Source organism: Diospyros lotus, chromosome 15 (assembly GCF_014633365.1).
Source record: "Diospyros lotus cultivar Yz01 chromosome 15, ASM1463336v1, whole genome shotgun sequence".
Lineage (NCBI taxonomy): Eukaryota > Viridiplantae > Streptophyta > Magnoliopsida > Ericales > Ebenaceae > Diospyros > Diospyros lotus.
In genome coordinates this window covers 33,183,653-33,255,741 of record NC_068352.1, presented here as the reverse complement: position 1 = coordinate 33,255,741, position 72,089 = coordinate 33,183,653, and the positions used below count along the sequence as shown (strand labels likewise).

Below are 72,089 nucleotides of genomic sequence, written 5' to 3'. Positions count from 1 at the left end.
CTTCTCAATTGATGTTTTTTTCACCATTCTTTCGCAATACTACTTCGTTATTGATCACTCAAGAATATTTAATCTTCTAATATAGTCCTTGCTAGTTCATACAGAATTTCACGTGTTCTCATGCTATTCAGGTTAGAGCGTAAGTTAATAATATTTTTTATTATTGAACTCTCATCATTTAGAGTGTAGTATTCCATCATTTCACCTAGCAGCACGACACTTGTATTGTTCTCCCACAATCTCGTTTTGCAATGAGTTCGGACGTAATCATGAATTTAAATCTTATTCTCATAATGAATTTTTATTTTTTAAAAAAAAAAATTTAAAAAGTATTATTAAAATTTAAAAAAATTGACTAAGCTTAAAAGAAAAAAAGGGATAAACAAAATACTCGTTTGCTTACATAATGGAATAGATGAATTGTGATTGACACATATCAAGTCTTTTAAAATTTGGTTCTTAAAATAAGAACAAGAAAATCACTGTCGATCTATATGCATACAAAAGAACCAAATCGAGAACGACGAATCAAAATCATTTATCACGTCATTCTCTTATTTTTTCCCTAATTATCGAGAGTATACAATCATTGTTTTTTTATTATATACGCGATAAATTTGTTGGGCAAACACTCTAACTCACAAAATACACATATCGAATAAGAATACAAAATTTTATGTACGAGTCATTGTTCGAGAAAGCTCGACCCTAATTAAGGAAAAATTATTATAACTTCTTAATACTAGATCTACCATCAAATATTTCTCATTAGCATAAGCATTGGGCCCATAAATTTTCAAGAGATCGCTGGACTCATGAAGCTCTCATCTGCCGTGGGCCTCGATCAGGTTGGCCCAAAAGGTGATTTAAGTGGAACATGGGCCTGGTGGCCCAACTTATGCTAGATCTATCAACAAGGCCCAAAATGGAAGGTGACACCGAGAAAACCCATCTTCCACATCTATGAAATCTTCCCCATATACATAATATAATATATAATTAAAGGATGGCTCTTCTTTTATATGTATATAAAATTAAATAAAATTTTATTGAGAAAATAAATATTTCCAAGTCCGGTTTGTTCCAATTCTGCCCTTATATAATCCGGTCTTTGATTTGAAGTTTTTATTAATTTTGATTTGTGTTGTTATTAAATACAACAATGAATTTATTTGACTAAAAACATCATCGTTAAATCACCTGAATCTGTAAAAATAAACAATTAGAGGGCATAAATAGATCCTCACGAAAATATTCCGATACTTAAGTCAGACACTAAAAATAATGAATATTGTATTGAAATCAGTATCAGAGACATACATTTTCAAGAATAAGTGTTTGTTTATTTATAGAGGGATATAAAATAATCTTAATTAATTCGAAATTAGAATTATTTTAGATAACGCTTATTTTGACTTTTCTTAATCTTGTTAGGAGTAAGATTTTTACGAATAACGTTTATTCTGATTTTTCCTGATAAATCACATGATCGATTATGTGATCAATCTATGTTCAAACATGAGGTATTTAGTTTTGATGATGAAAAATGTCTTTTAATTTTTCTCAAATCTATTATCGAAAATTGTTTGTCACTAAGATAAACAAAACGTTTTATCAAAGCACATTATACATATAGTTATGAAAATCTATATTCAAAACATCGAATGAGCCGTTAGTCAAAATTGATTCAAAATGAAACAAAATTTTCAAAAGCAATGATGTCATCTGTCGACCGGTCAAAGTGACCTGTCGATCGATTTTTAAATTTTGGCCTAATTGTCGATCGATGCCTATGCATCTGTCGACCGACAGATAGTTGTCTTTGAAATAATATCCATATGTCGACAGATCGTTTGTCATCTGTCGGCCGGCCTTTTGTATTAACCTTCATCTGTCAACCGATGATCATGCATATGTCAATCGGCAGAATGCCAATCCTTGGTGCTTTAATAGTGGATAACCCATCTGTCGACCAATAGAATGTTTGCTCAAAGAACTGTCGACAGTCTCAAATGAATTGTCGACCGACTTTTGAATTTCTAGTAATCTGTCGACTGATGCCTTGCATCTGTCGACCGTTTGTTTCACAGAAACACATAACGGCTAGTTCATCCACTACTCTCAAGTGTTCTCTCCACTTACAACGACTTGATTCTAGCATGGCTTTCAAGAGACTATAAATTCAAAGTCAAAGAGAGATTTCAAGCACCTAAGTGATCTATCTACAAGCACCTAAGTGATCTATTTATAAGCTCCTAAGTGCTAAAACCATTATTGTGCTTCATTATTAAATTTATTCTCTTTTCCAGGATTTGTATTCATTTTCAAGCCTTGTCTTTATTCTAGAGATAACTTGTAACTAAGAATATCATTTCTTAAATCCTTTCTTATCTTGTAACAACTTGTAGTTACTTAGCTTGTTTTACTAAAGGGCCTACATTACTTGTAGGAAGTTTTGAAATACCTAGTTTTACTAGAGGAATTGTTTGTTAAAATAAGAGAATTGTATTTTCCTAACTTGGTGGCAAAGGGTCTATCCGATGTGATAGGAGAATTATAGTGATTTGTTTAAAAATACTTAGTGAGGAGATTAGGTAGTGGATTAGGTTTGTTTAAACCGAACCACTATACATCGCTTATGTCTCGTTATTGCGCTTACTTTTCATATCCTAAATTGTATTTTGCAATTGTCTCAATCATCTTTTAACATGCATCAAATTTTTCATACTTATCAAATAAGAAATTTTTCAAGTTTATATCAAATTTTTAAATAACCCAATTCACTCCATGGGTATTGTTGCCATACCTATTCAATTATATCATTTCCTAATCCAACTAGAATTATGATTTTTATGAATGATATTTGTCCCAATATTCTGAAATTATTTTAAAATTATAATTCTTTATGAATAATTACTTATTCTTTTCTTGAAATATTCGAAGGGATTTTTGAATGTTGGAGCTATCTAATTTGCTCTTGTTTGTGTGAGACCTCTCGCATATGAAAAATTTATGCCTTTTAACACAAAAAATATTTTGAATTTTTGGACTTTTAATAAAACTATACCAAATAAATTCTTTTATTCCTACACAATATTCTGATAGCAATCTCCTTTCACAATAGCGGAAGCGCAAATAATCATTAATACATACCTCAGGAGTAACACTATACTAAAGCATATTGACAACCACAATAAAACATGATGCCAACGCCCTTACCTTCAACACACCCTCAAGGTTTTTTCGATTGGAAGAGTCCCATACACATATCTACTGACAAGAATCTAGCATCACTGAACTCGCCCTAGAACTTTCCCTTCCTCAATTTAGAATGATACAAGCAAATATGAGTCACAAGACCCGACAAATATTTTTTTTAAAAGTGAACATAAGAATCACAGGTATCGAGAGACAAATAGAATCATGTATAACATTTATGGCACTCACGCCGCACCTCTTCTCATTACTTTAAATGATGATAAGATGAAACATGCATTCATGCTCATATGCAATCTTTTAAAACATAATCATGGGATTGAAGTCTAAAATCATGAGACCGAAGTCCATATCATAACCTTGGAATCGAAGTCTTTCTCTGAGAAGAAATTTTCTCTGCGAATATATCTTGTGGACTCGTTCGTTGCACGCATCATGAATCCTTTAAGAATTTTTAAAACATTTTTTCATGTACATGCTCCATGCATTATCAACCATGCATATTATAATGACTTATCATATATAACTAATATCGAGACAACATACATGAGAGAACAGAACCCATACAAGACAATATCAAATCCTTACATGTTTTCAATAAAATATCATTCCTCAAAGAAAGATAAGGTGATACAAATCTTATTTAGGCTTTTGAACAAAATTAGCATGACTTTATGGAAGCACATCAAACTTCAAGGAGAAAGCTTTCTGAATGAAGAATAGAACTTGCAAGAAAATAAAAGAACTTGCAAAATAAAAAATTAAGAAACAAGAACTTACAATAACAAGAATAAGAATATGGAACTTACCTTAGATATTCTTCTTTAAACTGTTAAAAATATTCAAAGGTCAATATTATGGCTTCACGCTTCTTTAACAATTTCTAACATAATAAACTTTTAAATCCAACCCTTAGAACACAGATCAAATGGTTAAATTATGATAAATTAGAATTCACATCAATAAATTGTGAATTCAATTTTTTGTTCACGTAGTGAGACAAAGTTAAAGTCTACACCTGCGATTTACTTCCTCTATCGAAATCAAGGACATGAACAATAGAAGATCGCGCAAAGATGATAATTTTAAGAATTATTTAAATTCAACATTACCTCAAATATATCTCATTTAATTCTAATTATTTTTTTATACTTACGCACAATATTTAATTTTTTTTCAATTTCTTTCTCACATAAGCACGTCCAATCTCCTTCAATTCCCTCTATTTTTCCTTTCCTATTTTAGGCATTCTCATGCCTTGCCAGCTAAGCTTCTCACATTTTCCAAAGGCTATCATTTAAGCCACTAAGTCAATAAAAAAAATTATAAAATGGAGTGAAGTTTCAAGAGGAAGGAGGGCTGGACGCGTGGCTGTTGGAGGCAGTCACTTGGCTGCTTAATTAGTTTGGACGCGTGGCTGCTGGAAAAATTCTAGCCGCGTGGCTGCCCCTCCAGCCTTTCTTTCCTTCTCCTAATTTATAATATTATTTTTTTACGCATCTCATTTTTATGTATATGCACGCATCATCACATATAAATTAAGGCTTGGTTTGGGTTTGACTGCTTATAAGTTGATATAATAATTTTAACTTATCTAATTTATTTATTTAAATGTTTGGATCTAATAAATAGCATTTAAACTATACAATTTAAATGCTCACATATCAATTTTTTATAAAAGTTTTCACCTATCAACTTTTGAAAAAAACTACTACTAATTAAGTTAGGTTAATCAAATAAGTATCTATTTTACCATCAATCTTTTCAATCATTTCCAATCATTGTCCTTTTTCAACCCTTCGTCTATTGCCCGCCACTATCCCCATCAATTTTTTCAACCGTTGCCCCCTGTCGTCCTCCATCGCCCCAGCTTTTCCGACCAATTGCCCCCAGTGTTCGCCGTCTTCCCACCCCATCACCCTCAACTTCACCGTCGTTCTTACCGTTTACTACCGTCGTCCTCATAGTCTGTTGTCACTCCTAGGATCTGTCATCGCGGTCCATCCGTCTTCTCCTTCTCACTGTCTTTGTATATGTATGTATGTATATATATATAACAGTAATTTTAATATATATATACATATATTAATATATTTTTAATTAATTTTATTTAAAATAAATATTTTTTATATTATTCAATAACATGTCTATTTTCGTCTTTTTATTATATTCGGATAGTTATCAACTATTTTAAACCAAACACATAACTATTAACTAATAATTTAAAAATAAATTTTACTAAACACATTATTAGTTTAAACGTTATCTAACTTAAACGCTATTATACAACTTAAATATTATCGAACTTAAATACTATTAAAAAAAAAAAAAGCCTAGCCAAACTACCCTAAATGATTGCGGAATTAGGCAGAAATTGGAATAGCGGATGTTGAGGAAAAGAACCCACATGTATATGGTACATTATAGTATATATATTATATTTATACATAATATAAATAAAAAAATTCTTCCTTCAATATTTTTCATATTTTTATTTGATATTTTTTTAATTATTACTACACCCTTAAATATTGAATTAATATTCATTAAAATACTTAAAATATAAAATTAATAACTCAAAATTATTCACCTTGACAAGATCTTTATTTTATCCTGAAACTACTTCAAGATTGTTCCTTATTCAAAACTTGAACCCCTTTAGGATTTCGTTAACTTTCTGAAAATCTCTTACAATCATTTAATTTTTCAAACTGTATCTTACTTGTATCGAAAACTATCCATGTTCTGATTACTTTCATTATCATAAATTTTGCCTTGAAACACTTGTCAATCACCTATTATTTTTCTTAAATATCTAAGTTTCAAGACATTCCCTGTAATTGATTCGGTCATTTATTATTTCAATTCTTATATAGACTCTAATTCTTGAAATCACTACTCGTAAAATCTTATCATCTCAATCTTTTTAGTCCAATTTTTTTTAAAAAAACCTTCAAAATTAATTTCTTTTTATCTTGGATATTACACTTTGCTTATAACATAACAATTTGAATCAAGTCTAGTCCCGAGTCAGTCTGGTCCAACTTGAACTGATTAAAAAACTTAGGTGAGCCTCCATTCTATTCAATTTTAACAAATTAAATGTAACCTGGTGAGTCAACCACGAGATCAAATCTTGGTGGTTAAATTTTATTTTTATTTTTAAAATAAAAACATAAAAAATATTTTTAAAATTCATTTTATTAATATAACTTTATAACACCAAAATATCTTATTTACTTATATAATAGTATTGATAAGGGTAATGCTCAGGAAAATGGTTAGGCATCAGTAAATCCATCTTATTTTTACTTGGACATTCAATTTTAATAATTAAAATAACACTCTGTATTAATGTATTATATTATGTGTCGTATCAATATAAATATACAATACACTTAATACAGAATGTTACATCAAGTATCAAAATTGATGGGGGAATACCCAAGTAGGTGACATTATTAACTTATTTGAACAATCACTCTCATCTTGTTGTTTTGTCTTTTTTGATAGTAATTAATAGATGATATGTGTCATTAGAAAGGAGAAACACTAAAATCTAACTCCACATCCTTATGTCAAAGAACTTACCCTTACTGGTACTGTGAAGACAAATCGACCCAAGAACTTTTGAGATAATTCCAGAAACCCCAAAGACAATGAACATGAGATAGATAGCTAAACACAATAGTATTTAAGATAACTTTTGATATTGGGTCATTTCGCCTCGAAAATTTCAAGCTCGATGCTATCCTTACTCGATCCAATAGATTTGTCTTTAGCTCAAAATAATCAAATTTGAAATTCTCGAGATGATTTCGATAGTCTCAATTTACTTTGTCTATACAAAGACATAAAACATTATCAAAAGACTCATATTGCTTATTAAGCATATTATTGCTGACTTATTATACTAACTTAAAGCATCGAAGATTGTACATCGAGGAACTAGACTTGTTTTACAAATACTCACGCCGAGACAAATCTGCTGTGATTGACCCCAAATACTATCATCACTATTTAAACATTGAACTTTGACACTTTGATTAGTAATCCATACTAATATTTTATATATTAAATTTTGATCTCTTAAATAACGTTTTTTAGTTTAAGGCACTGCTATGTTGCCCACTGTCGAGCAACATAACAGTTGCCCGACTGAGAGAGAGGGGGTGGGTCCCATGCATGGGGCTCACCCCCTCTCTCTCAGTTGGGCAACTGTTATGTTGCCCAACGGTGGATAACATAACATTTGTCATTTAGTTTAGGAAAATTCTATTGAGAACCCGATAAATTACTCTTCATAACCCATTGAAGTAAATTTTCACTTTTACTCTTTACAACCACAAGAATTACTATTTATAGCCCATAAATTCCCAAATATGCCCTCACAGCCACACCAGCCACACCATTTCTCAAACAAACCCTAACAATTTTCAGCCATTGTTTTGCGAGCAAGAAGAAATCGGACTGAAATCAGGTACGCCTTCTGTTCAGTGTTTAATTTCTTCAATAATCGCACATGGCGGCATCACCATTGGGCGCGATGGCAACCATCATGGCCGCCATCGTCACCACGGACCTCTGCATCACAAGGTGCGGGGGTTTCAGAAACCCCCCTCCCCCACCCTGGCGACGACGATGTCAGCCACCATGGCCGCCATTGTCCGCCACAGACCTCTGCATCGCACCATCGCGGCTGACAAAGGCTGCCGTGGTGGCTACCATCATCGTCGCCAGGGTGGGGGATGGGGGTTTCTGAAACCCCCGCACTGCGAGGTGCGGGGGTCTGAACCCGTTCCGGGTTCTCAAACCCGCAATTTCGAGTTGGAGAAACCGGAACCAGAGATTTATTAATCTATTTATTTATCTTTTTAGTTTTGTGCCATTTGAATTTTTTTAAAAATATCATTGATTTCATATTAATCTCACATGTTGTTTTTATATTAATTATAATTTTACACTTCACATTTCTAATAAATCTAATTATTATTAATTTTATTATAAACAATTTTATTTGTCATCATGCATTTAGACATTTAATATAACATTCTTATATGAATTAAATTAATTTTGTAGTAGATTATTATTATTTTAAAAATAACTAATATGGTACATTCATTTATAGGTATGGCACGTACTCGAGGAGGAGGAGTAGAGAGAGCTCGTCAGCGTCTAACAGCTTCCACGAGAAGGAGGAGGAGGAGGGTAGAGGGCCATGATGGTCATTCTGTAGCTGATACATCTATCTCAGATGGCTATTCTAGAGCACTACTCCTAGTGCTCCGAACGATACTACTGAACTATTTTTGGGAGGCCCTGAAGATCCATCCATTTTAAAGAGTTTTAAAAATCATGTTGTTAGCATATGGGCCGGAGATGTAAACGATTATGAAAATAATTTTACATTTAAAGTAATTATTATAATTTTAGTAATTATTTTATTATTTTTATGTAATAGGAAAGATGTGTATTAAAGTGCAATAGCCATGGACAAAGAATTCCTGATTGGCCATTGGCAAATCAGCAACGTATTTATGATATTGTTGTAAGATCTCAGTTAGCACCTTTGATAGAATCTACGTATCGATTTGTGAATCCTACAGTTGTGTTAGCCTTTTCAGAGAGACGGCAACCTGAGACTAACACATTTCATCTACCATTTGGTGAGATGACACTCACGCTAGATGACATTGCTATTATTTTGAAGATACCAGTTGCTAGCAGCCCTGTATCAGTCCCTCATTTGACAGGTAATGAAGCTCAGAACTTACTTTGTCGTTTACTTGGGGTCTCAGTAGTACAAGTAGCAGGCCAGATAGTTGAGACTCGGGGACCGTATGTGAAATTAGATTGGCTGAGAAGAACATTTATGAACGTACCAAATTCAGCTCAGAATGAAGAGATCTACAATGCCTGTAAGGCGTATTTGTTATTTTTATTAGGTTGTACATTATTTGAGGATAAGAGTGGTAGCATGATTTCGATTTCCTATCTCATATTGTTGGAAGACTTGAGTATATCTGGTACGTATGCATGGGGGGCTACTTGTTTGGCATATTTATATAGGCAGCTAGGTATCGCGAGTAGAAGAGATGTCAAGGGAATCTATGGATATTTAACATTACTTGAGGTAATAATTTAAATTTTATTATTCTGTGCATATTTTTACTATGTATTTCCATATATCTTAACAATTATTTACATTAAATGTATACAAGTTTGGATATACGAACATTTTCCATTGACTAGAAGTAAACATAATTTATCATATACTGATGAGTTGCCTAGGGCACATCGCTGGCTTCCTGTTCGTGAGTATGATTCTTTGCAATCTTTGCGAGAGCGACTTGATGACTTAACTGAAGATCAGGTATTCTGTTCACACATTATATTTTGCAACTTAATATTGCTCGTCATTGAAATTCTGAAACATGTGCAGGTCATATGGACACCATATAGGAGGCATCGTGCACAACACTCACTGCATGAGATTGCGTTCTTCTCTGGATGTCTTAAGTATGGAGGCGTGATTGAGCCATATCATCCGGAGAGGGTTCTGCAACAATTTGGGCATATGCAGAATATACCTCCACCTCCATTATCTCCTATTGAAGCCAAGCGGGGTAGAGCTACGGCAGCATATAAGATAATTTATGATTTTATCAATGATAGTTGGTCTCGCTGGGATTTTCACTTATTGCCAGCACACCGCGGGGGTGGACTTGCCCGAGTGCCATGGGAGTGCAGTGAAGACTACTTGGCATGGTATCATCGCATTACGCATCGAATCATACAAAATCCTACAAATAGATCCGGGTTTGACAGAGGTGATCAAGATAGAGTGACTCTTGCTGATATGGTAAGATTAATTTTGTAATTGTAATTTTTTTAAATATATTATGTTTAATTTTTTATATTTAAAATAATTGTGTCTTGTAGCGCATCATGACATCACTGTCTTCTCTTAGGCAAGTCTTATCAAGTGGATCCACTCAAGATGTAGATGCGTGGAGACGAGCATGTCTTCAGGTATATGATATTTTGACTATTCCTACTGGGTCTTCTTCTACTAGGTCTCATGCATATACAGTATTTCGCAAAGCGTCTTCTAGTATGGTACGAACACCGACGGTGGTTACATCACATCCGGCACCAATTCTAAATCCACCACCTACGAGTTTAAATCCACATCATCCAGCCCCAGGCCCCCCTCAAGAGACAAGAAACAGGACTGATAGAGATTAATTTTTTTTTGTAATCTGAGACTATCTGTATTTGCTATAACGAGTAGAGTCTTATCTATTTGACTACTTCTGATGAGATTCGGATATGTCGCCAAGATATAAATGGTGCCAACCCTTTTCTGTTTGGATTTAATTTTCTTAGTTTATTTAAAAATTATTTCCATAAGTTGAATATCTAACCGTGTTATCTTAAAAAGTAATTTTATTGTTACTAACAAAACTTATTTTAAATACTTATATGTGATATAAGTGATCTATAAAACAAGATATTATAAACTTGTTTATATCAGACTCCTTTATATCATAAACTTTAATTATGGGTCAATTAAATCAAATATATCTTGTGTGAAATAGGTTTGTAAATAGAAACTCTATAAAACAAGATATTAGTGCAATATAATCCATAAAATAAAAGGCGAAAATATACACAAAGTATAGAAAGGCGAAGATATGGACAACAAATCACCACTTAAGTAACTCCAAAAATAAGACCACCAACCCTGAATCGCCCAACCGTCCTCCTCTCTCGGCCGAAAGTATGGCTATCATACGTAATGGGCTGGGCTTTTCCATCTCTTGAGCAAATGGGCTTATGCCCATTTCTCCTCTAAAGAGATAGAAAATGGGCTTATGGACTTCAAATTGGGCTGCCAATAAGTGGTGATATGAGTTAATGTTTCAATCACGGGCTGAAGCCTATGAAAATTAAACTTGCCTGAAAAATCATCATCGCCTTAAGCCTTATTTGGAAACACAACCTAAGAATAAGAATCATATGTCAAATAAGTCAAAAACTTCCTGTGTTGCCACATCTTGACCTACTAGAGATAAAAATGCTTGAATTCTGGATATGTATGGCGTTTTCCAATCACGTGTATTATCACATCGAAATCTGTACCAATTCAGTGCGACGGGAGGAATTGGTGAGCTTGACTTAAGGAATACCTGATAAATGACATATGCAACAAAAATTATTGTTAAAACAAACGTATGAAATCCACAATATAAACAAATAAATACCAAAATAAGTAAGAATACCTGCACAAAATGACAATTATTCACAAATCCTATAGTAATCATCCTGTGCTGTACTACTGGAGGAGGGATCGATCTGAGTGGAAGATGTAAGACACTGGATCCGTGACAAATGCACCAATACGACATTGTATTTTGAAGCAACTAAATGGCCCATTCATACCAAGTAACCCTGCTATCGCGCGAAATCCACAATGTCCATCTGATTCTACGTTAACAATACTATGCAAGAATGGTTGTATTTGTGGTGGGAAACAATCATCATACCCCTTGAGTCGGTTGGTGTTTCTCTTGGATATCCATGTTGTTAGGGATCTACTGTCTTGACCAGATTGAACTATTTCAAATAAGGACGGATCACGTTTGGTGAATGTATCAACCTGAATTTTCTTCTTCGATGCTGGCTTACCCTTCAACCTAACTTTCATGGTTGGTGGTTGTAGTGAAGTTGTGTCTGGATTAATTATTTCTCTCAACTTTTGCTTTAATACTTGCTTCATCGGCTCTAATTCTGAATAAAACATTTTATATATATTCTCTATTTCTGGCTCAATCGTTACCTGCGATGACACACCATCATAAGCTGACTGCACTACCTGCAACCTTGTCCAATGAGGATGCACAGTTGACAAAGGAATTGGCCGTCCTTGTACCATGAACTCTGCAACTTCATGTGCACAAGGTAAACCATATGTGCTTCTAATCACACATCCACATGAAACTTTATCTATCCCAATTTTATGAGCAAGTTGCGACTGCATTAGTACCATATTCAATGCACTTCTCGATATAACACCACGCAATTCTCTAAAAATTGCTAGCTTGAAGTTATGTTGCACCAACGTTAAACTTTTTTCAAACGACCCCTTAATCTCTACATGTTGCAACTCAATAAGACTGTTGATAATTGTCCATGATGACTCTAAGTCACCTTGAGAAGATCCAAGATGTCTCTTTAACTTTGCATGTGCACTCTCAGCCCTGTTCGTAGTAACGTTGCCAAAATGCATTATTCTATTTATCCATGCTGCAACAAATTTTTCCTTATAATCATTCAACCATGTCTTTCTCACATAATTAAGTGCGCCCTCATATGCATAGTACTCAAGTGTTAACTCATACAGACGACGTTTATATTCATCCTCAGTCGACGCAAAAACAACCAAGTTCCAACTTAACATAAATTTCTCCCATGTCTCATTTCTATCAAATAATTTCTTACATTTGACGAGCACATTTTTTGATATATGCCACCTACACAACAAGGTGCTCATGGTTGGAAACACTTTTTGTATTGCATTCATTAATCCCAATTCTCTATCGGTTACAATTACTCCTGGATATGTATTGTGAGTTATTAGACTCTTTAATTTCTCCATTGCCCATCTGTAATTATCCTCATATTCATGATCCATAAATGCGAAAGCAATAGAAAAAGTTAGCTCAGTTGACGTCACACCAACGATCTCTAGCAGTGGATACTTATATCTATTAGTTTTGTATGTACAGTCCATTATTAACACATGGAGAAATATTTTAAATAACTCTATAGCCATCGGATGAGACCAAAATAAGTTTGTGATACAATATGATAATGTATCACTTCTATGTCACTTCACATAATTACAATCTTTCAATTTTTTCATCAACTGTTGTATTTGTGATCGACCACCTTTATCCATGACTCTATATCTTTGTCGTGCATTATATATAGTTTTGATGATACTCACATTTTTTTTATCTTCTGCCTTTAACGTCATTAAAATATTTCTTAGCTTCACAAGATTGTTAGACATTGTTATCATAATTTGTTTCTCTTTCTCTGTAAGTCGGCCAGCATATGAATGACCCTCAAGTTGAGCTGTTGGTAAATGATTGTGCAATCCACATACAACTTTCAATATCCAGTGTTCATTTGACAATTTAACACCAAGTAACTCAAATGGACAACCACACTTTTTAGAACCTGTCGTCCTATGATTTGTTTCTCCTATTGTCTCATCTCCTTTTTTTGATGATTTATACTTTCCACTTCGTTCACAAGCAAGACGAACTCTAGGTTTTCTTCCTATACCCCCAGATTCAGAACCCTTTATAACAATAACCATTCTATTTTCTTTTCCAACTGTCTTAACTCATTCAATCAGTGTTTCCCTATTACTAAAAATCTCATTCATAACAAAAGTTTGACTAGCATCAAACGATACGCCATTCTCATTCTCAAAATTCTCAAAATTTTGATGATCAAATCCTTATTATCAAAACAAAAATAAGATACATAAATTAAAAATGGGTTGTGTTTTAACCAAAATATGAATAAAATATATAAATTAAAAATAACAAAATGGAGAATGGAATCGTGAGTCGGGCCATTCGAAAAAAATCAAGGATCACCCTCGGGTTCCCTACAGCGGTCGAGAACCAGGTGTGAGTCGGGAACCCGACCGATGCGAGTCGAGGAACCGAGAGTTCCTGACTGTAACGAGTTGGGAACCCAAGCGTTCCCCGACAGTTGTGAGTCGGGAACCCAAGCGTTCCCCAACTCACAACTGTCGGGGAACGCTTGGGTTCCCGACTGTAACGAGTCGGTAACCCAAGCGTTCCCGGACTGCTGCAAGTCGAGGAACCATCGGGTTCCCCGACTTGCAACTGTCGGGGAACGTTCGGGTCTCGAGTCGGGAACCCCAACTTTCCCCCACAATTACCAGTCGGGGAACCCGAGGGTTCCCGACGGCTAAGAGTCGGGGAAGCCGAGCTTTCCCGACTGCAACTCTTCCAGTCGGGGAAGCTGGGTATGCCCGACTGGAATGCGTCGGGGAAGCTCGAGTTCCCCGAAGAGTTACAGTCGGGGAACCTGGGTATCCCCGATTGGAATGTGTCGGAAGTTCAGGCCACCATTCATGTAGTGATTCTTAGCATCAGTTAATAGCATACGCCATTCATGTAGTGATTCTCAGCATCAGTTAATAGTATGCATCAATCTAAAATATATTACTAGAATATTTACGTGCTGCTGGTGCGATTCATTGTAGTCCACCTGCTCATTATGCACGATCTGGTGCTCATCATCTTCTCCATAAAACTCTTCCCATCTCATCAATTTTTGGATATAATCATCCATAGAGAAAAGTTAAAATTAACAGAAACAAGAAGAAGGTAATCGCTAATCAGAAACCTTTGCAAATGTTTAGTGAAAGTGATCGGAGATGGGGTTGCGAAGCTTAGAATTAGAAACGTTCATAAAAATTTAATGAAAGTGATGGGAGATTGGACTGCGAAGAGTTAAGAAAGTAGTTGGAAGAAAATAATTAGGTAAGGGTAATAAAGACTTTTTAATGGAGGGTAGTTGATGAAATAAAACAACGAGTTATATTGAGTAATTTGGCGGATTGCTGATAGAATTTTTTTTTAGTTTATACTAAATAATATTGACGTGACAATTCATATATAATGATTATATTAGGTCAAACCATTTAATTCTTTCAACACAACAACTTAAATGATTGCCTCACATACAACAACTTAAATGATTGCCTCACATAATTATATTTGAATTATTACGTGAATATTCTTTATCATAAACTAAACAACATTGGTAAGAGATCAAAACTCCTTATATATTTGTATGAACACGATGCAAAATATAATATATCAATATAAAATATCACCACAAATGCTATATTTAATAACATTTTCCCATATAAAATTGCAATATGCGATTTATATACTATTGGACAACAAAATTAAAAAATAAATAACTAAATGCCGTGTTGAGTTATTAAAGCCCATTGTGTTCCATCACAATCACTATTATTATTGCCGTGGATTGTTGATGTTATTGACCTTTAATAATTAAACTTTCCCAAAGCGTCACATTTAATGCCACGATAATGCGCCACCATCGCTCAATCATTTATTTCGTTGGCCTCACTTGCTTGGACTCTTGATTCGTTTCTCCAGCCCTTTTTTTTATTTATATATATTATTACAAAAAAAAAATATTATTTCGATACTTACATGCTTAATTAACGTCTATATTAATATTTTATTAATTAATTATCAATACACAGGGTTATATTAATAATTAATTAATAAAATATTAACATGGTGTGTAAGTAGCATTTATCTCTTGTTTAAAAATAAAGTATATTTATTAAAAATTAACCATAATTAATTAAGATTAACGTTGTGTTTATTAAGAAATTAAATTAGGTTTAATTAATCCATTTAAGTAAGTACCGATGTACTGGATCCTAGGCCGCGAGCTGACTTGGCCACAGCTCTTTAATTCCGTGTACGATCTATCTTACGACGCGTCGGTTGGAAGGACAACCGAACGCCATCTTCCTAAACAGCTCAACTAGACAAATCTGCCCCTCATCTTCCTCAATATTACCACTCCCCCCTCGTTCGACATTTCTGCGCTTTGTCGGGATAACTTTTTTTTGGGTAGAAATTAAATTGAACTATTTTAATTAATTAATTTAGTTTGCTTTTGTCTTTTTAATATATTGATTTGGTATTATGTTGAAAAAATTAAAAAATTAGACTCAATTGAGAGATCAATTTGATTTTGCATCTAATATTTCGAGTTTGAATTTAATAAATCGAATCTATGTTAAAAATTGGATTGATTGAGTAAATTCTTAAATTGAACAAATTGAGAAAATAAAAAAATTTGAAAATACAAAACCATCCAAAAATTTGAGAAAAAAGAAAAAAAAGAAGAAAAAATTGAGAAACAAAGTGCAAAAATAATATCGCTTTTGATATTTGTCTTGATTTTTTTTTTATTTTTTTTCAATACAGAGATCAAACTAAACCAAAATAATTAAAATTGATAAATGTGAAAATCAAATTGAATTGATCTAGAGTTTGAGTCGAATGTTTTCATATAAATAATGCAATTCAAACTTAAACTAAGAAACTAGAAAGAAAAAACAAAATAGAAATTCAAGATTTCATTTGTGTTCAAGTTGGCATTTTCTTATGTGAATTTGGTCGGTCTTCTTTTAGTTTCTCAATCATCCATTGTTCCTTGCGAATGTGTTCCCCTACTAATGTGTTTTTACATCTCACAACTTTGACAAATTATTGATACATGTTTAATACTTTATACAAAGAATTGTCTTGCTGCTCGTCCTTATTTTTGAATTGACTTATGCATTTTATTAGTTACTACTAAACGATAAGTCAAGAGCAAAAGAATGATTGGTTGACAAGTAAGGGCAGAGGAAATTTTCGGTGGAGTGGTGAAATACATCTCATTCCCTTATTTCTTTGTTCTTTCTAGTTTATTCACTTTTCTCTACGTGCTTGATCTTAATAATAACGGGATGGTTATTGATTTTGATAAATTATTTAAATTTAATATTTTTGATATTTAAATTTAATATGAAATATAAGATATTAATACAAAATGTTATAAAAAATATTAAATTTAAAATATTTAAATAAACAATCTAATTTACTTGCATTATTGTTTGCCTTTCTGTAATTTTGGTTTTCTTTTTGGCGCATTTTTTTAATTTTGTTGGGTAATTTTGCAAGATAGCGGGAAACCGAGGGACAGAATGGGAAAAGGCCACAGTCAAATTTGAGTTGCCTCGTCGTCATCATAAATTTCTCTCTAGTCTCTCTCTCCTCTGTTTCTCTTCTCTGCGCAATTCTTTGCCATATCCAGCAGCGGACTCTGCATTCCAGCAGTGGTGGACCTTCATAAAGATAACATATCCTGCTGTATCCATATATATGTATATATATATGTACTCGCAGATCTACATGCACTGCTGTTCATGAACAACCTTTCACCATGGATAACAGAGCGCTCGCAATCGTCTTCCTCCTCATCGTGTGCTCAACAGCCGAGGGACGGCTAATTACCGGTGAGCGAGCGTCAGATCTCGTCTCCGATGGCGTCCACGATGGATCGGCCACTGCGCCGCTGCTTATAGGCTTAAATCCCTTCCGATCGTCGGAGACCTGCGAGCAGACGTATGGCTTCCTGCCGTGCACCACCACCGTTCTCGGCAACCTCTTCCTGATCCTCGTCTACGGCTACCTCATGTTCCGCGCGGCCACGTACCTCTCCACTGGAAGCGAGCTCTTGCTGGAGATCCTCGGGCCTGGTCTCATCGGCGGTCTCTTCCTCCCCATACTCGGAGCTCTTCCCGATGCCATGCTTATTCTCGGTATGGTGCTTTCTTTCAGTTTCGACTTTTGGTGTCGAGTTTGATTTGAATTTTACTTCTGTGTAGTTGGCTGGAAAATGGAGGAAAGATAGCAAAGCAAAGGATATACAAAATTGTTCGCTGATTCAATTTTGATTTAGCGTAATTAAGCTACAGAAGCTAAAGTTAAAGATTATCGCGCCCCCCCCCCCCCCCCCCCCCCTTCTTCTTCTTCTTCTCTCTCTCTCTCTCGCTTGAATTAGAAATGAAAAGAAACTGAAAAAATGCTCATTTAGTTCAATTATCTGTAAAAATATGTCTAAGACAAATCTAGTTCCAAACATGGCGTTCATGACTAACGAAAGTCGTAAAACTTTTGAGCACGTTGATTTCCTCTTATTTAAGGTTGGAAAGAAGACGATAAAATGAGCTTGCCGGGGCCACGCCATTGCTTATTCTTGGTATGTTAGTTGAGGGACTGTCAATCAGTAAATCTTGAATTTGCTTTCGCGGAGTTTGCAAGTTTCTGATGAATCTTTACCTTTTCTGGTCAAAGGTCGTCATCCGAGATGTTGAACCGGATGGTTACCGAGACAACCCTGCTGAAGCAGGGCAAGGGTAGGGAGGGTAATTTGGAGTTTGGAGATCTAGTTTGAGTATTTCAACCCAGCTGTTAAATTGACTGGCGTCCCCTTTGCTCCAATTCTTTTTGACTACTGTTCTCCATCCTTTAACCTACAAGTTCTCTATAACTCAAAGTTCGTTTTCTTTTGACTAGGAGTTTATTGCCTCCTCATTTCTTGTTCAATCAGTGCGACTGAAGGTCCTCCAACTTTAAGTGCCCAAGACCTTATGGACAACAAGAAAGTGCCAAATTGTAAGTTTCGCCTTTCCAGAAGGTTCAAAGTTTCTAGTACTTCATACAAAGGGTACAACCGGATAGAGATTGAGATCACCGGTTAACCTTAGAAGTGATGAGGTTCTCCTAAGTTCGCTTGTTTGACATGGGGGTTCCTTAAGCTGGGTAAAAGAGTATGATCTGGTCTAGGGAGTAGGAACCATGTTACAATCCTAGCTATGGCATGAGAAAGTGACATAATTTGGTGTCTAAGTACAAAGGATTGGTCGCAGTACCCATTCTTCAACTCCTTTGAGCTACAGAAATGTCTTTACCATTTTCCTTCTCAGCCCGAGAAGGAATCTTTCCATTTGGAAATAACTAACCTGTCTAATTCAATATATGCACATTCCACTTTCTTTGTGCCGGATGAACTGTTGGCACTCCATTTTGATGCATTAACTACTGCATTGTTCCATTAATCTCTTTTATCATCTTGGCGCTGTACTTGTGAGTAACTCGCCATGCTCGCCTATTCAGTGGAACTGTGAAAATATCTACTTCTTGAGCACAATCGTCTGCAATATGCATTTTAAGTTTTTAACATTGACTAAATCAGCACAAACAATGTTTCTGTATTTGGTGAAAGACAGTGCATTAATTTTATTTTTTCTCTTGCCATTTCATTGCTTTCATAAGGTGCAAGGTCATGTATATTTCATTGCACATTGTCCAAGTACTTCTTGAAACTTATTCCCAACTTCTCTTTCATATACTTCATTCTAGTTCCTTACAATGGTTATTTTTATAGATCAAGATAATTCAGCATGTTTATGATTTTCTCCAATCAAGAGAGTAAAATTAGTCATGTGGCAGGGAAAATTATGGAGAGGCAAAACTAGATGTAACTGAATAAGATGCATGGGGTAGGATATAGTTCAGGTAGAAGACAGTAGATGAGAAGGATGAATGTATTGGATGGACAGCTGGCATACTCTCACAAATTTGTTTGATGTATGCTCTTGGTTATCCTTAATTTGTGCTGCCGGCATCAAACACAGTATCGGATTTCTAAGTCTGATTGCACAGATGTGTTTTGTTTGCCTGGTATGCTGGTGCTATTTATCGAAGGGTAGCCAAATAGGGACCCCTCTTGTGTCCTGATATTTTTGTTCTTTTTGTTGAAACATTTTATCATTCTCTAGAATTTGTGAACATATAATTTGAAAGAAAGGGGTGTCAATTGTCCACATACTCTGTTACTTTTGGTCCTTTCTCGTCTTTGTATGCTTGACAAGTTGGTTATGCTGCTGATGCTTTACTCGATCATTTTCTTGTTCTCTTTTGCTTTTTCTTTTTTAATTATTGTCGTTCTTAATTTATATGACATCAAATACGTTTTCACGATAAGGCCCATACTGAAGTGCGTTCGTTGATGGCTTAAAGTTATTCATTTGATTTTGCGGGGCCAACATAAGTCATTTGCTTAATGATTATTCTTTTTGTCTTGTTTCCATTCCTGCCCACCCTTTTTCTACAGTATCTGGACTCTCTGGAACTACAGAGACTGCTCAAAGTCAGGTCTCAGTTGGAATGGGCTTACTTGCTGGGTCTACGGTGATGCTCCTTACATTAATATGGGGAACATGCATGGTCAATGGCAAGTGTGACATCGAGAATGAAGATGCAATGGATGGAAAAGATACCCGGGGATTCAGCTTAACTGGTATATCCTTGGGCCTTCTTTCTATCTTTTGGCACACAAATTTTGTATTTTCTTGAAGCAAAACTAGTACCAATTTGCTTTCTGGCTTCCTGAGGTGCACTCTCCGTCCACGCGCTCTCTCACTCTCCCTTCAGGCAGCCACGAGGATATTTAAAAATAAAACAGCTTCAAGGAAATGGATGATGTTGGCTTGTCATTCTGAAGTTACAGCAGATGATACAGAAGTTATGATTTATGCAATATGTTGTTCTTATTCCAAACTCATTTGGGCTTACGCTTTTCTGGCCCCGCGCCCCACCACCCCACCATTCTACCTCCAAGAAAATAAATAAATTAAAGCCATGTTGATTGGACGACTATTTATTGTATTTGAATGGTCAAGATACCTCGTCTTTAGCATAGTTGTCAGGCATGCCTAGGCGCAAGCTCACCTGAGCGTGCCTATGCACAGCCGAGGTGAGGTGCCTGCCTAGGATCTAAGGTTTGCACCTTAGAGACTGAGGCACAAGGCACACGCCTTTTGCGCTTAAGTCATGTATATATATATATATATATATAGATTTCTGAGAGGCTTTAGCTTTATTTGTCATTGAAGAATATGTCTTTTAGTCAATATGAAAGCATAGTCACATAGATTGGTGAGAGACGAGCAAGAAGATGGCAGCCAGAGATCTGCTGGACGGCCCACATGCCAGCACATGGGCCTACTGCCAGTGACTTGCTTTTCACTGGCAGTGCCGACGGAGGCAGGCAAACTACCTCTGATGACTACTATTTGATTATTTGTTTTCCTTTGTGTTTTATTGAGTATTTTTTGGTACCTTCACTGTTTAGTCGCCCGTTTTTACCTTTATTTGTTTCTTTTTCCTTCACAAGGCGCACGCCTTTTTCACTTTGACATCAAGCTTGGGATTTTTATTTGTTTTATTTTAATGAAGATTTCAGAAACCCAAGACCAAAAGGGCATCCTTTCAGGTTTTAGCAAGTTCCATCAATGTAAATAATTTTTATACAAATTTCTGGATCCCCATGATTATATTCTTCCTGCAAGTTCCATCAATATAACTATTTTTATACATTTTTTCTTTATTTTTTATATTTTCTTTATTTTTTGGTTTTTTCACTATTCACTCGTGTCTTTCTTTGTTTTTCGTCTGAATTTTATTTTTTTATTGCACTTCAATGAATTTTTTTATGTAACAATAAAGTGATTTTATGTTTTTCTTGCTTCTAGTTTTATTTATTTATTTATTGTTTTAGACTTCTAGTCATTTCTTGAAATACCATTGTTGTTATTAACTTAGTATCGTGGTTGAAATAATATTAGTTGTTATTATATTAATATGGTGTTGGTTGTTATGTTGAAAAGAAAGAATAATGTATAAGTATTTTTATTCAAAATTTGAATAATTGTGTGCCTCACATCCAAAAGGCTGACGCCTATGCCTTGTGCCTTAGTGTTTCTTGCACCTTTGACAACTATGGTCTTTGATTAGACATGTAGACATTTTACAAGTATTTGACCTGTTCATTTCCTTGGATTGTGGCTATCATAAGAGTGGTGTGAGGATGTTCGAGAATTTTTTTACAACGATTATAGTGGATTTCATAATTCAAAAGTTAACTCCTTTTATTTGCAGGTTCTGGTGTCAGCACCGACATCTGGACTAAATATGCTGCAAGAATCATGGCTATATCTATAATTCCATTTCTTGTTGTCCAACTACCACAAATTATGAATTCTACTTCAGGAAGACACCTAGCCATCTTGATAGCGTTAATTGTCTCACTGTTGTTGCTTGTTTCATATTGTCTGTACCAGGTAAATAAAATTTCCACGCTGTATTATATTAATGCCTCTGATTTGGCCTTTTTTCTTGGTTGGTAGCATACAATATCTAAGTAGTCTGTATAAATACCATTTACTTTTTAGAATCCTGTGTTCCTTCTTTAGCAAATTTATGTCATAATCAGTGGTCATATTTTATAACCTGGCACCTCAACTTTGAATTTTATGTAGGGAGAACAATTATTTATGTCAGTTGGTTGGTTAATTTCAACCTGGTTTCCAGAAATAAATTTCTCAGATTATTTTTTGCATCTATGTTAGTATTCCATTTCTGAATGCAGGTTTTTCAGCCCTGGATCCAACTGAGAAAACTTGAGTACGCAAGGCTTAAACATGTAATGTCAAGAATTCTTAGGCATTTGAAGATGCGTGCACTAGGAAGGCTCCTCAAGGATGATGGTTCACCTAATGAAAAAGTTATACAGAAGTTAGTGTTCTTTATGCTATCACTGTTTTGATTGCAGTCTTTCACAAGTTCTTACTCTCCAAAGGATTTTGACAGGCTATTTACAGCAATTGACACGGATGGCGATGGATATATTTCATCTCTTGAACTGAGAGCTTTCATTGTTGGAATCCGGTTCGATGAGATTAACTTGGATCATGACGGTGCCACGGACAAGATGATGAAGGATTTTGATACATCCCGTGATATAAAAATTGATTGGCCTGAGTTCCGTGCAGGAATCTCCAAATGGCTTGAAGAGGCTATACGCGCTGCTGATGCCTCTCCTGTTCGGGCTGCTGGCCCCAGCACAATTAAATATCTGGATCACTTCCACCAGGTATTTGTGTGACCTGTTGAATTTCTCTAGGTACCCAATGTTGTTTGGAACATGATATCATCTTCATCCGTTTACAGCAAACTAAGAGAGCACATGACCAGTTGAAGTTTCGAAGGGACGAAGTCACTGAGGGCACTGAGGACGAAGTCACTGAGGGCACTGAGGGCGTTCAAAATCCTAGATCAACCTCTATCAGAGCAGCCTTGTATTTGCTGGTGGGGACTGCCATTGCAGCCGCCTTCGCTGATCCTCTGGTAGATGCTGTCGATAATTTCTCTGATGCCACAAGCATCCCTACTTTCTTCATTTCATTTATCGCCCTGCCTTTTGCCACGAACTCCAGCGAGGCAGTATCAGCCATCATCTTTTCCTCCCGGAAAAAGGAGAGATCAGCCTCACTGACTTTCTCGGAGGTTTGTTTTACCCACCCTGGAGCATGTCTACAAGCCTTCAATTTACAACTCACTGATCTCTGTGAATCTCATCATGTTGCAGCTATATGGCGCAGTAACTATGAACAATGTCCTTTGTTTATCCGTCTTCTTAGCGCTGGTATACATCAGGGGACTGACGTGGGACTTCTCGTCCGAAGTTCTGATAATCGTCATCGTATGCCTTGTGATGGGCGCATTTGCAAGCTTCCGAACCACCTTCCCTCTGTGGACGTCTCTCGTGGCTTTCCTCCTCTATCCAGTATCCCTCGGGCTGGTGTACGTTCTTGATTACGTCTTCGGCTGGTCTTAGTCTCGTAGATTATAACTAATAGTCAGAACTGGAATCTTCGACTTGAATTTGATGTCTTTTTTTTTTCAACCCTTTTTCTCGTTAAAGAGTACTGTGCGTACATTTCAGCGAACATACAAAATTGTACCTCTTCCTGGACATAGAGAAACCAAAGAATCCAGACGGCGTTGCTTCACATTGTTTTGTCCTTGAGGAAGCATGAGCATCAACTTGAAGTATGTTGTTTCTTATGGGTTCCTGATGTTGCATATGAATAAATTCTGAGCTCTTATTCAAGAGTTGTCTTCATTTTAAGGGCTTGTTCCCTAATCTTGATCATCAACCATGCAACAGTTTGTGAATCAATTGGAATGGATATGTGACTTACACATGTTGTGTAATTATCCTTCCTAATTGGTCAAATTCATATTTTTGTCCCTCACATTTTTTTTTTTTTTTTTGTAATCACTCAAACATTTTATTATTTCATTACACTTTCGAACTTAATTTTTAAGTCAATTTAATTTCTATATTTTGATATTTTTTTTGTAGAGTAACTTGAACTTTTCGTTATTTCGATTATATTTTTGGACTTGCATTTTCGAGTTAATTTAATTATTATATTTTTATGTATAAAAATAAAATAAAATAAGATGACAAAATACATATCATTTTTTGTTTACGCCAAATATAGGGATTAAATTAACTCAAAAATTTAAATTCAATAAATAATTAAAATAATAAAAAGTTTGAGTTAACACATGAAAAAATATCAAAATATATTAATTAAATTAATTTAAAAATACAGGTTCAATGACATAATTAAAATAATAAAATTTTAAATAATCATAAAAAAAAATGCAGGTAATTTGTTAACATAAGTACTCTCAATTGAGGATGAGCCATGTGCATTTGTTAACAATTTCTCATAGATATCATGGGAATTGATCAAAGTTTGATTCGCTCTCACACAATTTATTACTTGTTTTAGCTCATAAAAACATGCGTATTATTTGCATGCATACTTTTTTATCTTGAGAATAACCAGCGGACAGTGATTAGGAGACTTATTAGATTTTTAAATTTTGATAAACTGCCAAAATCTGATTAACCTAATAACTAACGGATAGTAATTAGGGAACTAAGTGATTTTCAAATTCAAATGAAATGTTAAATTGTGATTAGTTTAATAAATATTAAATAATAAATTTAATAAACCAAGGAGTCCCTTCCCAGTTCCCACGTCCTAAACAGACTACTTTTTGTGGGGGTGGGGTCTAGACTCCATGTATAGCTCTCATCACTCACTCGTCCACTGCCCCACACAGAAGCCAAGACAAGGGCAGAAGGAAGCATAAATATATCTATATATATATATATATAATGGGATTCCTGAAATCCACGTACCTGCCAAAGTTAGTCACCAATCAAGGGCCCCTGGGCCCCGGTTTACCCACCAACCCCACAGCAAATGGCCCTTTAATCCCAGCACCAATGCTTTCAATCATGTACTTGTCCAGCTTTTTGCAGTAAAAATGTGAGGGGCTTGATCGGTGAAACCGACTTTATAATCTCACTCAGGTGGTGAGTAGCAGTGTGTGGTCGGTGGGTTTAATTGGGCGAAATGTTAAAATCGAATATTAAAATTATGTGAAAAATTGAACTAAATTAATTAAATAAAAAAAAGTCGAACAAATATAAAAAAAAAATCGAACTGGTCAAAAAACTCAAAAAAAATCAAACCAAAAAAAGTTGAAAAAACCCAAAAAAAAAAGGGAAAAAAACAAATAAACCCAAAAAACTTAAAAATAATTTTTTTTGATCAATTTGGTTATTGCAATTTTTTTTCAATACAAAAATCGAATTGAACCGAAATAACTGAAATTGTCAGATTTGATAATCAAACTAAATTGAGTTTTAGCTAAAATCGAACCAAACTAATAATTTTAGTCTGTTTGATTCGATTAAATCGAACATTTACACATCTCTAGTAGTGACTATGTCTATTAATTTAATAAGTATTAAATATTAAACAATACATGTTAAAATTTAATTAAAATTTTACTTAATTCTAACTCTGTGGTGATCTCAATAATTTTCAATTTTTTTTCAAAATATGAACACTTTTTATTCTCTTTTCTTTCTTTAAAAACGTTATGAGTTTTGATAAAAGTAATGTTATTTTTTATTAAAATATTATAAGCTTAATTTGTAAAAATATCTATTTATATAATAAATAGAAGAAAATGAGTTTTCTAAATTTTATTTTTTCGCCTCAGACCTCGACATTTTATTTTTGTTATATCTACTATTATCTTTACAAATATAAATAACAAACATGACCAGTATTGTAAAGAAACTTTGCACTCCAAATGTCCTCTCTTTTAAAAGAATATTTCATTCTTAATAAATTTTCTCTTAAAGGGTAAATTCCTTCCAAATGGGTTATTATTACAATCATCTCAAGTGATTTTTTTTTTCTTTTCTTTTTTTTACCATTTTGATCTGGTTCTATGGTAACCATTTTTATTAAATAAAAAACAATGCTGATGAAAATAAACTATACCAATGTAATGCTTAGGCAAACTATACCAATCTAATGCTTAGGCAAGTGCCATAAATTGATGAGTTATGTTTTGGATGTGCTCTCCTTGAGTTTTTTTAGGTGAGTAATAGGATATTATTATCACAAATGTGAGCATTCACGCCATAAGTTTTCAAAGGCTTAGGGAGATTTATTGATAGGAGTTTGAGAGTTCGCATTTTGATAGACATTTTTTGTAATCTTCCTTTATCAATTGTCTTTCCGTTTGGAGGAGTATTCTTTTACCTTAAAACTGTAAATGCTTTTTAATTTTTGGAGAAGCTTCATATTTTACTCAAAAATGAGGATATAAGAGAGAGACTTTGGACAGTCTTCATTCATGCCTGGATTTAGAGCTATTCCCAAAACCCAGGGGCATAACCAAACTTTCGATGCACAGCATTATGATATCCCAAAAGAAAAAGTCTACACCTCTCTTATCTTCTATCACTAACCACCCTCACATGGCCATGGCTTGGAGGGTCTCTTTCATACTCAACTTTTGCATAAGGCATGATGTATCTTCATATCTACTTCCCTTAGCAGCAACAGAGCCTTGCCAAAATACCACAAGAGTTGGGCTGAAACCTTCTACAACTTCAGATTTAGGTCCAGGCTTTCCCCTTCTTCACCATTGCAGCTGGTAGCTGTGGTTGTTGCTTGCCAAGTTTGAAAGGTCTTCTGAATAGGGTCTTCAGTTCTTCCCTGAAATTATGATGCAGCCAAGCTATTGTTAGATGATGCCTCTGGGAATCAAAGCAGGAATCAGGAAAATGGTTAATGAGTTGTTGTTTAATCTCACTTGAAACTGTAAAGATTGGAACTCTGATGATCCTTGGCCATGTGGGCTAAGGTACACCGACCGGTTCTTGTGTTTTGAACTAGGATGAGGAAGAGCTGCAGTAGGAGGAGCCAGAGTGAGCAAATCTCCGCGCAAATCCGTGTCTTCCCTAGTATCTTTTCTCGGATTCAGCTCAGAAATGACATGATTCGAGCTTGAAGAACCTTGTCTGAAGAGGGTAACAATGCAATATTAAGATCATACAAGAATTGTGCTTTACACCATATATGAATCTAGCTAATCATAAAATTCATAACTAAGCTGACCTGAAGACTAGTTTGTGGGATTCAATGGCAGCTTTGGCTCCATCACATGGAGCTGCTTCAGCTGACCTGGTGATGGGAGTAACAATGCCGGGTGGAAATTTGCAGGGGAAAGAGGGGCATGGTGGATTCTCTACAGAGAAGGGACATGGCCTCTTCATGCCAACAATCTGCATAAACATTTGATTTTCTTGTAAGGAAAACAAAAACTGAAAATGTTCGATAATCCTAATCTGGCGAGCTAGAATTCATGTAAACCAACCCTACACATTGGGAACAAAACTTGATGTGTTGTTCGATAATATCAGAACCATTTTGACTTGTGTATAGTCAAGAGAAACACCAGAATGATGGTAAAGAACTATATTTCATCAATAGCCACCATAAAAAAGCAAAACCTGCTCAATTGAATTTCAATCAATTGATGGAGAAGTTACAGCTAAATCAGAGAGATTGCACAGGCTATTGAAATGGCAAATTGGAGATTACCTTCTCTGCACCTGCCCACATGGGTGTGTAGTTGTTGCTGCCATAGAAACTTTGGTTTGAAGGGGGCTCCATCTGATGATAATTCATCGCAGATGATGATGAAGTCCCTGATGAGACATTCACCTAAAATCCCACAAACGAAGCATAACAAATCAGATTCCAGATCATGAAATGACCACCATAAATTGATAAAGCAAGCATTCACTAACCATTGATGAAGAAGAAGGTTGAGGCCAAATGGGGCTATTAGATTCATAAACTAAATTCATATTTGGACTAAATACACATCCATGGCGATTCAATTCCAACCTGTGATTCTCTCCTTCGAGATTGTGCTCACCATTCCACAACTGGGGCCAATTACTGTCATTGGGTGGCTTTGGTAATAACACGGAAGAATTTGGATACAAACCATCCAAATTGGGGATTGAAGGGTTAGGCCTGAAACTGGGAGAGGACTGAACAGCAAAGCACGAAGAAGAATTGCTTGGCAAAGTAAGTGAATTGGGTGACAAAATAGCAGCAGCCTCTTTCTTCCGCTGTTCCTCTTCCCTAATCCTCTCAAGCTGAGCAACACCCAGTCCTCTTTGTGGGACTCTCTTTTGCTTCAACTTTCTTGAAGATCGATTCCCGATACCGCCATTGCTATTGCTACACCTCTGAGCCATCCTTTCCTGGTCTCAGCCCAGTCATGTACAGAGAAACCTTAAATAGGGAACCCAAATGGGTCATGTACAGAAACTGATCCACCAAATCTTGACATACCCAAAATCTAAAAGAATCGAGATCTGAGGTTTTGGGGGGGGCGTCGTAGAAACTTCAAAAGCAAAATCTTAGGGGATGAATCAAGAGAACCCAAATCTGTATCTGTAGATCACACGACACAATCTTGCAGGTCATGGAGTCAAGATCAGCAACTTACACGGAAAGAAGAACAGCAACCATAATTCAGCAAAGATCGTGCGAGTATGTGCGTGTGTATATATAGAAAGCAAAATATATGCAGAGAGAGAGAGAGAGTATCTGTGATCTTCGGATTTTTCTGAGGCCACCCAGTGTTTGTTTGTCTGTCAGAGAGAGAGAGAGAGAGAGATCATATGGCTAAATATAACGAAACCATTTTTTTAGCATTCAAACTTTAAATGCCAAATCTAAAGCAACCACTAGAATCTCTCTCCCTCTCTCTGATTTCTTGCCCAAATCCTCGCTCCACTCCTTCCTTTCTAGCCCGAGACTCTCTCTCCCTCTCTCTCCCTCTCTCAGATTTCAGTGTTTGTTTCTTGAGGATATACCAAAAGGAGCTAAGTGCCAGCATTTGCATGGACTGTCATCTCAGCCTGTTGGTTGATTTTGGGGGGGTGCCCTGCCTTCGCAGTTTCTGGGGCCCACCCAATTGTCTTTGATCCTTTCCCCCACCAATCACCATTGCATTTGCATCCCCATTCATTCATCATCCGAAAGCCTTTTGAGTGTCTAAATAACATTTTCAATCTTATTTTTCGCTATTATTCCACATTAATACTTTTTGTTGGGCCATGAATCATTGATGTTTTAATTATTCTTTTATCCAACTTAATAAGAAACAAATATAGCTGAGCTGGGCAATACAACTAGGGCTAGGCAGATCTCAATTTTTGGTTAATTTTTCTAGTGACCCATCAATGCAATGCAATGGATACTATATGGACTTTGATTAGAATCTAGCATTCATTTTCTTTCTTCTTTCTCTTTTCTTTCTCATATTCCTGCAATCCAAACGGCCATATTACAAAATTTTCCCCAGAAAATATTTAAATGGGAGGATGCCAATTAAATAGGTTAGAAAACCCAATAAAAAAAATCCATTAAATGCGAGTTATCACGTTATTTTGATGATATTTTTTGTTATAAGTTTTTGTTTCAAAAAGAATCTTCATAAAAAGGAAATGAATTTTTGTTTATGACTCGTGATTCTTCTTTGGGATGACTGCTCTTGCGCCTTGTAATTCTTTTTTGATTCTTATCAGTCAGTGCGGAGTTGTTGTTTCCAACACATGTCTTTGAGTCTAAAGGTGAATCATATTATATTATATGAGAAAATAAATATTGAATTTTGTATAGATAATGTAATATAAAATAGTAAAAATATGATTAATTCTAATATAAAATATTGTTTACTTTGAGTCATAAGAGCATGGGACATGTCGGTGTAATTTTATCTTTAAAAAAAAAAAACTCTCGTAAAAAAAGAAAAAATTCATTATGTATAACTTACATCTCATCTTTACTCACATTATATAGAATTGCCCCTCTCTAATATTCTTCCTCTCTTAAAAAACTTACGAAAGTATTTTTTAAATCAAATCTTTCTATAAGTTGGGGTGTTTATTCCTTTCAGACTCGTTCAATCCGAATTTTTTTTTTTTGTTTTTTAATATAATTTTTTTTAAAAAAATATGAATATATATATATTTATATCATCTAAACAAAAATTTTGTCAAAAAAAAAATCTAAACAATAATTAACCAATTTACACGTTAAATCAATTTTCAATCTTGAATCAGTGTAGAATCAGACTGAATTGAAAATCGTAAAACTAATAATGAATTGATGACTGAAATGAATCCTATAAATTTTTAAATCAAATTAATTTTTTAATCCGAACCAAAATTTAAACACCACTAGGAGCCATGAATCTAAGAACAGGCGACCCAACTTTAAAAAGATGGGCCTTTTTCAATATTGGGCCGCTTGAATTTGGGCCCACATTTGAGTAGCTTGGCCCTCCACCATTTTTATTTTTCATAAGTAAAATTAAAATATATAAAATCAAAAAGATTAGGTGGCACCGAGCAAAATTACAATATTACCCTCTAGTTTGGCAACAACCCCAGTTAACCAGACCATCATCTTTATTTGTGTAAACAAAAATATATATATACAATAAAAAATATTATTTAAACACCTTAAATTTGATATTGCTGACACTTTATATTAATATATTATATTATATATCATATCAATATAAAATATTATTAAAAATATCAAAATTAAGTGTTTAAATAACTTGAATGACATGTAAAGTATGTATGGTTTTCATGAATTTTTATTTGTTTTCATTGTGGATCCAATATCAAGGTTGGTTCAAGGGAAAAAAAACTTAAAAAGAAAAACCCGAAAGACATTATTGACAAAGCAATTTTCTAGGGGTACTCTCCTGAGAGGTACTCTTGGGAGACCCTCCTAGAGTTTTTCCTAAATCCGTAATATGACACAATGAGAATATATTAAATAATTTTTAAAATTTTCATTTAGAGATTTATGACAGGCAGTCTCCAAATACCCAAATGTCTTTCTGCCTAACAGTCTTAATATTTATAAATAAAAGATAATTCCTCTGATTGAGATATTAAATTTTTTTTTACATAAATTATCTAAGTACTTCTTTATTTTTAGATCAAAATTGACTTAACTATTGGATGATCCATAGAGCAAGCATTTTGTGCCCCCTAGCTATTTTTTGTTTTATAAGTTTTTCAAAAATTAGAAATGTAAAATAAATACTTTCTCATAATTATAAATTTATATAATTATTGTTATATCTGATCGACAATAACAATTACTATATAAATATTAACAAATTACGTCATTTTATACGACAGGCTAGTTCTAGACGACAAGGATAGCTTTAGAATATCCAATCAGTAAATGCTAGTGAGAATGACACAAATTGATGGCTGTAACATCGTCAAAGTATTATTATTATTATTATTATTATTATTATTATTATAAAGTGGATTTTGATATTTCAAAATTTTATTGATGAAATCTTTTTTTAAATAACTTTTATGTATATTATTTAAAAAGTAAAAATTAAATACATTAACAAAAATAGCAAATAATTTTTTAAAAAACTTAACCATTATATTAAAACTCATTTTACCTAAAATTTTAATTAAAAAATAAAATATTATTATCAAAATATTAGCCAATAAACTTTTATTTATTTTTTATAAAGTGCGTAGCACGGAACATCTCTCTAGTTATTATATAAATAAGCGCCCTTTGTTTTTGCATGTGCAAGTAGTACTCGCCAACCCTTTATTTATTATTATATAACCAAACACATTTTTTGTGTTATGAATCTCTTTCAACAAAGTATTTTTCTAGAATATCATTTTTGTATATTAATAAAAATAAAATTTAATTATACTAACAAGATATTCATACTGTCAAAATAATACTTGATTTTTCAAACAACTTTACCACCACACCAAAGATCATTTTATTTACAATTTTACCTAAATAATTGATAAATATCACCTACTAAATTTTCTTTTAATTCTTTTTTTTACATAAATATAACACGAATCACCTATCTAGCGGCTCCCGAACAACTACACAGTGGATCAAGCCTTCTTAGGGGCAGGGTCGGCCCAAGGCCCAATGGGGCCCTAGGTGATAATAAATTTTTTTTAGCGGAAGATGGCATGGTGTATTTTTTGGGGCCCTCAAATTTATGTTTTTTTTTGGGGGGGGGGGGGGGGGGCAATTTTTTTGAGGTGTTTAGTTCTGCTTATTTTTCTTTGGAAAGGGGGGGGGGGGGGGGGGGGGGGGGGGGGTTTGGGGACCCTTAGGCATAGGCCTATGCCTTGGGCCAGCCCTGCTTAGGGGATGTTCTCCCAAATAGCGAATCGAGTATCCCTAGACTATTGCTCTTCTCCTAATCCTTTTCTTACATAGTCCTATTTTTTGTCTCTATCAACTTTTTATTGATTTTTTTTAAATAAATAAATTTTAATTATTATATTCAAACAATAAAAATTTATTATGACGACGAAGTTGCCTTTTTAACATGGTTCACGTCAATTACCAACAAAAGTTCATCTCTAACTCTTAAGTTTAGGACACCACCACTAAACCTGTCCAATTACACCACCATTTGTCATTTATAAGAGAAAGTTTAAAATTCTTAAAAATATTTGGTTAGAAATCTATATTCTCATATTTGTTATAACTTTTTTTATAAAAAGAATTCTGAAAAATAGAATTCCCGAGAATGATAAGCAACTTTCCAACAAAAATATTTTCATAGGGGGTTGGGAATTCAAGTTTTCCATAAACTTGAGAATTTTTTTAATAAAAAAAATGACTAAAACACCCCTTACCTTTTTATAATTCTATACAAATATAGTATATATATTTATATTATTTATTATAAAAAATTATATATATTAAAGTAGATATTCATACAAACATATATATTATGTATATACACACACACGTATATATTTACATAATGTATAAAAAATAATATTTTTTTAACTTTCTAAAGATATTGTGGGTCCTAATATTTTATATAATAGAAGGAATTTATCATTTTTAAACAAAAAATTAAATAAGGGTAAATTTAGAAAAAAAAAATATGAATTTTCAATAATGTTACATTTAAACCAAACATATGAATGTAAGATTTTTAAAAAAGAATATTTAATATTCTTAAAAATATTTAAATCTAACCAAATATAGAATTGCACAATTCTTGAAAATCAAGAATTTCCAAGGATATTCTCAAAAATTATAAATTTTAAGAATTTAAAATTTTCTCCCATATCAAACGTCTGGTAAGCCTATTTGACTCACTTTTGATTTAAGGTCATTTAAGTTTAAATTTGGTGTCCAAAATTACTTGAATGATTGGCCATAATAACTTTCCGAACGAGTCTTAGAGATATGGAACCGATGATTTTTATCAAATAATTATTAGTAAAGATTTTTTTTAAAGATATGTTAGATGATTAACTCTAACTATTATATTGTTACAATACCTTTGGTATACGGATTAAATAGTAATATAATAAATTAATATTATTCTATATTTGGTGACTAAGGTAAAACTTGAAAGCCTAAACTATTGCATATTTGGTACGAAAAAATAAATAAATAGGTATTACTTTGTATTAACTGTAAAAAGACCATATTATTCTTTTGCACAACATAACAAAATTTGGTAGACTAGGATAGAGACTGTAGTGGTGGCTTTCATAATAGAGAGGTAAATTGGTCATTCAACCACTATTTAATCCCCAAAAATGATGTCACAATCAAGATAACACTACTTAGCTAGCATTCAACCAAACACTTGGTTAGGGTATTTAATTTTTTCAAAAAAAAAATAAAAGAAATGCCAAATTTTATGTAGATCATATTCAAGCACGAGGATGAGGATATGAATGAAGCCACCAAACATCCATTTTGTTTGTCTATTCCTTTGTTTTGCTTGTTTGTTTTGCACAATCTCTTGGTTTCCTTGAATGATCAGTCATTTTCTAGCGTAATACATTTTGATATGACACATGTCTTGAAACTTTATATCTAAGTCAATGTCTAACACGAGAATATATAAGATTTAAGTAAAATGAGAATATATCACGACTTTCACTGACTCTGTAATATGTCTATATATATATATATATATATAAACACGAATTTCAAGAGTCAGATACACTGTTTATGATTTACTGTTACTATATTCTCCTCTTACATTGAGATTGAGTTGATCGTTAGAAATTATATTGAGGGATCGAACTCTTCTCTTACAAATCGAGTAAATTTTGGACAAATACAAAAACGAGAACAATTAATGGATGCACTCAAACTTTTAGACAATCTAGTGCTGATTGCCCTAACATTCATCATCAAGTTTTTCCTTAATTTTTCCTTTTCAATCCTGAAACCATTTTCTTTCTTGTAATAATTAGGCAAGTTTAGGTAGTGTGAGCCCATGCTTTGGTGGCCCATGAACATCGTTTGTTATTGTATCGCTATGAGCCCAAAAGCCTCTCCCTTAATATTCCATCTAATTGTGATATATCATATCATTGTGTTATCCTGTTAGTGTCATATTATAGTTTAATTGCATTATATTACATACATAAATTAAAATTACACCAAAATCCTTTATACGATAAGATAGTATTTCTTAAAATGAGTAAAATAAAATTATAATATTTTTTAAATCAAAATATGAAATGTTCAAGATAATACTATAAAATATTTCAGATAAAAAGTCACATCACTTCTTCTTTTCATTGGAGGTATTAGATAAATTTAATAAATATAATAGAAAGCACTTTTATCTTAAATATTTTTCATATTCTAATTTTTTTTACCCATATCTTAATTAACAAATATTACATAAAAAAATAATTCATTAGTCAAAATAAACTAATCTCATAGTTTCAAATAACCAATCACATCACATACCGAAATTTTGGTTATGAATGGTCTCCGAAAAACTAATAAAATCCGAAATTCTAGTTGTGAAGCTATGGAACATGCTAAACACACTACTACTATAATAATTTGGATACAAAGTATTGGGAGTGCTTCACTGAACATTGAACCAATGTTACTTATTTACATGCACCAAATCACAATTAAATTAAAATTTAAAAAATTATCCCAACAATCAATCATCATACTTTGAGAATAGAAACATTTTACCAAAATTGTAAGATTATTTTCAGCCATGACACCCTTGAATTCACCAAATTTAGTTGGGAAGTCGGTCAAAAATTCCAGTACTTTGTCAATTCTGCAGCTCTCTTGGTGTCTTCTCCCCCCGCCCCCTTGATGACGACTCACCAACTCTTCCTTTCTTTCTCTCCTGTGTTTCTTCCATGTTTACTAGTACCCATTATCATCATCAACTCACTCCATTATCATTCATAGCTTGCTTACTTCTCTTCCCTGGTGATGACTCATGCTTTTTAGCTTCATTTTTTCTGTCAAAATCTCTGGCCATCATGAACTTCAATTGATTCTTCATTGTTCGTCATATTGCATGAACATTGTTTGCTCAATTATCATTGCGTAAACTTTTGTACTTGGTTGAAGGATTCTTCCAAATGGGTTCAGGAAATTGGTTCAAGGCCATAGTTGGTCTCAAGAAAGCGAAGGACAAGCGGTCCAAGCAAGCAAAGGTAAAAGAGTCGCCGTAAATCACCCATTTTAAAGTGTATAGAAATGGCTGAAGGGCTAGAATCCATAGAACTAACCCCGACTAGTGAGGGATCATATTGCTTCTGTTCTGTCTGTTGAATTCCTTTAATATATATCTAGGTACACTCGGCTAACAAGAAGTCAAATGAGTTGAACTCGAGTCATGTTATGAACTCGAGTCATCTTACCGGGCCAGATTCATCGAGTAGCCCAGTGGATGGAGCGTCCGGCAGTGAAAAGGCGGCTGTTCTTCGCCGGCTGGTGGAGGAAATTGCGGCTATGCGCATTCAAGCTGCGTTTCGGGCACACGTGGTTGGTGTATCTTGACTGCAAGATGATCCTAGTTTCAGCCCTTCCATCAGTTTTCTCTCTCATTTTTCTATTCTCTGTTGTCTGAGCATCTACTCGAATTTAATTTATCCCATTATCGTGAAACCATGGACAGAGACATTGAGATCAGAATCCATGAAGTTTCTATGTTTGTGTCTATGGATGATGTTGCAGGAAAGACGAGCTGTGCAGAGTCTGAAGGGGGCTGTGAAATTTCAGGGTATGATAGAAGCTCACACTGCTAGAAAGCAGGCATCTGCCACGCTGAGCCACATCCATTTTTGGAGCAACATACAGGCTCAGATTCGAGCCCGCCGCATGTGCATGGTCACCGAGGGCCAATTAAGGCAAAAGAAGCTTGAAAATCAGCTCAAACTGGAGGCAAAGCTTCGTCAGATCGAGGTTAAAAGAAGATAATAATAGAATACGGAAGATTTCTTCTTCCTTGAACTAAAATGATAAATGAGTCAAATGGGTTTCTTCTTCTTCTTCTTCTAGTTTTGGGTCTCCAAATCAGTAGAAATGCTTCCAAAACCAGCTAATTTTAGAACTTGCCGAACAGGAGGAATGGTGTGGGGGAGCAGAAACAATGGAGGAAATCATCTCCAGGATACACCAGAGAGAAGAAGCAGCCGTAAAGCGCGAGCGAGCCATGGCTTATGCTTTCTCCCACCAGGTATTAACTAACAACTATAGGTTCCACTTTCCACCCAATACATGGCTTCTAACTGGAATTTCACCGGTTGGCTAAACCTACCTTGCAGTGGAGGGCCAACTCCGGCCAGTACTTTGGCCAGGCCTATTACGATCTCGGCAAAGAAAGCTGGGGGTGGAGCTGGAAGGAGCGGTGGATAGCTGTTCGCCCATGGGAGACCCGGGTTCACGCCCAGCCTATCGCCTCAAACAAGGCTCGAAACAAGAGCTGGAGGAAGGGGGCAAAATCTACAGACCCACAAGTCACGAAAATCCTGGTTTCAGTTCAACCCAATTCGTCTAATGGGGGAGCAACTACCAAGCAAGCTCCCACACTCTGTTGAAGCAAAAGACGAGCATATGAGAACAGCGTTTTAACGGTGGCTATTGTGTTTTATTTATTGTTCATGTTCTATACAAAGAAAGATTGTTTCATATGTTGTGAACTGCCTGCACAATAAAAGCCAGTCACCATACTGGGGGACTGTAAATTGTTTGTTCTTCATACTCAATTCCACAGAATGACAGAATTCACTGCTTGTGTGGTATCCAACATATAATAACATCGGAACTTCGGGTTGTAATGCAGTCAAAATGTACACGAACCATGGTAATGATGAAGCTTAGAAGGTAACTTCAATGGTAGAATCAACATGACAGCGACCAATCTTTTACAAAGAAAATGATCCCGTAACATCGCCACTCGTGTTTACTTAAAATGATTAAATTTAAATAAGATCAAGCGGCTACCAACTCCTAATCCAGAATATTTTAATCAGATCAAGCAGCTCAGACACTTGGATGCTCAGATGTTCGGATTGAACAATAATTGATTCGTAGAAAAACCATTTAAAACTTCACAAACAGACAGTTTGATCATGAATAGCTGCTGCCCCACCAAGCCACCAGAATTGTATTTGCTCCAAGAAAAAAACAAGCAACATCAGGGGGCAACTAAATGTGGGGAACCATTGATTGCAAAGGTTTCTCCAAATTTTTGCTGCAGACATTATTGGATCGTTGTGCTCAACAAAATTGCATAAAACATGATGGCTTTTCGAGCAGCTCAAGTAAGCCACACAGTAAGTACCAACAACCACTAAGCAATTGTCGCTGTCGCCACTGAAGCCAAGTGTTTTTATTTATTTAGCATTTTGTAAGAAAGAAACTCCAGCTAGACCAATGCTTAATCATGCAGAGATTTAAAAGGGGAGGGGACCATGGATTGATTGCCTAGTACACCTACTTTAGTTTTATCCTACTGTGTATTCCTACTTTCCATAATTGAGCTTCTCTAGTGTTCATCCTTTTCACCTATACAAGGTTGTCAAATTCCTCCTGTGGCTGCAACTCCACTTAACTACAACCAATCTTTTCTATCTGTATTAACGTACCACTCAATAACCTGAACTTCGTTCTAGGCTAAATTGCCTGACCAACCACCAAAATCTCAATGCCTTTTGCATCATAATACACCTTAGAATTAGATGGCAACCCTTTTGGAAGCTATCATCAACCGGGTCAGCATTACCATTTCTGAGTTTCTTCTAACTTTACTGGGATATGCTATAGGATTAGTACAGTCATCAAGGTTTGGCTCTGCCTTCTCTCACAAAAGGTGTCCATCTCTAAAGCTTTCTTAATGCAAAGTTGTTTAAATATATATAATGAGGATACCTAAAGTAGGCCTATAAAGGTCTAATGAGGCTTTTTAAGTAACAGGTTATGTTCTGGAAGTGGGAAAGATGACGGAGATTTGAATTGTGAAAAACTAACTAGCTACTGCTCTTACATTCTCTCACCATGGCTACTGTTCATGAAAATTGACCCCTCTTTCAATGCTCCCAGAAACTGAGCACGATAGCGATCTAAGAAATCAACCATTCTCTTTCATTTTTTTTTTTTAAATTTCAAAGGATCAAGGAAGCAGGTGAAGCACGTGAAATGTTCCACTAACAACCAGTAAAGCAACAAATCATGCAGAAAGAGAGATCTGTCTCATCCACAAGAAAAAATTGACTCAGGGAAGAAGAACCCGTCTGTCTGGTCCCCTTACTTTTCAGCCGAGAAAGTAACATCCAGCTTAATATCAATTTGGAATCATCAATTCATGGGAGTATAGCAACGATATAAGAAATTATAGATACTACTCGGATTCTCTCTCTGTTCCTTCAAAAACAAAGATGGATTCAGCATCATGGAATTGATAGATGGAAGGAAGAAACTTAGAAGCCAACATGAGAATAAATAAGTTCTCTTTTAGTAGAGTTTCAAACAGGACAATCTAGAAACAGTGCAACATAGAAGTTCTAGCAAACCAACATAGAATTACAAAGTTGAGCTCAAAGAGCACACTTACACAGCCAAGTAGAACATATGCAATGAAAACATAATCGAAAACCGGGATTAAAAAACCTGAATTTCAATCAGATTTCTTCTTCCCAGTGTAGTTGCCGCCATCATTGAACTGACTAGACTGACCAAAATGCATCTCCCTCCTCTCTGTGTTTGTCTCGATCCCCGATTTGATGGCCCGTAGAAGTGTTAAGTACCATATAACTCTTGAGAATTCTGGGCTGCTGCAGTCGAGAATGGATGAAGCCCTGAAAGAGAAGTTCAATGTAACAGTAAACTAGGAGAATAATTAAAATTTTGAATTGAGAAAGTACGGAATTCGAGAATGTTGGGGAAAACAACCCTGATACCGTTTGTTGGGTAATCAGTCAGCTCCAATCCCACTTGTTAAGTATGAATTGAATCGGAGTTGTTTCCCCAACAAGAAGGACGAATCCTAATAAGTGGTATTAGAGCGATGATCGACGGGTGTATTGAAGGGCTGACCTGAGAGAGAGGGAGGGAGGCAAAAGGAAGGTCTAGAGGTCAATCAATGGCGAGAATCAGAGGAAGCAGAGGACGGCTTGTCGGAAACACCGTCGTGCTCCTCTTCTTCACCCTGAATTCGTGCTGGAATGTGAAACCCGCCGCCGACGGAGGCAAAGCCAATCCCCGGAAGCGATGATGGATAGATGGGAAGCGAAAGGTTTTGGTGGGTGGCGGCGGCAATGGAAGACGGGTCTATCCAAGCACGAACAGACTGGGTGTTACTGGACTGAAGGGGTCCCCTCTGTGAAAAAAACTGGTTTTGGCTGATTAATGACGGCGGAGGCGGCGAGTTGAAGAGGAATCCGCCGCCGCCGCCAATACCGGCGTCTCCACCGCCGTTCCACGCGACCATTCTCTGGATCCGCCCGATCTCCGCGGCCTGGTGCTCGGGCCAGCCCGACCCGTCGTAACCCAGCGGGGCGGGTCCAGAGAAAATGGTTCGGTTCTCAGCGTGATGATGCGTTGCGCTCTGTTGTTGCTGCTGCTGCTGCTGCTGGTGGTGGTGGTGGTGGAGAAGAATCGGGTCCGGAAAGGATTGAAGCGAGAGCCTCAGATCTTGGCTCTGGCTCGGCGCGAAGCTGTGGAACTGCATAGCCGAGGAATTCGGCTCCCCCGAATTAGCGCCCATCGGGAAGAACGACTTGATTGTATCGGCTATGGCGTCGGAGTCCAACGACGGCGGCAAGAAGCTGGCGCTGTTCTCGCTGAGCTGGTTCTGAATCTCCTCGCCCATCATAGGATTCGTCGAGGACGAGCCGCCGGCAAACTGGTTGGACTGAGGCGGTGGTTGTTCCTGCTCGAGATTGGCATTCGTCGTGGTCGTCGGCTGCCACGGAGGCAGCTCGTCAAGCTCGTCGATGGCGGCCCTGGCCTTTTTAATGAGCCAGTCGACGGCCTTGCTGGGGCGGTCGTAGCCAAGTCGGTCCTGGACGTCGTAGAACTGAATGGCGGTGTGAGCCGAGAGCCGGACGCGTCGGTCCCTCGGCCCCTTCGCGGTGCAGACCTTGCTGTGGCGGTCTTTCCGGCCGGTAGAGCGCACAATGTGGCCGCCTTGGACTTCGACGATCTCGCCGGCGGCGGCGTGCCTCAGGCCCAGTCTTGACGAGGTTGTCTGGTGGTGAGTATCTCCCATTCTGCCTCGCACATGTTCGACGTTTTGCCCCGCGGAAGAAAACGACGGCAAAAAAGGGCGTTTCTTTGGTGGCTGCTGATTTTGTGAATCCAATCTCCCAAACAACAGTTCTGGCTCCTCTTCCTCTTCTACATGGACTTGGTTCTGGTTCTGGTTCTGGTTCTGGTTCGGATGTTGATGTTGGGGATGAAGATGAAGATGGTGATGATTTCTCCGAGGATCCAGAGTCAGACCCTTGTTTTGCTTTTCCTGTTCCAGCTTTAGTGAGTCGTTTCCACAAGGCTCGCCCTTTGCTGCTGCCAGCACTGTGAAACCTGAAACTTGTTGCGCTTCTGCCTCTGCCTCTCCCAAAAGGCCCTGCCATTCAACCCTCCAAATTCCATCCCCTGATCTTGAAATCCAAACCTAGCCAGCCCCCTGAAAAGCCTAACCCACACCACCCAGCCCTAACTCATCTCTCTTTTCTATTCTATTCTATTCTTCTTCTTCTTCTCCTCCTCCTCTTCCTCCTCCTTTTCAGACCTACTAGGTTCTATAACCAAAATTTACACAGACAAATTGGGGATATATGGGGGGTAATACCCCAAAACTTCTCAACAAGGGTTGTTCCACTGGATTTCCTCCAATTCTTTCATATTCATATTTTGGGGGTCTTCCAGAGAGAGAGAGAGAGAGAGGTGCTTGGAAGGGAAGTAAATATATAGAGTGGGGGGAGAGGGGGGGAATGGAAAATAGAAAATGGAAGAAAACGGGAATACTTTATTTGGCCTATTGGAAGGTCTTGACGCCACTGATAAGAGTGACAGTGTTTGGGGTCAGACAGGAGATTAAAAGATCTTTTATGATCTCATCCGTGCCCCCTCTGCGGCTTCTGCAGCTGCCTCTATCTGTTCCTCTCTTTCTTTCTTGTACTAGTAACTAGACAAACACAAATACCAAGCAAGCAAAAACCCACCCCTTTTTTTTTACTTTTTTCTTGAAGAAGAAGAAGCAGCGGCAGCGGCAGCAGCAGCAGCTCCAGAGCCAGAGCTAGCAGAGTAGCAAACTTTGAAGTTAAAACCCAGCTGGGTCTATCTTTGCTTTTTCTCTGATTTGGCTGTTTGCAGATTTTACGATGGCTTTTACTTCTTAGTTACAAGTTAAAAACCGTTGGGTGAGAGAGAGAGAGAGAGAGAGAGAGCCCAAAAGGAGTGTCTGAATGGATGCTTTCATAGATAGGGAGATAGATCCTTCATATGGCCACCACCACTACCCCATCTTGAAAGCGATCTCTTACAGCTTTTCTGGTTTCTCTCTTAGCTTTTCTCTCCCTTTCCTCTCTCTCTCTCTCTCTCTCTCTCTTTCTTTATTGCTTCACTTAAAAGACACAAACATATCATCCCGTCCCTCCCCTCCCCTCTTATTTCCCTCTCTCCCACCCAAACCCAAACCCAACCCCATCCCACCTTTTTCTGCTTTGTTGGGTTACACTGCTTCGCATCTCAAACCCCCCATCCCCTTTTCCTTTTTTAACCTTTTCCTCGGGCTTTATGCATAACACAATTAGTGAAACTGTTTTCAGATAAATTTTGATGTCGCTTTTGGGTAACCTCTCTTTGTCTTGGTGGGGTGGGTATATTTATGAAATCTTTTCAAGTTTAACGAATAGAATGTTAATAATCTTGTTAGTCAAGTCTAGACAGAACCATGAATGACACGTGGATGCAAAAGGGACAGCACATTCAAATTTTGGTTCCCCTAATTTTATAATTTTTTTTTTTGTATAATCACTTATATTTCGCTTATTATTTCGATTACATCTATACATTTATATTTTTTAATTAATTTAATATTTAAATTTTAATTTTTTTATTTAATAATTCAAATTTTTTGTTGTTTCAATTACATCAACGTACTTATATTTTTAAGTCAATTTAATCTCTATACATTGATGTGTAAAAAAGAATTAAATTGATTTATCTCACTTTACTTTTTATTTATACATCAAAATATAAGGATTAAATTGATTTAAAAATATAAATATATGAGTATAATTAAAATAACAAAAAATTTGAATTATCACAAAAAAAAATCAAAACATAACAGTTAAATTGACCCGAAAATATAGATTCGAGAATGTAATTCAAACAACGAAAAATTCGAGTATTAATATAAAAAAAAAACATAAAAATATAAGAACAAAAATATAAATTTACCCCTGAGTTTAATACTAAATTTTTTAAAGGGTGTTCAACAATGTGTTGTAAAATTAATGCACATTTAAAAATTTGAGTCGAAATGTAATATTTTATTATAGATACCTTTCCTTTTCTGTGTGAGCAGGGGGGGGGGGGGGGCGGGGCTTTGTGGCTAACATGGTAATTTTGGCATGGAGATGCTGTGAGTTTCTTTAATTAGAAGCTTGCTATCTGGTGCTCAAACGTCAAACCCCATGAATCAACCATGTTTGGATGTCTAGGACACATTACCTCCTGTATGATAAACGGTAGACAAATGGATGAGAAGATTCACAAAAAACTTGGTGAATTGAGCCCATCAAAAGGCATTGCTAGCCACCAATCCTACATTTCCTTGGGTTTCTTAAAACTTGCATTGGACGAAAAGAGTTGGGTTTGCTCCCAATTGTGTGGCACAGTGGGTCAAACTGCCTGCCCTCATTTCCATTTTACCATTCATGCGCCCTTGTTTTCGTGCCTTCCACTTCATGCCATTCAAGGTATGCTTCCTACTCCTTTTTCTTATTTTCAACCTTTTCCCCCACACCTCTATAAATTAGAGTTGTTAATCACAGTCTGAGTAAGATCCGAGGTTTGAATCCACGTCTAATCACTTGATTTATTACGAATTTTTTTTGATAATTTTTAATTTAATTATGTTTTGAGAATTGTTTTAATTTATGTCTAATATTTTAAAATCGATTACAATTATATCCTAATTTGATTTGGTATGTGTCTTTGTTGACGTGATGAAATAAGCTGGCATGGTGATATGTCTTAATACTAACTCATCAAGCTAATCCATTCAATGCATTTAAGACAACGTCGTTTTGAAACCCTAAATCCCAATTTCTTTATGTTACAAACAAAGCAATGTGATGAAAAGACACCGACTTCTCTCAAATGGATTAGGTTTAGGGCTTGTGCAGTTGGAAGGATATTGGCAACAACGGTGGTTGGATTACCCCAATCCAAATTAGGCACCAAAGCTTAACGAGGTCCTTCTCGATGAGGTGGTGTAACATGTATTTAGGATAAAGAAATTTAGTTGAAAACACGTTGGTGGCAATGACGACTGAGTTAGCTATGTCCAAATTGGGTACCAAGGCGATGAGGTTGCATAACCTCTATTTGGGATGAAGAAATCTAATTGGGAACACGTCGACGACAACAGTAGAATTATGTGGCACAATAGGTCAAACTAGCTGCCTTTATTTCTATTTTAGCATTCATCTAGGTTTGTTTTCATGCTTCCACATTATAACATTCAAGGTATGCTTACTACTACTTTTGCAATCTTATCAGGTTTGCTATTTTGAACCTTTCCTCTATCCCTATAAATTAGGGTTGTTAATCAATCAAGTCTGACTCATACTCGATCAACTCATTTTAAATTTGTGAGAATTGAATCTATTATAAATAGATTTAGACCTAAACTCATTAACTTCAAATTTGTTTATTAAACGGGACAAGTTTAGGCATATTTGTTGAATTAAAAATCATATCTCTAGTTTTTTGAAAAATCAAAGGCCAAACGATCGAGGTTTATGGATCGTCTTTCTGCTACCACCTCTTGGTTTCTTTGCCATCACCAATCGCCTTGGACCATATTAAAAAGTTAAGAAACCTCTTTAATTTATTTGTTATTAAGATTTAAACTTTTTTTTTAAGACAAGGGTACACATAGACTTTTATATATAATATATTAATTATTATTTATAATAAATCTATTGAATTCAGGCTCGATTCTAATTTTAAAAAAAATAAGAAAGTCGAGCACGTGTCGAGTTATGAATTTTAGAGAGAATATAACTATTTTGATAGAAAATTATATATTGATCGAGAACCTTTCAAATTCTCACACTAAAAAGAATAATTGATATGATTTATATTTTATAATAAAATTGATATTTAAAGTAACCCAAGAACATATATTATTTGATTCGTATATATTAAAAAATTTGAATCTACCTTAATTATAAAAAATTAATATCTCACAATTCTAATTAACTAGCATTAATAATATCGGTCTTTATTAAATAAATAAAATATTTTAAAATATAATATATTTATTAATAAAAATAAAATATATTAAATATATCTTAATAAATGTTTATAAATTTATTATTATTATTTTTTTTATAGGAGAGAAATGAAATGATAATTAAATTATCAAGTGGGTTTTCAAGGCCCCCAGGAATTGGAAAAGACAAGGTTTCCCCATCGGCCAAATCAGATGGGTTGTTGACACCTGTCACGCGTGTCTTGTCTTGTCAGTTTCGTAAATATTCGCATCTCTGAGCCCCTTTCTGTGAGCCAACAATAAGGGTGTCGCGTTGGAATGTCCCACCAATTTCGATTAGTTGTTGCTAACGAAAGCGATGCAACGCCGTTTTAATTTCTACTGACACTGCCCACCCCAAATACCCGAAATACCCCTCAATTGGAAGTGAATTTTTCAACGTATACAATACTTTTTTTATTTTATTTTATTTTTATCTCACAAAAGTGCCATAAAACTGTGGTAGAGTTAGGTTCTTAAATTAGGAGCAGAAGTCTAAGCCTATATATTAAATTGATATTATTTAATTTCATTTATTTTTATTTTAAAAAATACATATTAAAGAATATAATAATTTATGTATATCATCAAAGATAATTTTAGAAGTTTAAGGGAGGGAGGAATTGCACACCCTTACTAACAATGTAGTTAGTTCGAGGAAAATTCTTGAACGATAACTTATAATAGATGTTTGGGATCAATTATTATAGTTATGTTTTAATATCAGTACCTATAAATATCGGTGTTTAAATTAATGTGGCAAGTTAAAAGGTAAATTTATTGCTAGAAGACAACAATAAAACTAGAAATCAAGTTCCACGTGGATTGTTTTGAATGTCCAACTTTAAATGCATATAAATTGTATTTGTATCTGAATTTATCTAATAATGCATTAGGGAGAAATGTCACTCGCTCGTGAAATTAGTCGGGCGAAACTCGGACACTCTAAATAAATAATAAAAAAAATGCATGATTAATTCCCTCATCTTCCAACGTAGTTAGTAGAATAAAAAAGAAGAATAAATATAAAGAACATTGTTTTGTTTCTTTGTTTACTTGTTGGGACCTTGACCTTTATATAAGATAAGAGAGCCAAGATAGTTAATGGTTATCTTTGAGATTTTTAGGCTCACTTACTTAAGTTGGAGGTGGAGTTTGTCAAACAAGATAGAAATGTCACTAGGTTCAAATTCTTTTGAAGATAAATTAAGGTAGGATATTTGAAATTATTTTGGATATTCCTGATTTACTAATCTTGAATTAGAGACGAATTTATAATGTTAAATAGAGATGATGTTAGATTTGAATTTTTTAAAAGTAAAACGAGTCGAGATAGTCAGAATTATTTTTAAGAATATCAGACTAAGATATCTCCAATCATATCGATAAGGATCCAATTTTATGAAATTAAGATCCGAAAGTTGAATTTTATGAATTTATCTTTTAATTCAAAGATGAACAAGAGAACAGGGATCATCTCCCTCAACTGCCTGGTAATGGAGTTAAGTGATAGAATAAGATTAATTGTTTGTGAGAAGACAAATTGACTCACAGTTGTGACTAAGAGAATTTAACAACGACATGGTCTTCTTATGACTATGGTAGAACTAATAATTAATTAATTAAACTAAAATAATCCGAATTTTTTATATGTGCTCTCTGTCGCTATCAAATATCTTTTTAGCAAGGCTTAATTACACATTAAACAATTTGATCAAAAGCCTTTCATTTAATGATCTCGTACAACGACAGGTAACACACGATTGCATGCAATTAAAAAAAAAGAAAAAAGAAAAGAAGCCCCCTGCCCTGCCCTGCCCTGCCCTGCCCTGCATGCAAAATATTATATTTTATTTGCAATCATTAGGTTGCGTGATGCTAATGGCATTGGTCCCATGTAATTGCATGTTCTTCACTTGCAATCAACCATCCAGCCTCTTCTTTTCATCTTCTTATTGTATTCGTTTGGATTTGGATGGCACGTTTAAAAAAAGTGGCATAATATGTGGACGTAATCTGAAAATTAATTGAATTAGATAACAATGTTCGAGTTTTGGATTGGATCGGTTCAGGTCGATTGGTCCAATTTTGGATTGGCTAAAATTTGGTTCCATCTTTGGTTCATATTTTTATTTCAATCGATTTTTAGGATAGTTTAGTTTGGGGTCGTTTGAAGACAAAAAAAATTGGATAAAAATAAATAATATTTATTGTGTTTAAGAAAGTGACTCCAAACTTAAGATAGATTCAAGAAATCAAAAAATGAAAGGTCAAGGGGCCTTCTTGATAAAAGTGTCACTTAGATACTCTCCGGGAGGCCTTTTTTGGCTACCCTCGGAAGACTTTTCCAAAAGCTTCTCTCAATTTAAGAATATGTCAAGCTCACATTTAATATCAAATTCTTAAGAATCTTAGTTCTAATTAAGTTTTTGGTCTAAAATCTTAATCTCGATCGTGATCAATTAATTCAATCAAAGACCGATAAGTTTGAATTGAATGAATACTCCTGCAATTAGGGGATTGAGTCCACTGTCAAGCTCATATTTAATATCAAATTCTTAAGAATCTTAGTTCTAATTAAGTTTTTGGTCTAAAATCTTAATCTCGATCGTGATCAATTAATTCAATCAAAGACCGATAAGTTTGAATTGAATGAATACTCCTGCAATTAGAGGATTGAGTCCACTGTCAAGCTCACATTTAATATCAAATTCTTAAGAATCTTAGTTCTAATTAAGTTTTTGGTTTAAAATCTTAATCTCGATCGTGATCAATTAATTCAATCAAAGACCGATAAGTTTGAATTGAATGAATACTCCTGCAATTAGGGGATTGAGTCCACTGATCAATTGATAAGATTGGTCATTCTAGAGTTCAAAAATTTGGGTGATTAATTAATGAAGTAACTAAAGACACATTCATTCTTGTAAGAAAAGCTAATTAATGAAATAATGTAGTTTAGAATGGTCTTAATCAATTTCAATTGTTAACTCAAGCCTGTCTTTCTGCTTTTTCTTTTAAACTTATATATGATCTCGTGTTTTGAATGGAAAAGAAGCTAAGTTTGTCACTAGTTAAGAACCTTTGTAATTATATTTATAAATATATTAATGTAATTAAAATATAATTTTATTATATAAGTATTTGTTTGGTTTGATTTAGAGGCATGTGTGGGCATGTCTGTACAAGTTTGTCGAATGGGGTGACCACTTATAAGTATTCTTAATTCACATTAGTATGAGATTCGTTCTCTCAATATAAGATGGAATCAAAATATAATTGTATTTAACATAAAATATTATTTGTTTGATCAACCGAGTCTTCCTTTGTTCTTGTTCAACCATTTTGTTCTCAAAAGGGTGTAAACTAATGGACAAATTGAGGTTATTGCATTTAAGAGTCGACTGTTTTTTTGAAAGAATAAGAGTTGAGGTTTCCCTGAACTCTCATAAATTAAAATCTTTTACAAATAGTATAGTGCTGAGGGTGTTAAGCTCGATAACAAAACTGATGAGGGTGTTGAGTTTAGGGGATCCTTGTCACCCCAACTCAAATGAAATTAAAAATACTTTTCTCTTTTATAAAAAAAAATTGGCATCTTAAATGTTCCAACACACATGGTTTTGTCTTCGAAAAGGCATTGGAGGAGAGAGTCGGCTTTTTACTAAATGATATGCCACAACTCAAACTTTATTGATGTAGGATTGTCCCTCTTAATTATGAGCTTCCCAATCACGAATAGATTATTCTTATAAATAAGCCGGTATAAGATTTTAAGATTAATATATATCCAATATTGAGTAAAAAATCATCAATAATAAATAAAAAAACTAATATAACTCAGTGATATAAAAGTCAACATTTTAGAAATCGTGTTGGGAATTACAAGACTTACAACCACGATACAAATTTATCTTAGATTGTGTCGAGAAACCTCACTAAATATGTAAATAGATTTAGTCGTAGAGCGAACGAAGATGGATAATTTTTTATTTTTTTTAATCTATAATACTATGAGCAATATAGCATTAGGGATCGCGAATGTGAAAATGAAGTGTGGTAATAAATAGTAAGAGGTGCAAGAGGTGATAGGTACCTGGCTTTTGGTACTTGTGGAGGTTTGGTCATAAGAGTCTAAATAGTGGTAAGATGCCAAAAACAAATTTATTGTATTTTCTTCAGCTTCTGTCTCTCAAATAATAGTGCATTGTGGCTTTAAGTGTATGTACATTTGGCTAGAGGAATGCAATTGGTCTAGATTGAATCAAATTAGAACTAAAAAAACTTTTAATTTGAAGATCGAAGACTAAATTGGTTACTTAGTGGATGAAGCTGACATGGTCTGGTCTAAAACAATCCAATAATTTAATTTTGTTTTAGCTTAATATATACTGGAAGAGTGGCTCGAATTATGCACATAAAAAAATTAAAAAATTAAATAAAACTCAGTGTTAACTTTTTAAAGCAAAATTTAAATATAATAAGTCTTAGTATAATGGTAAAATTGTTTGAGCAATTAATAATTATTTAGAGATCAAGAATTTAAATTTTATTAATATAATTAATTTTAATCCTTTAAATAAAAAATATAAATGGTATTTTAGAAAAACATTTTATTAACATAGATTCAACTCTAAGAGTAGCACAGACGGTCTGTTGCATGTGTTCGGGAGTTTAATATATTGTAAGATTGTATGTTTGATTCTATATCTGTATGGTACTATGCAATCGTCTGTATTTATTTTAAAGATTCGACCTCAGATTGTGACTTGTGGTGAATCTGTTTATACACTCAAACTAAGTCAAGACAGACTATAAATTTTAGAGAGAGTAAAATAATTTAGATCAAAATTGTGGCTCGAATTTCTCACATTACAAAAGAAAAAAAAAATAGAGATTTATAGTATCAAAATATGTGTTTGCTTATAATATATATATATATACACTAATAATATATACATTAATCCAAACAAAATTAATAGAAACTGAGACATTGTTTTGACATACTCATACATGAGCCGTGAGGGAGTGGGTGGGTACCTAGCTTTAACTTCATTTTTAATGGCTGCCGAGGAGTTGGTACAAATTGAAGGCCGCCATGAGAGGGCTGCTTCCTGCTTGCACCTCTTCGTTGGCAACCCCATCTACTCACACAGCAATGCTTGCCAACAAGCAATGGCGCAAACTCCCATGTAACCATATAGGCTGGAGTTACTAACAATATATGCTGGAGTTACTCCTTAGCTAACGGCAAACCTATATATTGTTGCTCCCCTTTATTTTTATGTTTGTATTTTTCAATTTTTTTTTGTTATTTTAATTATATTATTAAATTTATACTTTTGAATCAATTTAATATTTATATTTTATTTTTTTATGATAATTTAAACTTTTTATTGTTTCAGTTACATCTATATACCTATATTTCGAGTTAATTTAACTCATATACCTTGTCGTATTAAAAAAATATATGAGTTTAAAAATATACCTTTGATGTGTTAAAAATATATTTTTTACTTATTTTATTTTATTTTTTTAATACATCAAAATATATGAGTTAAATTAACTTGAAAATATAGGTAAGATAGTGTAATCGAAATAAAAAAAATTCAAATGATCATAAAAAAAAAACATAAAATACAAGTCAAAAATATGGATTTAGCTCATTTCAATTTGATATTTATATATGATATATTCTATCATAATATTTTATATTTTATATTATATTAATATACATATACCAAACATTGATGTATAATATTATCACAAATATTAAATTTAAATAGCATTGCCAATATGAGGCCCCAAGTCGTCCATCAAGACAAAGCATTCATTCAAATGTCTCCCCAATTTTGCGACTTTTTATCCTTCCTACGCTATCTTCCACATGCTTGGTCTCTTCTTCCACCCACCGGCTTTGCCTTTGTAAGTTCAATGTGAAAGTAATTTTTTTTTTTATCTTTTTCATAAATAAGAATTTTATTATACGAAAACTCATAAAAACGTCTACATTTTAATGATAAATATATATTCGGAGGATCATAATAAAAGACTAAATAAACGAATAAAAGAAAATTATCTAAATAAATAAATAAGAAAAAACTAACTCTCAATCATTATCCGATAAACTTTTCTAAGAATTTAAAGATTTTTTATATAAATGTCAATATTAATGATATAGACACCCAATTGCTCATTTAAAAAATTCCAGAAGGTCACAATTGCAAGCGGGAAAGTAAATTTCATCCTTACTCCAAATGATGTTGGGTTGTTGTTACAATTTTTTTTTTTTTTTTTGTGGTTTGTTGTTACATTGATATAACATAATTTAATATATTAACGTACGATTGTCGTTTTAAATATCAAAATTGAGGGTAATTATTTCCCTAGTCATAAAAAATGAAAAAAAGTTACCAAATTACAACCAAACATGGCCCAAATCATTCGGACAAGTTTAACATTGTTCGAACAAAAAACATTAAAGGGAAAGGGACCATAAATGTTTATGTTTAGGCATATTTATGAAGATTGGCGCAGCCTACACAGAGGTACAGCCAGCTCCGTCCCTACCATTTAGCTCTCTACCTTAGCTTAGACTTTTTTCTTTTTCTTTTTTTCCCTTAGGACTTTTTCCAAGTAAGAGCCTAAATTTTAATTTTTGTAAGGCTTACATATACACGCACACGCGAGCAATGATAGGGTTTGTGATCCTAGATGAAATTACAAACATACCCCTCTCGATAGGGCTCCCTAAAAGTAGCACATGGTTAAGAACACTTCAAGCCTGGGTTAAGACTAATGGGCACCATGAACCATAGGTCTTAAGGCCCAAATCCAACTTAAGGGATACCAAGCCCAAGTTAAATAAGTGGCTTGAAAGTCGAGTCTAATAACTTAGACCAACGCCATTTCTCGATCTACATATTCAAATCCAACTTGCAAGTAACATGATCATGGTCACGGTCACGTATCAAACCTATATCTGATCACTCATGTTGTATGATCAATACCGTCCACCTATTTAATAGTGCACATATATAAAGATTTATTCTCATGAGTGTCACATACCTAATTAATAGTATAATTATTGCATCATTTTATCTCAAGTTTTGTGATTAATTGACTTAATCATTAGAAGACTTACCGAAAGATAAAGCCATGTCCTCCTTTTATAAGTTGAGCCAATTTTAGACAAGTTCGGAATTGAGAACAATTAGAAACAACTCGCAACTAAGGAATAGACAAACCTAGTGATGATCGGCTCCAAAACATTATCAATACATATAGTTATTTAGTTATTGCTAAAATTTAAGTGTCAAGTACTAAGGCTTAGTTTGGCTAGGTTTTTTTTTAATAGCGTTTAAGCTGGGTAGTGTTTAAATTGTGTAATAGCGTTTAATCTGGATAGCAGTTAAGTTGATAACATGTTTGGATAAATATGCTTTTAAACTATTAGTGTAAAGTTATGTGTTTGGTTTGTAAAAGCTGATAAGCTGTTAGAATTTAACAAAAAGACTAAAATAGACATGATATTGAATAATGCAAATAAAATTCAAAAAATACAATTTAAAAAAAATAAATTAATGTCTAGCTAAAATACTTATAGTTAATAAATTATAAAAAAAATTAAATATATATTATTACATATGTTATATCAAACTAAATATATATTATTACATATTATATATATATACACATATATACACAGTGAAGAAGAAGGCCGGCAATGGAGAAGTAGATGGGCGACGGCGCATGAGGGGACGACGACGGCGCAGGAGGCGATCGCGAGAGGAGGCGATGCGACGGCGCTGGTCGGCTTGCGGCGGCGAATCTGGAAGCAGAGGCGGCGATGGCGGTAACGGGACTGAGGCAACTTGCGGCGGCCAAACTGGGCTTGCGATGGCGATGAAGGAGCCGGCTTGCGACGACCGATCTGGGCGACGACGACTATAGGAGGAGCTGGAGGCGATGGCGAGGCGGATGGCGACGGGCGACAGTGGCGGTGTGGGAAATTCGTTACGTTGAAGAAGAAGGATATGAGTTGGAATTTGATGATTTGGTTGAGGATAGATTGGTAATTTCGATGGTCAACGCAGCTTTTTCTCCACCAGCGATTTGCAAAAGCTGAGGGGGAGGAGCTTTTGAAAAAGCTATTCAAATAGCATTTAAGCTATAAAGCGTTTAAGCTATTTAGGTTTACCAAACACTTAATTTAAAAAGCTGGACAGCAGAAAAGCTATACTAATAGCTTATAAGCGGTCAAATCGCTTTGCCAAACGAAGCCTAAGTTTTCCCCGACTTTTTAACTTCTTTTGCTAAGTACCTTTTATTTTCTCTGCTTTTGTTACAAAAAATTTCATTAATTTTTTTCTTTTCTCATATGACCAAACTATCTTTATCTCTATCTCATGCATTTTATTTATTTTTTTATAAGGGTCCTCTAACTATATTAAGAATAATTGTATTTTAATTTTAATTTTTATATGGTCATAAGATTAAGCGATAATTTAATTCGAACTTGATCAGTATCAATTAATTTTTAAAAAATTAAACCTAAAATCAAAATGAAATGATAGAAAGTTATGAGCTTTAGGAGTTGTAGTATGTCTGTGGCTGCAATTTCTCAGTAAAAAGTTATGATCTTTGTGTGACTGCTGCGACTTCTTCTTCTTCTTTACCATACTTTGCAGTTCCTTTCGTGATGCGCCGCCCCATTAGGCAGCCATATATAGTTGGCACTTGTCTCGTGCATCACCATATATTGTGATGACGTTGGGGAAGATTATTATTACGTTCACCTCTAAATTTTTGTAAAGTTTTGACGATCACGTTAGTGCGTAAATAAATTTTAGTAAATTTTTGAGATTAGATATGTTTATTTATTGGGTTTTCGATCATTATATAAATTAAGTTTGTAATCATTGTTGCTCAAATACAATAATAAATTTATTGATAAAAAACGTCGTCGTTAAACCGATTGAGGCCTATAAAAAAGATAACAATCAGATGGTGCATAAAAGATTCCGTGCAAATATTTTTGTTAAGTGAGCTTGCTTATATTAATTAAGTTTTGATAATTAATAAAAAGAAATTTTGTAATATATAATTATAGTATTTTGGTGATTAACAAAAAGAGAATTTTTATTAAATATATTAGTTATAGTATCAAATTATTTTTGATTAATTTATAAAATATTTTTATAGCATATGTATTATCAAAAATATTTTTTTAATATATTTTAGATTAATTTATAAAATATTTTTTTATATAGTGTATGTATTTTAAAAAATATTATTTTTCATTAAAATTATTTTTCAAAAAATTTCTAAAATGTATAAAAAATAATTTTACGAAATTTAGACTAAAAAAATTAATTTTTCACTATTGCTGCAGTACTGCTATAGTGACGCTACAATGCCCCTAATGGTTAGAATTTTGACCGTTGCTATAGTACACATTAACGTTGCTACAGTGAACTTATTCGTTGCTACGATGCCGCTTCAGTATTTTTTAAAATGCTTATAAATAGTTTCAAATTCATTTTGGAAAGCATCCATTACTCATATTGTTTATCCAAAACACTCAAAAGCTCTCAAGTTAATTTTCAAGCAATCCGAGACTTTCAAAACATTATTGCACATCCACTAAAGAGTCACAAGACAAAAGGAGAAATGTTCTTCAAGTCTTCTACGACAAATCCGAACTTCTCCATTTGAGGTTATAAATTTATTTATATTATTTATATTTCATTTGCCTTGTATAATTTGTTCTCAATTACTTATTTGTGTCCAAATGTGAACAAATTAGTTGCAAACATTTAAATTATCATAAGATGATTGTATAGGTTTCTTAAAACAGTTAAAATCTATGTGAATCTAGTTTTCAAGATAAGTTAGGGAAAAAACATTGATGTAGTGATTGTCTAAAATCCGTTATAATCTAAGTGTGTATCTAGTTTTCAAGAAGAGGTAGTGTGGACACCTTAGTGAAATTATTTTAATAGAATCCCAATAGTGATTAGACATTAGGAAAGTGGACTAGGTGTGTGTGAAGACACCGAACCACTATAAATTGTATTGTGCTTCATTATATTTATTTTTGTTATATCTTGTGGCTTACATTAATTATTAATCTCAAACACAATTTATAATATTTATCAAATATATATTCTTAAATAAAATCATTAATCAAGAATATTTATTAAAAGAAAAAACAAATTTAATTACTCAATTCATCCCCCTTTTGAATAGTCATACCCTGAGGGACCAACAATTTCAATGTTTAAATTAGATATTGAAATTTTGCATGTGTAGATTTGTAAATAGTTTCCCTTTATCATATGGGTTTTTAATTTTAGATAATTCTTTATTTGTCAATTAAAAGTTGGGTTTAAAGTAAATGTAGAAAATTCATAATACTCAATTAAACTGTCATATAGCTTCTTTTTTTAAGTAAAATATGATTAATAATAAGTGGAGTTGGTTATATCAATTACTACGCTTATTATCTCGTGCTTTGCTTGTTATCAGGGTGGTATTCTGAAGTATAGATGCATTGCCATATTTGGAGAGTGCAAGTTTTATTCTAGGAGTAACATCACTTTGCCATTTAGGGCTATGTAATCTCCTACTACTAAAATTGAAGAAATGAAATGAATTAAAAAAGTTATCACTAATTTCTTTTTTTGTAACTAAGAATATATAAAATAGAAAATAAAAAAGAATATGCAGGCAACCCGAAACATTCCCCAAGCACAACACAAACAAACAAAGAAAAACTAACTCGAAACAAGACACATAAATAAGGCCTCAAGCATTGAGGCACGCACCCTAACTCCTAAAGAACTCTGCCGAATGCATCTGGAAGGGAGACGCTAGATGTGAACCAAAATCAAATATCCCTTGAGAGACTAGAGAAACTAAAAAGTGGAGAGACGGTTCCAAACCACATTTTGTCAAATGTGTCAACTGAGATTCTGAACACTCATGCCCACGAAAACACCTATTATTATGCTTATGTTATGAGAAATAAACTAATTCTTGAAGCACGAAGCGACGAGCTTTGTAACACTCGAGAATAATTTGAGGATAAAAATGATATTTGATAAAGGGTATAATTGGAATTTTGGAAAAAAAATAAGATTATAGGGCACACTAACACAGCTTTGGACGACCGAATTAGTCAGAGGGAGTACCTCGGACCCTAGATGGCCAAGGAAAATGGTATAGTATCGACAAGTAAAATAAATTATGATTTTTGGTGATGAAGAAAATTGGACCGGGAACAGTTTTCGGTACAGCAAAAAAATACAGCTGCCAATTAGGTTGTAATACCGAATTGTTGCAAACGACTTCCAAAAGTCAACGGAGGGTATCAAGAACTAGTAATCGATGTATAGAACAACTCTTAAGTGGTTTCAGGTTGAATCGAGTGGATTTGAGGTCAAATAAATCAATCGGGCCTAAGTGTAATTTTTTAAAATTATCCGAGGGAGGTCAAAACGGTAATTTTTCGAAAGTTTCAAGGGAGAAATAAGAAGTACTAATATTGAGGGTCTTAATGAGGATGCTAGAAAGATCAGGGGCTTAAAGGCAAGGGCTAAAATGCAAAAGAAAATTTCATGGGGGCCTAACTGTAATTTTCAAAAAATCTGCACGCACATGACAGATCTGGCCGAGATTTTGGCCGAAAAATCCGGTCATTTGGCAGCCTAAGATCGTCAGGGAGTGGCCTAGGGAGGTCTAGGAGGCGTGGGGAAGAAGTTTTAGCTGCAGATCGGCCACGTGGAGGGTCATTTTTGCCTATAAATACCGAGGGCTTTCGGCCGAGTTTGAAGCACAAATCGATCTCGATTTTGGATGATTTTCGAAGCTTGGATAGAGGGCTTTTGGCCTCTAGAAATCAAGGATCATTTTGGGATCGTTTTGAGGCATTTTGGAATGGGTTTGGTGGCCGATCGAGCTCGGCCGAGGGTTAGAGGCGGACCGCCTTCCGCCGTCTGCAACTGGCCATTTGGGCAATTTTTCGATGGCCTTTCGGCCTGATTTTTGTGGCATCGTGATCGACTATTCGAGAGCTTTCGAACGGCACCGGTTTTGTGGCCATCGGAGCAACCGCCGGCGACCAGCTTGAGGTTGAAAATGATGGCGCGTGACTGCCACGCACCAGCCCAAATTGTCCAGCCACTCGCCTGCGCGTGGGAGCGCGTGCCATATAGGTAAATTCCAATTTTTTTTCCAAATTTCTTGAAAAATTATTTTATGAATTATTGTGTAAAAATATTTGAGAAAATAGTTGGGTTGATATTTATTTTGAATTATTAGAAAAGAAAAATAGGAGAAAATAAGGAGATATGAGAAAATTAAGTTTTGATAAATTATTGGGTGATTAGGGTACCTTGCGGCGTGAGGTGAAGCGAGTCGTGTGAAGTGCGAAGAAGGCAAGCAAAACGAGGCAGGCACGCAAATCGAGGTGAACCGCGCTTGTCAATTGGAAATTTCGTCTAGAGGTGAGTGGTTCTACCCGAAAAGACTTTAAGTGACATATGAATGGTTTATTGTGAGTGTTCATCCCTATGGCTTGGTTTATTGTGATGGATTGTCCAAACGGTTATTTACACATGCATTAAATTTTGTACGGTAAATTGCATGCATCGAAATGTTGATTTTAAGATATGCATGTTATGATTTTCGGCATTGGCTTGTTTTGTGTCGTCTATGTGAGACGTGGGTTGTTAACCTGTGGCGTAGCCAGAGTGACAGCACTCAGGATGCGTACCTAGGATCAATGCTGGGTGACCCACTTGGGACGGGGCTGAGACGGACTTCACCCTACGGGACCCAAGTGGCGGGGCTGAGAGTGGACACCACCCTGGGTGTTGGCTCATGTGACGGGGCTGAGAGTAGACACCACCCCGGGTGTTGGCTCATGTGGCGGGGCTATGAGTGGATACCACCCTAGGTTCCTTTGAGCAATAGCATTAATGCCGAGGTGACGTCGATTCCGAGAATAGTGCTGATGTGACACTCTTGGGGCTAGGGTTACGACGAGTTTTGGAATGCTTTTGAGTGGGAGCGTAAAGCCTAACAATGACAATGGGGTGATTCTCGGATTCATATGTCGAGGTTGTCCCTCTTAAGTAGGATCGGTTTGCCAATGGGTCGGTGTGGTCGTGTCGCCTTTAGAGAGATTATATTTTCCCCGGTTAATGGTTAAATGCTGTGTGGGATTCTCTTAGGCTGATGCATGTTAGGATTTATCGATTTTGTATATGATTTTTCATATCTGCATGAAAACGTTTTTGAACTCTCACTTAGATGAATCAGCATCTAATTTGGACTATGTCCCTGGAATATTCAAATGTTCCAGGTGAAAGCAGTGGCGGCAAGGGAAAGAATGTCATCGAGATGTAGCTGCTATGTTTAGTTTTCGTAGGTTTTTGTCTATGATTACGATGTTCAGAGGTTATGTAATATTTTGATATTTTCATGTGAAACATCGATTTGGTTATTGTAAAGGAATTGTCGGTTATATATCATTGAGGTTTCGATCTTGCTTCCGCTGATGTGATTGTTAATACATGTCTTAGTTTATTTATTATTAAATTTTGATATGCTAAGAAGGTACGATCGGGATTGACGGGAAATGATTATGATAAAGGTATATGTATTGAGAGACTTATGTTGTGTGTTTGATGTTGAAAAAATATATATATATATATTCTCGAAATCTCGAGTTAACGCTCGCTTGGGAAAAGTGGGGCGTTACAAGCTTCTTCCCAGAACCATAACACTCATTGATTCCATTTTTGCCTAGGCTAAGCAAAATTGACTTTTTGTTGGAATTTGAGCGAATACTTGTGTACGCACAAGTTAAACTTGATCAGATGGATCATAAATTGAAATTTAACAGCAATGTGCTCACAAGATAATTAGAGAGAGCTCAACGTGAATTTTGAATAGCTCACAGTAGCTTAAGCTAACTCACTCCAGCTCAACTCTAGCTCGGGGGAGTGACACTAGCTGAGTGACGTGTTATCAAGTGATGTGGCAATGACATGTCATTGGGTGATGACATGACAATGTACATGGACCATGTGACTTAACCACGTGCTAACACATGGCAACACATAAGTCTCTCTCTCTCTCTTATAGATGAAAGGTTACCATGATGGGTAGTTATACCAAGTTGGTTATAGGTAATTATGGATGGTTACACCAAGATCACCACGCATTTTTTCACAATAAATTGGTTATGGGTGGTTACTTAGAAGATTCCATGCATCTTTTCTGCAAAGACATGTCCTTTGGAAATGGGTGGCACTCAAATATAAATAAAGCACCACCCATTTCATCCAAGACATCAATTTGAGAGTTTTTTCTTTGTATATTACAAAGTAAAAGGAAATAGAAGAAATTGAAGGATTATAGAAGTATTTTTCTAGTGAGAAGAATAAGAGACTAGCAAAGAAAGCATATTGAGTTGTGAAAGCATTTTGATTGCTACTTATTTAAGTTAGTAGTCAAATTGTCATTAGTGTGGAGTTGTGTTTCTATATCAAATTGATTCTAACATTTGAAAGATAAAGTTATTTATTTTGGAGTTTTAAAGCAAGATTTCTATTCTGTTACTTTATCGATAGAAATTTTTCACTTTTATTTAAAAAAAAAAAATTAGAATCTTTCTTTCGTAAGAATATCCAAAGAATAGGTGACTATTTCTCTCCAACTACTTTACACAAGAAGCACCTATCTAAGAAAGATACGTACAAGTTCATCCGATCTAGGGTGGACAATCTTTCTTTGATGGCCAGCCAAAAGATGAAACTGTGCGGTGGGATCCCCAATCTGGGCCACACCAAAGAATGCCAAGGAACCCTATATCCTTAGGGGGGCAACAAAGCTAGAAGAGGTGAGCCTAACTGAGAAAACCCCATCATTGCCCAAAGTCCAGGGGCGGATATAGCGGCAGTGCCAATCCCAATTAAACAGTAAAAAAAATATATAATAAATAATAAAAAAATATAATAAATAATAATATATATATAAATATATAAACTCCCGAGCATAGCCCAGTCCCAAGCCCCCATCTGCATCCGCCCCTGCCAAAGTCCATTGAAGAAGGACTTCCTGATCCACCAACGAAAGCGGAGGCATACACTCACGTATTAGTTACTTCCAACTAAACCAACTCTAATGAACCAGACTTCATAAATAAAACAAGAGAATGGACTCTTGTTTTTTTCATATAAGCGTCTCTAAACTTTTAGACTTACTCTCTGAATTAAAAATATAACAATTTATATTCTATTGTTATTAATTTTCTTAAAATATTTATAATTCTATGAGTATCAAAACATTATATACAAATAACATTTTCATCGTTTCATACCCTTGTTGAGCAACACGTGATGGAAAATTGAGTGCGATGATTAATTCATTATCATAAATTTTATTTTATTTTGATTTTTATTTTATGTAATCTTCAAAAATAGCTCAAGAAACATGTTTTATTGACTTTATTTAGTCCCAAAACCCAAGAAAAAAAAATGGGCCATGAACTATTAAAGACACAATATATTTCACCTATTGCATCCAACAAATCAATATAAATCTAATATCATTAAAGTATATTATTTTTAACCACTAACTTAACTTGATAATTGGTGGGCATCCCATGTCACGTTTCTATCTTATTATAGAAATTACCCACATTTTGGACACTCCTCAACTCTATTCGAGAAGCTCGACTAGACCATCAACAAAGATTTGCTCGAGATTTATGAAAGAAAACTTTGTCAAGAATCTCATTTGTCTATTGGGGGGTCGAGACTAAATAAACAGTACAGTTTTCAAAAGATAAAGATGGATATACTTTTTATTCACTCACTCTTTGGTGCTTGCACTCTCAATACCGAATACTATTTTGACCGTCAGAGTCCACCGTTGAGCACAATCGTCCAACTGTTAGAGAGTTTTAAGGCAAGTGGGTGGGGGCAGAAATGAACGAAGGGGCACGCCTGTTGTTGGACTTTATGGACGTGAAAGAAGAGCTGATTGCTCTGAAACAGCACCATGCGCGCGAGACAAATGACGCGGCCTCTACCACTGCTCGCTACTACTACTACTCATTTTGCTTATTCCATCGCTATCACCCTCCATGTGCTCCCCCGCCTTTCATTTTTCTCTACCAACCCAAAGGTATTTTGATCCACCAATTTGATATTTCTTTTCGGGTCAAATATCATTATTCTTCTTTTTGTTTCACTTTTTTTGTCACGCTAGACTTATCCCGAGATAAATTCCTTTTTTTTTTGGTATTTGTTTTACGATTAACGACAAGGAATTTGATCAAATATCTACTGTTCTTATATCTTTCAAATTAAAAAATAACATATTATGCCTCTAATTGCTCAACATTTCCTTTTTGCCAAAGAAAAATATGTCAAGTTCCGTGTAGTGTTGATATATTATAAGCGCGTTATTTTAGATTTTAAGTTCGACTATGATATGCTCTTTATTGTCTGAATAATGACTCGTTTACAATTCATAAATTTAAAAGTAAAAAAGTCGATATGTTCATCTTACATTATTACATCATTAAACTTAATAAATGGCTTGAAAAAACATGTTATATTTCTCTTATTATTTAAGAAAAAAATTCATGATTTTTTTTGCTAATAAAAAATTTCATAATTAATTATTTAAAAAGCAGCATATTCAAAGTAAATTAAGTTAATAATCTAGAATATATATATATATATATGGGTATTTAAAATTTTCATCCATCAACCCAAAGTAACATGTAATCTAATTTAAGAAAGGCATGTTTACCCATCTACAAATGACATATGGGCTCATCTTAGAAGGCTAACATGAAAAATGTCGAGAAATCATCCCTCAGTAACGGATCTAGGGGAGATCGGCATCTGGGTAGCACGAAAATGTGTTCAAGATGTTGTTTCGACGTTTCCAAATCGTTTTCGGTTTTCGAGACAACAAAAACGACCCGAAATGAATTTTGGACATTTCTGTAAATTGCGAAACATATGGAGGCCGGTTCACAATTTGCTAAAACTTGTTGGAAACACGTTTCCTTTCGATGACAGCCCCCTCACATTTCGGAGGCGGAAAGCCAGCCGCTCGCCCATGTCGCACGTGTCCCGAAGGTCGACCCATTTTTCCTCTCTTCTCTTCTTCTTATTCTTCTTGGTTGTTTCTCCTTTGTTGTCACTCACGCTGCTCCTAGTGCTAGACTTGCCGCCAACCGCTAATTCGTTCATCGCTTTCGATTCCAGGTTGTCGTTCCTTGCCAAAGATCCCTCGAAACCTAGTCACTGGTCCGGTCATTCCTTGCTGAAGATCCCTCGAAGTTGATCGTCGTCGTCACTCCTTGGGTTGCTGTCGGTCAACCTTCTTCTTTTTCTATTCATTACTATTTGTGTTTGGATTTGAATTTGTGTTCTGTGTGTGTTCATTATTGATTGGATTTAGATTTGTATGCGTGTTCTTTGAGTGGGTTCATTACTGTTTGGATTTGAATTTGAATGTATTTGTTCTTTGTTTGGTTTAAGGATTTGTATGTGTTTGTGTTTGAATTTGAATCTATGTTATCTGTGTTTCTGTTTAGTATTTTAATTGTAATCTATTACTGTCTTATGATTTGAATTCTTCTTTTAATTTGTTTGAATGTATTCTAAATAATTTTATATTTATTTGAATGCATTATTGAATTTATGCTTATTTGTATTATATTTAAACTATTTTGTATAATTTTTTATATTATAAATTATATTTACAAAAAAACCCTTATACTTTTTAAATTTATAATTTATCCCACATTTTCGTTTCCTACCTTTTCAAAACGTATCATTTTTATGTTTCCGTGCTACCTAAGTTGGCATGGGCCTCAACCAAAACATAAATATATATATATATATGTGCGCGTGTATAAGCCCCCATTGGATCTGCCCCTACCATTCAGGTTTCACCATATGATAATCTATAAGACTTTAACTATCTATCGAGTCACATGGCCCTCGAAATAGTTTAGTAGCATAAGTTTCAAACCACGTGTACACTATACTCTAAGGGTATGTTTGATTGGGAGTAAAAAATGGGATAGAATTTTAATTTCATGAAATTTCAATTCTCACCTCATTTCTTAAGAATTTCAATTCTTTGATTTCAAGGAAAATTTGTACTTTTTGAATTAAGATGGAATTCGAATTTCATGGAAAAAAAACCATTTGATAAATTTTTTTGAAATGTGGATAGAAAATAAATTTCACCTTCATTTTTCACCCCTATCAAATGCACCCTAAAGTCAAGTCCCAAGTAAAGCTCTAAGGGTGTGTTTGATAGCATGGAATTTCCATGAAAAATGTCATATCCAAGAAATTTAATTCTATCTTTATTATTTGACACACAACATTTTTTATGGAATTCAATTCCATGGTACAACCATTTAAAACATATTTTGACCTAATTTCTTTGAAAAATTAATTCCAAGGGGGTGGTGGTTTTTATTTTCCATGGAAGATGGAAAATATTTTTCTTCTCCAACTAAATACAATCAAACTCACTCTAAAGGTGTGTTTGATTGGAGAATGAAAAGTGAGATGGAATTTCAATTCTCACCCCACCCCTAGGAATTCCAATTCCTTGATTTCAAGGAAAATTTTCACTTTTTGAATTAAAATGGAATTCGAATTCTATGAAAAAAAAAAGTTATTTAATAGAATTTCTTAGAATTTAAGTAGAAAATGAATTTTACCCTTATTTTTCACTCCTATCAAACGCACCCTAAGTGAAAATCACACTTGAGTGCAATACATACCTTAAATTCTCTAGAATAAAATAAGTTTTCACTCCTTAATTAATCTTCTTGTTCCTTTATTTCATTTGCCCGTCTTTCTTTTATTAAACTTTAGCTTGAGCGTCACAGTCCACTCTAAGAGACAAAAATTTCAAAAACTTAAAAGGAATTTGACAAATAATGTATTGACCCAACTCCCCAACAACATCAATTTCCATAACATTGACAAGTCAGGGAGTATTGCCAAGCTAGCAATGATGTTGCAGAAAATGACCACGAATTGAAAAGGTATAGAATAATAATAATAAATATATATAAATATTAATAGTGTCTACCCAGAAACACTTATCCCCTTCTCCACGTTCATTAATTGCACCTCAAACTACGACGACAAACACTAGATATTGAATTTAGTTTTGGTGTCTTTATATTATATATTTATGTGGTATTATATATATATATATATATATTCTAATACATGGTGTTATTAAGAAATTAATTAAATTCTATGGTTAAGGGAATGGATTTAATGCATATAAATACAAGTGGGCTTTAGTGAACTTATGGTTGAGGCAACTTAGTTACAGTATAACCCTTTACATGCTAATTACCAGCGTCAATTGTAACAACTCCGATCCTTGCCAACCCATCAACTTTGAGGGCACCATGTTGTTGAAAAAGTGGTCGTTGCCAGGCGTTTGGACAGTCACTGCTTCCAAGACTGAGATCGACTTATGACACCTACCTCCATTGGGTTTAGGGCTCATTTTTAAGAGTTTTGAGCCTCATGTATTCGTATGGCAAAGACATGATGATAGTTGGTCTTATTTAAAAATAAAATTTATCGGAAATCACCGACCACTATATATTCACACAATTTGACTTGACTATGTGGTATGGCATTATTGGGATTGTGACATCAAGATATATTAAGTAATATATTACAATTACATTAAATATTACCCCCATAAACACTGCACTAAAAATACAAAAACACCCACCACCTTCTTAGCCATACATACATGTGTAAGTGGTCTATCAGAATGTTTGAAAGCCAATTATTTCTGCTAACTCCCCATCACATTGGACTCCCAACATTCACTTTTAACAACAAAAGGATTGTTGGCCCGCCCCCTTCTGCAATCAACAGCATTGAAAGCGGCTCCCAATGTGAATGCAACACCATTTAAGTCCTCGAAAATGACACTCTCTTCAAGTTTTTCTACACACCATATCCTTGGAATAGTGTGAAAGGACAAAGCTGACATACAAATTTGATGTTTTTATTTCGTGTATTGATCGCTTGGTGTGTGTGTGTGTGTTTAATGGGTTTATTCGACATTCGTCCAAAACAATTTTAAAATACATATCCTTTATTCCTTTAAAGTTGGACGGGTGGTTGGAGGCCATATAATAGTGCTGATTGGAGTACTTAAAACATGTCAAATTACTAATATCATATTATTGAGTATTTTTATTGAGAAGTGAAGAAAAATGACACGTAACCTCTCATTTAAGTTAGATTAGAAAAATAAATTCATAAAATTTAATTATTAGATCTTAATTTTGAAGAGGCTGACCCCTATCAACACAACTCGAGATGACTAGCTAGACTTGAAAGTTTTAGGGATAAATTCGGGCTCAATGGATTCATTGTTGACTCAAAATATCCAAGCCTAAGAATCTTTGAGATAACCCTAAGAACCTCAACTCATACCTCAAGCGTGAGATACTTGAGCACACACCCCGTGAAGATGACCTAGAGAATCTTAGCTCGCGTTGTTAACTTGAAGTAATTGAGCTCGAGAATCTTTGAGATTAACTTTGAATATCTTGCCTCATTTCTAGAGAATTTAACTCATCGGTTGAGTCTAACACTATCTTTATTTGATCCAATTGATGATTTACTTCAAGCTTGAGAATTTTAAAGATAATTCCGAGTATCCCCACTCATTTCACTTACATCAAAGACAAAACCTTCACTAATAAACCAATAGACTCATAATATTTATTACACATTGTATTACTAGTTTATTTTACTAACTTGAGTCCCGAAGATCATATCAAGGGAACTAACCCCACCATTTTTTATAAGTGTTCATATCAAGACAAATCTTGAGTATTGGCCCCAACAACCATTATCAAGTGGCCTTCTATATCATCGAGGTCCAAACTTCTTTAAGATGAACATACATATATATCTTTGCACGTATTTGGTGCATGTGATTTATAAACAACTACATTTGTTGCATAAATTAAAACCAAAAAATGTTAAAATTTTGTTTGCCCCTAGGGTTGGCCTGGTCCATGCCCTCTTATGCCACTAGGGTACTACCATTGGTGAGGTAAACTCATGTATAAAAGAATTCTCTTGTACTTATTTGATATATACAAATAATTTGTAAATTATTGTATATGTTTGGACCACCCATAATTTTATAGTTATACATTACTAAATGATATTTTTTTTTTTTACTTCATAACATGTGGATAAGATTTGCTTCTTGAAATTACCCTATTAGTTCATCTTGAAAGAGCAAATAGACTAAGGAAATGTTAGCCACCTTCCCACCCTTGTTTGGGGCCAAGAAAACTAAAAGTAAAAGAATATATGCTCATAAATCCTTGTAAGATGTCGACTTCTTAAAAGATGTGTGTTGCTAAGTGTTCTTTCTGACCCAAAGGGATGGTCAGACATGGCTTTACAGCGACAAGGAATGGACTTCGGCAATCGACACGACATGGGGTGGCTGACACATGCAAGCACTCTGACGTCCAAGTAAGTAAAATATTAAAGTGGCAGAGTATCAATAGACTCGAAAAGAATACCTTTACTCTTGATAGAGCAAACTTATATAGAATGAGGAGAGGTCCTCCAACATGCATGTTTGCATCGAACGTTATAAAGTGATGGGACTGGATATTAAGCGCCGATGGGGCTTCCTGATGGTGGCATGATGTCGACGGTACTTTCATTAAATGCGAATGTGATATGCCATTAATGAGGATGAGATCTAGAGTGAACATGAGAGTATCCAACATGCAGTGGTAATGATGGCTACCACAAGCTGAAGCTAGGCCGAGATTGAGTCGTGAGTCGGGCGGTCTTTGAGCCTTCTGAATTGGGTCAGACCTAGTTTGAGCGATACTATCCACTGAAAACCACATATATCAAGAGATGCAATTTCATTTCATCAATTTGATAATATAATATAATATAATATATTCAAATCAAGGATATTCAATATCAAACTTTAATTTTTAATCATCATAAGACGCTATTAGGCTCATGGGTGTTTGTGATATGAGAGGGGCATGTCATGACACTTGGGATTACTGTCCTTGCACGGTTCTCCATTGCTTGTGCCCTTAATTTCGACAGAGGAGGTACATCGCAATAAGTAGAGACTTTGTCTCATTACGCAGAATAAAAAATAGAACCCACAACCTACTAGTGCGAATTCCAATTTATCGTAGTCCAACCACTTAACATGTGTCATAGGAGCGACGTGTCATAACACTTGGCATGAGGAAGGCACAACTAAGGACAACATGTAATGCGGACGTTAGATAACACAAGACTATACAGGGTGTTGAGGTCACAGGCCGTGTGCAAATGGGTAGCACGAAGGCATGGAAGGCGGTGGCAAACATGCCATGTACCAAACAAGTCGAGGGTAGGTCGGGTACAGGAAGGCCGTAGGCAAAAAGGCCAAGACACGGGGTAGGCGCGCCAAGTGATTATAGCCTGATGCAAAGATCTAATGGCGGTTACGGGCAACTATTTTCATTGCTCAAATTCATATTTTTGTCTATATATTTTTAATTTTTTTATAATTATTTAATTTTTTTTATATTAATTACATTCTAAACTTGATTTTCGAGTCAATTTAACCCCAGTATTTTAGGACTTGTTCTCTTTACCATTTTCAACTCGTTTTTTATTTTCAATTTTTTAAAATAATGAAAACATATTTTCTTTACTATTTTCAAAAACACATTTTTAAAAATAAAAAAAAAATTGTAAAGAAAATCCAAAACAACAAAAGATCGTTTTGGTTGTTTTCAGCCAAAACACGCTAAAAAAATAAAAACACAGAAAACGCTATGCCTCTTCTCTTTTCTAGACTCCATCTTATTTCATTATCTTTTTCAGATCGGACTCCCTCTCAAATCCGACTCCACTCCATTTTCTTTCTCTTTTCCAAACTCCATTATCTCTTCCTTATCAATCGTGCCTGCCACGATTATCATCATCGCGAGCCATCATCAATCGCCAGATTGGGCCATGAAAGATAGGGTGAAGAAAGAAGAGCAGACGGATTATTGGACATTTTCGTCTCACTTTCCTCGCTTCGCTCTCTCCTTTCCTCGCTTCGCTCTCTCCTTTCCTCTCCGTCATGGAAAACACTGCTGCCTATTCTTCCGCCGTGCCACCATTTTCGCCATGCAATTTCGGCTTGTTACCTGTCAGCTCGCCCGAGATCGCCGACTTCCACTTGGAAGAAGAAGAAAAGGCCGAAGAAGTACCTCATCCCCCCAGGAGCATTAGTCTTCTCATTTTCTATATTAACACAATTTATCTCTTTTTATCTCTTCCCTCTTTCTCTCTCACTTATATCTAAATTATGTCTCAATTTTTTATATGAGAAGTGCAATTATATGAGTCACATGTACTTTTACTTTTAAACCCCAACTTTTCAAGACAACTAACCTGAATTAAATGAGATTAAAATTATCTCTGTAGAAGACAATTGGTGTTCTCTTATATTTATTTCAACGAACAAAAAAGTAAGATGTTTTGTCAATTGGAATTAGAGCACCTCTTACATGATTGCATCTTTGTCCTTTTTTTATTTTGGAGGGTTCTCATTAAGGAGAAAATTTCTTAAACTTAATGGTATTGTCTTTTAGTCCCTTTTGAGTTTTTCATGGTTAGAAATCCCTCTAACGGTATGTAAGCATAAACAATGACCCAATGTCTGTGCAAGACTTCATTATAAAGGTTCTATCGGAAAAAAAATATTGCAAATTTACCAACTTTAAAATGTATATTATTAATAATATACTAGTATTAAATTGTTTCAATTTAATGAGTAATCAAATTTATTAAATAAAATATCATAAAATAATAAAATTCAAAATTCTAAAGTGACAGTTTGAAAAATAATTTTTCAGAATGACAAAAATAAAGCATTTTTAATGATTTCAAAATAGACACTCAAAATATAAAACTTAAAATAAAATCAAAATTGAAAACTAAAACATAAAAGAGAACACCACCTTAACCACATTTTTTTCATATAATAACTCAATTTTTTTGTTGTTTCGATTATACCCATAAACCTATATTTTTTAATTAATTTAATTCATATACTTTCATGTGTAAAAAAAATAAAATAAGATAAAAAAATATATGTCACACTCTGTTCATGTAAAATTATATAAATTAAATTGACTTAAAGATATAGATTTAGGTGTGTAACTGAAACAATAAAAAGTTCTAATTATCACACGAAAAAATGTCAAATGACAAAAATTAAATTAAATTAAAAATATAAGTTTAGGAGTATAATTAAAACAGGAAACGTCCAAGTGATCACTCGAAAAAAAGGTCAAATGATATAAATTAAATTGAGTTGAAAATACAAATATAGAGATTTTATTAAAATAATAAAAAAATTGAATGATAACATAAAAAAAATAAAAATACAAGAGCAAAAATATAGGTTAGGACATTCCAATTCCTTGTTTTTGACCTTGTGACCATGTAGCATGGCCATTAACTAATCGGAGTGGCCCATAGGGGAGCATAGACAATAAAGCCCAAGTAAATAATACGTGACCTCTCAGTGGGCTTTACAAATGGCCCAAAAGTCCTGGAAGCATTACAATTTAATTATATTATTATGTTATATATATATAAATTATAAATATATAAAAATTAATGAACGCAAATTCTAATAATTTGTATCAATAATAATAATAATATAATATATATTATTTTGATTGTGTTATTTATTTAGATATATTTTATTTTACTACAGAAAATAATTTGAATCTCCTTTTCCAAAGAATTTTCATAATATTTAAAAATTCACAAGAATTATTTTATTTATAGGATTCAATTTAATATTAATGGTATAATGAGGAATCAAAATGATCATAACCCATTATTTATAACTGATAATATTATCTTTTGTAAAATCAAAAAACAAAATACAAAGTATTATTTTATGAAAAAATGAAAGTAAAAAATAGCAAAATTAAACAAATGAAAAAAAAATATCTAATATCATTGAGTAGATTTATTATTAATTTTATTTAGAAACATTATGAATTTGTATGTGTTAGGTGAGTTTATGAAAATTATTTGTCAAATTTATTGTGAATATAAAAAATTAATCAATCAGTAGAATATTAGATCCATAACTACAAGTCTATCAGGCATCTCTGGATTCTCCAATAATTTTTTTGTATAATTTTTCAGTTATAAATATATTGAAAGTGCTACTTAGACACTCTAAAATGGCGTTTGATATATATTTATATTGTACATTTATATTGATTAGATACATAATATAACATATCAATATAAAAGTATCACATCAAGTGTCGTTCCTAAATATCTTATTATTGCCTAAATATTATAATAAATTTATTTGTAATGAAAGAATGTCTTGATTGAAGTTTTTGGAAGACTTGCAAAGAGAAAATCGATTAATGGTGCAGGTGAGCCTCTCGCATGGACCTTCTGATACTTAACTTAGTCTACTGGTTTAAGTGTTAAATGTAAAATAAAATTATAGTCAATATAAAATTTTGAATATATCTCAATCAGTAGAGTAATAAATTTATAACTATAAGTCTACCGTATATTCTTATATTCTCCAATATTTTTTTGTATAATTTTATAGTTATAAATATATCGAAAGTGCTACTTAGACACTCCGAAGTGGCACTTGGCCTGTGTTTATACTGTACATTTATATTAATTAAATATATAATATAATACATCAATATAAAAATATTACATCAAGTATAGCTCTTAAATATCTTTTTCTTACCGAAATTTAATAATAAATTTGTTTGCAGCAGGAAAGTATATCAATCGAAATCTTTAGGAGACCTACAAAAAAGAAAATCAATTAAATGTGTGGGTGAGCTTCCCGTGTAAGTCCTCTGATACTTAAGTCGGTCTACTAATTTAAGTGTTAAATGTAGAGTAAGTAGAATTATAATCAATATAGAATTTTGAGCATGACTCAACTGGATGAAGGGTTTCCTATTTATATAGAGGATGATACTGGAAAAATAATATTTTTTAACAAATATATAAGATGTTCCTTCAAATTTGTAGGCAAACACATCAAAGATAGGTTTGACTCATTCTTCAAATATCAGTATTAAACCCGAAACTCTCAACGAATGGCCAATAACCCAAAGAATCGAAAGAATCGATTACATTTTTCATATGATCTTCTCTTATAAATAGACTAAAAATGTAGCGGCCCTCTCCCAGATAATCCTGCTAGCATAGAAAATCCGAAAGGAGGTCGTCACAAAATGGGTACAGAAATAATAACTCAGATTTATCACCAATTTTTTTTTTTTTTACTTGCTCACTGATCATCAAGAGCCAAGATAAAACATCTTCACATTTGCTCACTATCAATAAGAGCTTAAAATAAATACTACACACCCTTTACATTATCATATTGGGCTTACCGCCCATACATTTTTCAAATAAAAGGGCACCAAGGTTCTAACAACAATTTGAACCCTCTATTTCCTACCCTCGATATTACACCCATAGATCTTGAGGCTGGAACATCTCTGTACACAACTAAACTCGAGCTCTACCCTTATTAGACTTGCCCTCAGCAATAACTTATCCCATACTTGGAATGACAGGAATAAACAAAGTGAGCCACAAGGTTCAGCAAGTATATATATTACAACAAATAAAGATAATAGAGTCAAGGCATAGATAAATCAAAATGGAATAGACCCGACTTCCCAAGTACGAGTAGCATTTCCCATTAGATCCCATCATTATTATCATTCCCATGCCATTGTCATTATGCATTTCATGCATCATTTCATTTCTCAATCATTATAATCATTTCCATGCCATTGTCATTATGCATTTCATGCATCATTGCATCATTTCATTTCTCAATCATTATGATCATTTCCATGCCATT

The 72,089-nt window shown here is 34.5% G+C and overlaps 4 protein-coding genes across 7 annotated transcripts; 2 read left to right on the top strand and 2 right to left on the bottom strand.

The window, feature by feature from the left end:
• The first annotated feature begins 17,124 nt into the window (after window positions 1-17,124).
• Window positions 17,125-23,904, top strand: LOC127792360 (sodium/calcium exchanger NCL-like). 2 transcript variants are annotated; one of them, XM_052322830.1, is made up of 8 exons: window positions 17,126-17,689; window positions 20,047-20,232; window positions 21,873-22,054; window positions 22,363-22,508; window positions 22,584-22,866; window positions 22,944-22,988; window positions 23,022-23,279; window positions 23,362-23,904. In XM_052322830.1, exons 1-8 carry the CDS (start codon window positions 17,311-17,313, stop codon window positions 23,608-23,610), a joined length of 1,728 nt encoding a protein of 575 aa, XP_052178790.1. In that variant the 5' UTR covers window positions 17,126-17,310; the 3' UTR covers window positions 23,611-23,904. The 2 variants fall into 2 exon arrangements, with proteins under 2 accessions (XP_052178789.1, XP_052178790.1); XM_052322829.1 differs by having other exon boundaries at window positions 17,125-17,689; window positions 22,944-23,279.
• A 2,528-nt stretch (window positions 23,905-26,432) lies between these two features.
• On the bottom strand, window positions 26,433-29,162 carry LOC127791377 (uncharacterized). Of its 2 annotated transcripts, XM_052321210.1 has the most exons (6): window positions 28,532-29,162; window positions 27,976-28,440; window positions 27,767-27,889; window positions 27,281-27,447; window positions 26,976-27,183; window positions 26,433-26,878 (listed from the first exon to the last, which is right to left on the bottom strand). In XM_052321210.1, exons 2-6 carry the CDS (start codon window positions 28,432-28,434, stop codon window positions 26,765-26,767), a joined length of 1,071 nt encoding a protein of 356 aa, XP_052177170.1. In that variant the 5' UTR covers window positions 28,435-28,440; window positions 28,532-29,162; the 3' UTR covers window positions 26,433-26,764. The 2 variants fall into 2 exon arrangements, with proteins under 2 accessions (XP_052177170.1, XP_052177169.1); XM_052321209.1 differs by having other exon boundaries at window positions 27,976-29,162.
• A 6,295-nt stretch (window positions 29,163-35,457) lies between these two features.
• LOC127792177 (protein IQ-DOMAIN 10-like) lies at window positions 35,458-37,344 on the top strand. Its single transcript, XM_052322574.1, has 5 exons — window positions 35,458-35,730; window positions 35,870-36,061; window positions 36,254-36,481; window positions 36,642-36,755; window positions 36,844-37,344. The coding sequence occupies exons 1-5, from the start codon at window positions 35,656-35,658 to the stop codon at window positions 37,114-37,116; spliced, it is 882 nt and encodes a 293-aa protein (XP_052178534.1). The 5' UTR covers window positions 35,458-35,655; the 3' UTR covers window positions 37,117-37,344.
• A 1,666-nt stretch (window positions 37,345-39,010) lies between these two features.
• Window positions 39,011-41,944, bottom strand: LOC127792176 (transcription factor TCP4-like). 2 transcript variants are annotated; one of them, XR_008021093.1, is made up of 2 exons: window positions 39,478-41,944; window positions 39,011-39,375 (listed from the first exon to the last, which is right to left on the bottom strand). XR_008021093.1 is itself a non-coding variant. In XM_052322572.1 (2 exons), exon 1 carries the CDS (start codon window positions 40,785-40,787, stop codon window positions 39,657-39,659), a length of 1,131 nt encoding a protein of 376 aa, XP_052178532.1. In that variant the 5' UTR covers window positions 40,788-41,938; the 3' UTR covers window positions 39,011-39,375; window positions 39,614-39,656. The 2 variants fall into 2 exon arrangements, 1 of the variants encoding a protein (XP_052178532.1); XM_052322572.1 differs by having other exon boundaries at window positions 39,614-41,938.
• Between the last annotated feature and the right edge of the window lie 30,145 nt (window positions 41,945-72,089).

Coding starts and splice junctions, on each gene's coding strand:
- LOC127792176 (XM_052322572.1), bottom strand. CDS start 40,787: ATGGGAGATACTCACCACCAGACAACCTCGTCAAGACTGGGCCTGAGG.
- LOC127792360 (XM_052322829.1), top strand. CDS start 17,311: ATGGATAACAGAGCGCTCGCAATCGTCTTCCTCCTCATCGTGTGCTCA. Junction 17,690..20,046: donor CGATGCCATGCTTATTCTCG/GTATGGTGCTTT, acceptor CTTTTTCTACAG/TATCTGGACTCTCTGGAACT. Junction 20,233..21,872: donor CCGGGGATTCAGCTTAACTG/GTATATCCTTGG, acceptor TTTTATTTGCAG/GTTCTGGTGTCAGCACCGAC.
- LOC127791377 (XM_052321209.1), bottom strand. CDS start 28,434: ATGGCTCAGAGGTGTAGCAATAGCAATGGCGGTATCGGGAATCGATCT. Junction 27,448..27,766: donor TGTGGGCAGGTGCAGAGAAG/GTAATCTCCAAT, acceptor ATGTTTATGCAG/ATTGTTGGCATGAAGAGGCC. Junction 27,184..27,280: donor TCCCACAAACTAGTCTTCAG/GTCAGCTTAGTT, acceptor TACCCTCTTCAG/ACAAGGTTCTTCAAGCTCGA.
- LOC127792177 (XM_052322574.1), top strand. CDS start 35,656: ATGGGTTCAGGAAATTGGTTCAAGGCCATAGTTGGTCTCAAGAAAGCG. Junction 36,062..36,253: donor CTGCGTTTCGGGCACACGTG/GTTGGTGTATCT, acceptor ATGATGTTGCAG/GAAAGACGAGCTGTGCAGAG. Junction 36,756..36,843: donor CTTATGCTTTCTCCCACCAG/GTATTAACTAAC, acceptor CCTACCTTGCAG/TGGAGGGCCAACTCCGGCCA.